The sequence below is a fragment of the Brassica napus genome, chromosome C8 (genome assembly GCF_020379485.1).
Source record: "Brassica napus cultivar Da-Ae chromosome C8, Da-Ae, whole genome shotgun sequence".
Classification (NCBI taxonomy): Eukaryota; Viridiplantae; Streptophyta; class Magnoliopsida; order Brassicales; family Brassicaceae; genus Brassica; species Brassica napus.
In genome coordinates, this window is record NC_063451.1 from 24377774 (window position 1) to 24449069 (window position 71296).

The window sequence follows — 71296 nt, forward strand, 5'->3', positions numbered from 1 at the left end:
GACCACGACGCTGTCGAGGCCGGGTCTGATCATCATGAGACCTGTAAATTAAAAAAATATATTTAATAAATACAGAAATATATAAATTAATTTTTTTATTAAAAAAAAATCCCAAATAATTTAATCACAGAAAAAGATTTATATATATTAAATTTTTTTAATAAATATATAAAAATAGTTCTAATAAACAAAAAATAGTTTTAATAAATAAAAATTGTTTAATAATTACAAAAAAATAGTTTTAATAATATATATATATGAAAAATATTTTTAAATCCCAAATAATAGTAGTTAATCACAAAAAAAGTTTTATAGATATTTAAAATGTTTTGTAAAATCCAAAAAATCGAATTTATATAGAAATTTTTTTTTGTAAAATCCAAAAAAACGAATTTATATAGAAAAATCGTTTTGTAAAATACAAAAATCGATTTTATATACAAAAATCGATTTTATAAATACAAAAAATAAAAAAATTATAAAAAAATTCTAAATCAATTCAACAAAATAAATTATTCAACCAAATCACAATTCTAAACCTATTATACAACCAAATCACAATCCTAACCAATCACCCTAACAAAAATCTATCAAAACTACACAAAAACCTAACAAATAGAACCTAAGAGAGTGGGATAGGGTCCTTACATGATTTGTGTAAGAGAAGAGGGAGATCGCCGGAGATATCGTCGGATTTCAGGGGGAAATCGCCGGAGAGAAAGAGAGGAGTCGCGCAGAGGAAGAAGAGAGAAATGGGGAAGAAGAAGGGGCTCGTGGTTATAAAACCTAGGGTATTATCCGTCGGAATTCTAATTTCAATTTTCGCGAAATATTTGCCCGGTAAAATGAAAATATTTTGAGGAAATTCCGACAGATAGTAAAATATCCGTCGGAATTTCCTCGGAATATTCCGAGGAAATACCGAGGAACTAGTGTTTGGGGTTTCAAAACATCAATTTTTTGCCGTATTTCATTTCTTATACAAGTGTAATGCATACCATTGAGGATTCTTTGTATACATGAGCATAAACCATGAAATAACAAATTTCAAAACTAATTGAAAGTATTCCCTTTACCGTTCATTAAAAGGTATAAGTGTTTCTCTTATGTTGCGAGATTTCGTTCATACAATCGGAAAAGTGTTAATTATACGGTAAGGAACAAATTTTTGACTTCATAATGAACGTAAGACACTTAATAAGGGTTATATAGGTGTTATTCAAACGGCAAAACGTTGTTTTCGGTTTAAAAACCCTATTTCCTCGGAATTTCCTCGGATTATTTCGAGGGAACTCCGAGGAAACCCTCTTCTTCCTCGAAATTTCCTCGGAATATTCCGAGGAAATTCCGACGAACTAGTGTTTGGGGTTTCAAAACGTATTTTTTTTTAAAAAACGCATCGATCGATGCGTTTTTGAACAAAAACAAATCGATCGATTACTAAGATGGCTCGCGCCGTAAGATTGTGATCGATCGATGAGAGTATCCCATCGATCTATCGACAATCTGAATTGTTCCTCGGAATTTCCTCGGAAAATCTTGTATGTTTTTTTAAAAATGCATCGATCGATGCGTTATAGAACAAAAACGCATCGATCGATTACTAGGATGGACCGGGCCGTAAGATTGTGATCGATCGATGAGAGTATCCCATCGATCTATCGACAATCTGAATTGTTCCTCGGAATTTCCTCGGAAAATCTTGTATGTTTTTTTAAAAATGCATCGATCGATGCGTTATAGAACAAAAACGCATCGATCGATTACTAGGATGGACCGGGCCGTAAGATTGTGATCGATCGATGAGAGTATCCCATCGATCGATCGACAATCTGAATTGTTCCTCGGAATTTCCTCGGAAAATCTTGTATGTTTTTTTAAAAACGCATCGATCGATGCGTTATAGAACAAAAACGCATCGATCGATTACCAAGATGGCCCGGGCCGTAAGAATGTGATCGATCGATGCGTTATAGAAAAAAAACGCATCGATCGATGCGTGTTCGGAAAACAGAATTATAAGGCAAAACCCGACCTTTTTTGGATCTAAACCTTAGAACTCTCATCCCCTCCGATTTCCCCTATAATTCGCCCCCCCCTTTCTCTCTCTATAATCATCCGATTTGAACAATTTTGGGCTCTATTCCACTTGATTTTTCGAGCTCTACCTGATTCCTACACTCGTCTTCACCCTAAGACAGGTATACTCCGCGAATCTCCACATTCTGAAATCGTGTTCTTGAGCAATTTTTTGGGTTTTGTGAATTTCTTATTTCCGTGTTGATTCCTTGATCAAATATGCATGAAACAGATGTTTAAACATGGAATAGAACACAATTGTCTGTGATCAACGAGTTTGGAACATGATTTGAGATGATTTAGGGATAGAGAATTTTTTTCAATTTCGTTTTTTTTTATCACAACTCGATTTCGCTTTTCATTTTCATGTTGCTTTGAGTTCTTAATTGATTATAACCATGTTGAGAGCAATGATTCTATTTTGTAGAGAATGAAGCGCACGAAAACATCAGCAAAGAAAAACACACAAGAAGAGGGTTCGTCACAGCTGGAGAAGCAAAGGCCAAAGAAGTGGGATAAGTCTGATACCACCCACTACAACAACATGAAGAAGGTAGCCGTTCCGGCTACACAACTAGCATGTCCTGAGACGATGACAATATTGGGAATCAAAGCAGACATTGAAGGACTGTTCCAGAACATGGGTCTAGGCCAACTATGCAACCTCAAGGAACCCACTTATCCGGAGTTGGTACGCCAGTTCATAGCATCCGCATACGTCACCCGTCCCGATGATAGCCATCAGGAAGGTTTTCTGGCATTCGTAGTGCAGAAAGTATACTATGAGGTATCTTTCACAGACCTCTGCGGACTATTTGGATTGAGTGCGGGGGAGAGGACATATGGTCTTTATTGGACTTCAGAGCTGTTGAACTTCTGGGAAACGATTGGCACAGGGGTTTATAGATCTTCTCAGGCAAAGGAGTCACTTATCCGGAGCCCAGTACTGAGATATGCGACACGCCTCATTGGCTCATTGCTATACGGGACAACCACAGCCGCATCAGTCACGCAATGGGAGTTGTGCCTCCTGTACCAAGGTGTGAGGCATTTGCTACCGGCATTTGGAAACTCTACATTCCCACCTGCTACTGCCTTCAACATGGGAGCGGTGCTGGCCGCAAACTTAGCAGGATACAAGGGGAAAGTAACCAAATCCAAGAGCAATGCATGTGGATTTGGTGCAGTGATTACTCGGATCCTTAGACATGTGGGTGTAGACTGCGAGAACCAGCAGGTAGCACTGGACAGATCGAACAACATTGCTTGGAACTACCTGGATGTCATTTCTCTAGTAAGTAAGGAGTTCATAGCTGGTCCCCACTCGAGGATCCATCGGGATGGTCCTTACGTCTACGTATTCCAGGACCGAGCGAAGAAAACACTCTACTGCCACCTGCCTCAGATCGGCCTGACTGCTCTACTTTCAGAGGCTGCAGTTGAGTTCCTACCCCCTGCTACCGCACTAGTAGACAAGCCATCCTTCTTCACGCCAAAATATCAGACCAAAGGCAAGGGCGTGGTTGATGAAGAAGGACAAGATGAGGCTGCACAAGCCATTCCAGATGATTCACAACCCCATCAGCTACTCCCATCAGACTCCAGCCAGTACAAGCTGCAAGAGCTTCCACCGAACGCCACTTCGCGCCAGCAACAACATTGGAGAGATCAGAGCATAAAGACAAACAACGACATGCTACACAAGATCTGGGCTGCCATTTCACGTATCAGGCCGTGTCGTTGCCAAAAGGATGATGTAGTTCATCGGGACAACTCTCCATCCAGCTCTGGTTCGGGTTCGAGTGGTACACACAGGGTAAGAAAGAGGTCCAAGAGACCCAACGATGCAGGAACATCTGGAGCAGGAGACGAGGAGTAGGAGCTATCACCGGCTATTTTATTTTCTTTTCTATTCTAACGTTTTATGGTCTTATTTTCTGTTAATTTTGAACTGAGTTTTTTTTTAGGTTTCTTAATTATGAGTTCGTATTTCTTTTACATGGTTTCTTTGTTTTATTTGGTTGTGTTTTGTGTAGCTTTTAATTCGTATTCAGCTTTGCCTTGCTAGATAAACCAAATAACTATTATCCGAGGAAAGAGGTTATATCAAGTGTTCCTCGGAATTTCCTCGGTATTTCTTAAAAAAAAAAAAAATAAGTTCAATGGTAGTCTGTTTCCGAGTCATCATCACCAGATGAATCTGAATCTGGATCTTGGTGAAACTCTCCAATCACTGGTTCATCCTCTACGTGAACGACGGCTTCCTCTCCAAAGTCGGTTAAATCGACTACAAGGCCAACTCCAGCTAAATCTTCTGCTGCACTACAGTTGCCGGATGTGCTTGGTTGTAGTGGGTCTTCCAGCTCAGAACTTCCCTGAACTCGGCCTCTCGGGTTGAGTCTTGTAACAGTAACCCATGGATCATCTCTGTTCCTTACCCGGGGGTACTTGATATAACAAACCTGTAACATTTAGAAAAATTATAAATTAATACACATGATGATGAATCATTCTGAATAATTAACATTTAATTACCTGATCGGCCTGGGAAGCAAGAATGAAAGGATCATAATATTGCAGCTTTCGCCTCGAATTTACTGATGTAACACCAAATGCATCTGTTCTCACACCTCGATCTGGGGTGTTGTCGTGCCAATCACAATAGAAAACAGTACAGCGCAATCCAACCATGCCCAAATACTTGATTTCCAAAATCTCATGTATGTGTCCGTAGTATACATCATCTCCTGATGCAGAACAAACGCCAGCATCATAAGTCGTACTCGAACGTCTCCTCTTCTGAGTTGTGAATGCATATCCTCGAGTACAAAATCTCGGATATGACTTCACAACAAAGTTTGGTCCAACGACCATCTCACGTATCCAATCGTCAAATGTTTCACCTCTGGCCAAACCAGCAGACACCTATTAATAGCACATATATATATATTATATCAATAAATGTGAATTAGTATAAATATGTGATAAAATATATTTTAATTTGTTTAAAGCACTCACATAAGTAAACATCCATCCAGTAAATTCTCTCTGCTTCATTTCTTCTAGTTCGTCCTCTGTGGCGTATCTATACTCGAACCGCTTTTCTGCCATGAAAATCCTGTATATGATGACAATAATGTAATTAATTAAGATTTAAATTTCAACTTGTTAAAATAAAAATTTGTAAGCTCATTTATTTACCTCTCATATTGAAGAACGTCTTCGCAGTTGGTGAGCAAATATGTTTGCAAATGACTGCGCTCCTGCTCAGTAAGTCGACGGTCCTTTGGTTTTCCGCTAAGTCGTCCAACGTCTGTGAAAATGTCTGGAACCGTAACATGATATGTTGCCCGTTCGCCTCTATCATCATGCCGAGCAGGTCTTCTGTTTTTGGTCTGAACTTCTGCTGGAAAGTAGTACTCGGCAAAGTTTGAAGTTTCTTCATTGATCATCTGTGCGACTATAGAACCTTCCACCCTACTTAAATTTTTCACCATCTTCTTCAAATGGAACATATACCGCTCATACAGATACATCCATCTATACTGCACAGGACCACCAAGTTCCAATTCTCTTGCCAGGTGAATAACAAGATGCTCCATAACATCAAAAAATGAGGGAGGAAATATCTTCTCAAGGTTGCACTGAATCACGGCTATGTTAGTCTTCAAATTTTCAATACCTTCAAGAGTCACTGATCTCGTGCATAAATCGCGGAAGAAACCACTTATCCCTGCAATTGCTTCATGAACATTTCGTGGTAATAGTTCCTTGAAGGCGAACGGAAGGAGGCGCTGCATCATTACATGGCAATCGTGGCTTTTCAAGCCAGTAAACTTTCCTTCCTTTCTGTCGATACAGTTACGCAAATTTGATGCGTAACCGTCTGGAAATTCCACATCGTTTGAAATCCAATCAAAGAACGCATCTTTTCCCGCTGCATCAAGTCGGTATATGGGAAAAGGAGCCCTACCATTCTCATCAACATGAAGTTCTGAACGAGCACATATATCGACTAAATCCAGTCTTGACTTCAAATTATCCTTTGTTTTACCTTGAACATTAAGGATCGTGTTCATGAGATTGTCAAAAAAGTTCTTCTCAATATGCATGACATCTAAATTATGCCTTAGCAGATGATCCTCCCAGTATGGCAGATCCCAGAAAATACTTTTTTTGTGCCAGTTATGTAGTTCTCCAACAGCATCTACCGGAAAACGCTCATGTCCACCGACTTCTGGCGTCCTTTCTGCACCAAAATCTCTTAGTTGTATCTTCAAATCTTTCCCACAAATTTCCGGAGGTGGACTGTCAAACACCCTCTTGTTCTTCGTAAACAAATTCCTACTCCTACGATATGGATGATCAGGTGGTAGGAATCTCCTGTGACAGTCAAACCAACACGTTTTCCTTCCGTGCTTTAGTTGGAAAGCATCAGTGTTATCTTGACAATATGGACATGATAGCCTTCCATGCGTTGTCCATCCAGACAACATACCATATGCTGGAAAATCACTTATTGTCCACATTAGTACTGCCCGCATTTGAAAGTTTTCTTTACACGAAACATCGTATGTTTCAGCACCTTGAGCCCATAGTTGTTGCAACTCATATATTAGTGGCTGAAGAAACACATCAAGTGATCTCTTAGGATGCTCTGGTCCGGGAACGAGAATCGAGAGAAACAAAAACTCTCGTCGCAAGCACAAGTTTGGGGGGAGGTTGTATGGTGTAAGAATGACGGGCCATAGAGAATACTGTCTTCCACTCTTGCCAAACGGACTGAAACCATCAGTACATAATCCAAGGTAGACATTTCTTCTCTCATACGCAAAGTCGGGATACTTTGATTGGAAATGCTTCCACGCTTTTGCATCTGAAGGATGTCTGATCTCACCATCTGTTGAGTGCTCCGCATGCCATCTCATTGGTTGCGCTGTGCGTTCAGACAGATACAACCTCTGCAACCTTTCCGTCAAAGGTAAATACCACATCCTTTTATATGGCACTGGAACTCTTCCACTCGTATCTTTATAACGAGGCTTTCCACAAAATTTGCATGTAACCCGCTGTTCATCCGCCCTCCAATAAATCATGCAGTTGTCGCTGCATACATCTATTACCTGATACGATAAACCAAGACCAGCTACGAGTTTCTGAACCTCGTAGTATGAACCAGGAGCTACATTATCCTCGGGTAGAATACCTTTTACAAAATCAGCAATCGCATCCACACAGTCTTCAGCCAAATTATAATCTGTTTTAATGCCCATCAATCTTGTAGCAGATGATAAAGCTGAATGACCATCTCTGCAACCTTCGTACAATGGTTGCTTTCCAGCATCCAACATATCATAAAATCTCCTAGCTTCTGCATTGGGTAAATCTTCCCCTCTAAAATGATCATTTACCATCTGCTCAGTACCTACACCATAATCTACATCCGTTCTAATTGGTTCTTCTAATCTAACCGCTGGCTGAGGTTCACTAGTACTACCATGTTCATAATCAGTTTCCCCATGATGATACCAAATTTTGTAACTTCGTGTAAACCCACTCAAATATAGATGAGTCCAAACATCCCACTCTTTAATAACCTTTCTATTTTTACAATTAGAGCAAGGACATCTTAACATACCTGTTTTTGCTTCCGGTTGTCGGTGAACTAACCCCATGAATTCAGTTATACCTCGTTGGTATTCTTCCGTAAGCAATCTCGTGTTCGGATCCAAATGAGGTCGATCGATCCAAGAACGAAAATAATTTGAAGAAGACATATTTTTTATGAATCAAATTCGTGTGTAAATAGAGTAAGAGGGAGGATGAAGATATGAAGTGAATGAAGAGGAAGAGGAGTGCTTGTATTTATAGTTTAAATCCTGCCGACATACCGAGGAAATTCCGACGGAATTCCGACGGACAAAACTAGTTCGTCGGAATTTCCTCGGAATTTTGTAAAATCCCCCAACGGCTCTCCAATGGCTCTCCAACGGCTATAATATTTCCTCGGAATTCATCGGTTTTTTCCGAGGAACACAGTTTTCCTCGGAATTTCCTCGGAATATTCCGACGGACTGTAGTTTCCTCGGAATTCCGTCGGTATATTCCGAGGAAATTCCAAGGAAACCCAATTTTGTGTTTCCTCGGAATTTCCTCGGAAATTCCTCGGTATATTCCGAGGATTTCATTTTCCGTCGGAATGTCCGTCAGAATATCGCTGTTTTCTTGTAGTGAATAAATTATGATGAATATACGATACAAACGCCAATTATAAACACGAAATAATACGATCACCATTAATATTTTAAAATATGTTTTGTAAATATAATAATATGTAATTTATATTATGTTGAAACATCAAAAATACATAACACTTTAAATGAGAAACAAATAAAAAGTGAACATGAAAAAAAATTTACTATCCGCGCGTAGTTTATCTTAAGCAATGCATCATGCATATCGAGCTCGTGGATACTGTATACTCGATAGTTTGTTTCCAGTCTCTCAGATTTGTTAGAAAAAACTTGATTTTCTCCCATATATATAAGGATCTTAGAGCATCCACATTGGTTTAATCTCTCATGCCTAGTTTCTTATATATTTATATTAGTGTTTCAAGACAAATGATTTATTGTTTAATTTTAATCTTTCAAAAAGTAATTGCACTAATAGATCAAAGACTGGTGTGGAGATGATTTCTTCCCATTTGGTCAGAATTTCTTTATGAAGAAACGTTCTTCAGCACTTCTTCCTTCTCTCTCATCCTTTAGTATATTTAATATTTTATCATTATTTTTCTTCAAAAATTGCATCAAGAAACTGTCACTAATGTTGTTCTTAGGATAATTAAAAAAATGAATGAGGTTAATTTTTTTTGTTAAACATTTTTCTAAGTAAAAAATGAATTTTCTTGTAAGTTAATTATCATTTTATACATTTGTACATATATTACCATAAATGATAATTTTTGTGTAATTTTATTGAAATAATAGCGGAGGAGATTGTGCATAATGGATCGCTTGGAAAATAAGTAATGAAACAAAGAAGAAAATCTCGGTGTCATTTTATGATGTCAAAAACTTTGGAGGCCACCTTCATTTGGTGATGACACATAAATCGTCAAAAGGTTTTATCGATCTAAATATGTATTTCATTGACTTGCATATCTTTCATTAACCATGACTCTCATGATGTCATATACTTGCAGACACTACATTTGGAGAATGTTTACATCAATCAATCAAGAAAAACCTATCAATTATTTCTAGAATATATACATTTATTTGGCTTGCATATCTTTCATAAACTACAATTATCTATCAAATATGTGTTATTCGATCCGTGTTGCGAATACGCGGCACAGTTCCAATATAAAAAAGTATAGTAAATAAAGAACATTGTAGTATAGTCCCCACTTGTCCCTCTCCCTCCCCAAACAAACCCCATTAGTCTTTTCAGATTTTTTGTATCCTTCCTCCACACATCTTTCTCTATCTCTTTATATCCTTCTTCTTCTTCTTCTCTTCTTAGCTTGCCTTTTCTTTAATATATTCTTCCAAGATCAAATAGTTCCTCCTTTGATCTCATTGGCATAGCTAAAACTTTCATGTAACCCAAACAAGAATAGAGATATCTGTGAAGAGAAGCCAGAGATCATAATGTCTATAGATTTATCATCAGACCGTCTTTGCTATGTCCACTGCAACTTCTGCACCACGATCTTAGCGGTAATCTCTCACTTCCCCTTTTCTTACATTAGAAATGGAATACTTCTCAAAAGAAAGAGAGACTGGTATTAACTCAGAGCTAGATCTCATTTTTCTAACATAATTCAAATAGTTAAGATATTATCTTCCTATCAATTACTTAATTGGTGATGAGTATTTTATGATGATTTTGCTTCTGATTATTGATGAAGATATATAGGTAAAGTTTCTTGATTTGAGAAAATAAAAGAAACCCTAGATTTTTATGTTACCTTTTTCTTTTGTGGAGACGACTCTCACTAACGGGTGATGAGATATATACCCAAAGAAGCAAAAGAAGTTTGCTAACTGAACCATATATTCTAGTGCTCAAACAAAGTAAACTCAAAGGAACAGCTCAGATCTAGGGCTCTATGTGTAGGTTTATTGTCTACAACAATAGCATCTTTTCTTAAGCAAAAAAAAAAAAATAGCATCTTCTCTCCCTAATTTCACAATTTTGAAGGTTTTTGTCGTTTTCAAAGACAAATTTTCTTTGTTTTTCAGTAATTCATTCCTTCATTTTCTTAAACACTACCAATGTTAATTCCCTAAGTTCCAATCGCCATTAATATTTCCTGTAAAAGGAATTAGGCGTGACTGCCTGCATCCATGTGGTACGGGAACAAAAACTTTCACGAAGTTTTCAAGCTTATAGTCGTTTAATATATACACTGTAGTATGTGACAAAGGTATATATGCATATATATCATATCAGTCATAGATCTTTGATCTACAAAGCGTGGTCCATGTAAAAATGTTTACATCACATCACCAGCTGATAATTCTAGAAAAATATTTTTTTGGTTCCCCAAAATTTCCTTTTTCAACAGTGAAGTGAGACTAATTTTATTATTATATCTATAGAATTTTATTTTTATTTAAATTTAATTATTTTCAGCTGTGTAGACTGGCTTGATATTGTTTACTATTTAACGGGTGGCTGTATAAAATACATACATTTGTGTGTACTGTGTTCACATATTTATATATACATGTATCATACAAATCATTAATCTATGATATAGAAGCTATCAGGAAAAACTGACTAGGACATGTAGTCAGTTACGTAGTTTATACTTTATGGTTAATACTAGTGTAGTAGTGTTATCCCAAAATGCGTTATAACTTGTATACAAGTCTTGCAGTGTGTAGATAAGGTTAAAAGAAAAAATAGTAATCAAGAGAAACTCTTCTAAGTTGATTATTTACAAATGTTATACTGAAGATGTAGCATGAATTATCGACAAAAACGGTCACATTTAAAAAAAAAATGATGAAGGTCGCCTTGCACAAAATAGGGTTGGTATTGTAGTGGAAAGTACAAAGGATTTGTTCTACCCAGTTCGAGCAACAATGTCTTGATCTATAAAAAAGCTGCAAACTGTTAAATCATGGCCGATCTTGACCACTTTGGATTGGATACATACACAAAGATAAAAGAAGATTATAATATAAGATGGTACCATCACATATTGTGTTAAGGACTTTATGGGTTGTGGTTAAGGTCACGTCGTTTTCTAACATGGCTGTCTTCTCCTTACAAGCTTCATCAACCATTCTTCATCTCTTTACTATCTTTTATCATGTTGCCTTGAGGATTGTGTGTCAGACATATATATATAAGTCATATATATAAGAGCATGATTATTGGAGAGTTCTTAAAGTGGGGTTCTTAGCGGAATATAAGACCATGTCTCTTAACTTTTAACTAAAAAAGCTAAGAATCGGTTCTTAAATAAGAGTTTTAAGAGACGGTTATTACCTTTTTTAGTTAAAAGTTAATAGAGGATTCTTATATTCCGCTAAAAACTCCACCCTAAGAACCTCTCAATAATCATGCTCTAAGTCATGAGAACCCACCATACACAAAATGCCCCTCTCATATACATATATAGATATAGATTCATGAACTACTCGTTTACACACTTTTTCCAGTTTTTTTTAATAAAAATGAAAGTAGAAGAAGCATAACAATATTGAATGTTTTGGATCAGAGGAAAAATATTAAACTTGATAATATGCACTTCTACAAATATTTAAATATATTCTATTACATGTAAAAATTAGAGGAATATCTTTGACGTATGAAAAAAGAAATATTTTATTAGCTGTTTTTCCTTCAATATAAACACAAAAATGTTTAAATTAACTTTAAAGGGTACCATGTACACCGTTTTATAATTTAAATACATTATTCCGTGCAAATATTTTAAATCTGAACAATTAGTGAAACTGTATATATATAATGAAATAAACGCTAGCGTTTCGCCTTAAGTTGATCTTTATGAATTTTCTCTGACTAATCCATTTATAAGTCAACAAAAGAACCTATTTATTTGTTTTATTCAGAAAAATATTAGTTGGATTTGTATTTGTCAAATCAATACACTGTTCTATAAGTAACAAAAACGCACAGTTCTACAGAATGGAATAGTTAACATACGTACTATATATCTCAACCTCTCCTGTTAATTATTGCATGCACAATATAGTTAAGTTCTATTACATTAGAGATTGGTCTAACCAGCTAATCGAATAACAGGATAGTGGTAAACAAGACAAATAACTTGTCCGTGTATATATGATTTAAGATGTCTTACCACCTATTTATCCATGATCAGGTAAGTGTACCATACGCAAGTTTGTTCACGCTTGTGACGGTGAGATGTGGCCATTGTACCAATTTGCTCTCTCTCAACATTGGAGTTTCACTTCAGCAAAGCCCACCTACTCCCCCCATTCATCAAGATCTTCAGGTATCATATAATAATCATTATAGGACTTCAACATTTTCTTGTTACCATGTCGAATTCTGACTGATATAGTTTTTGCAATCATGAAGCAGCATAAGCAACAGATAACAACTTCGATAACAAGGAAAGAATATGGATCATCCTCTAGGAGCTCCAACCATTTTTCGGCCACATTGTCAGAAAATGTCGATCGAGAGGCTCCTAGAATGCCTCCTATTCGTCGTTAGTTGCTATTTACTCTCATCTTTGAAACACAAGCATTTGAAGTTTGTGTACATATGCAGTGAGTCCATAATTTTATTTTTATGGCAGCGCCGGAGAAAAGACAACGCCTTCCTTCGGCCTACAACAGGTTCATCAAGTAAGTTTCTTTCTAATTGAAATTTCTCATCTCCTTTGGCTATAATTTTAGTAACTCCCCTAATGTTATAAATAGAGAGGAAATCCAAAGGATCAAGGCTGGCAATCCAGAGATCAGCCACCGGGAGGCGTTTAGCACAGCTGCTAAAAATGTAAGCTTCCTTCTTTATCATTCTTTCGCAAATATTTGAATTAAATAGCCTTCGAGAGGTAGTTCCAAATAAAATTCTGTATAGTAAATAATTAACCGTAGTGAAGATGTAAAACAATTATTTATTTCTAATGAAAAGCTTACTAAAATGTAATACTTCACACTTTTTTAAAAAATATCTTCACATAATTAATTTTAAAAAACTACAATTTTTTCTTTTTTCTAATAAGTACTAATGCCATAAACTTATAAAAATAGAAAATCCTAGGGTTTGATCTATTTCTCTGATGTGAGATAGGATGGTTTAAAAAATATTAATAACAATAAGTGTATACCAACAAGATAGTGGATTGTACTTTGCGCAATTGGTGGAATGTTTATTACAGCATATTTTAAAATTTTAGTTTTGCTTGATTGGGTGTGTGTGTGTGTAGTGGGCACATTTTCCTCACATTCACTTTGGATTAAAGCTGGATGGCAACAAGAAGGGCAAGCAATTAGACCAGTCAGTTGCAGGACAAAAGTCTAATGGATACTACTAAAGCCTTTACATATACATTGATAATGGCTATATATATATATATGTATGTGTATGCTGATGATGGAAGAGAGAAGGCAAGGAAGAAGAAGATCACAATAACCTTTCACACATATATATACGTGTATGTATGTCCCTTTCTTTTTTCTTGCGTGGGCTCCATCTATAACTTCATTTCTAGCTTATTTTCTCCTAATAAGTGAACCCATATATGGTTTTCACATCTGAACCTGGAATCTCCGTTACGAAGATTGTAATATAAATTTCATCTTTCCTTGTTCTGAAAAGGTGTAGCTCTTTGTGAGGTCACGAATTTTGAAAACTGAGTAGTTTATAGTAATCTATATCAATGTTAATTAACTTATAGAATTTGAAAAAAGGAGTTTGGATTTTACATATTTGTTTGTGTATACTGAAATCCTTTATATACTAAAGCACAAATCAGTTGACCAACAAAATTTTGACATGTGGCTTATGTTTAAAAAATAAAAATAAAAAATCTCAATCATTTACAAAATTAATTTAATTGATAAAATAAGTTAAATAACTGTTCCTAATAAAAGAACTCCACGGGACTGTTAAAAAAAAAGAACTCCACTGGGACCACGATCCCTCATTTCATAGCACAATTCAACTGCTTCATATCCTTTATATAATTTTTAAATTAACTGTTTTTTTATCTATCTTCTCTTTTATTCTGATCATCGTTTTATCTCTTCATCATTTTCTATATTTGAATGTAGAAACAAAAATCAATAGAGCTTTAAGACTATTTTTTATTCAAATTCATTTTTTTCTGCTTCTCGAAATAACACTCTCTTATTTCTTTTCTTATATGATTCATTTTGAAGTTTTTTATGGATTTTTCATCGAAGGAGAAAGGAAAAAGGAATTGCGGCTGCACAACGAAATTTAATACTCAAGACCGTAGAAATGCAAGTAAATATTTTACCACTTTCTTTAAGTTAACATGGAAAATTTTAATGTTATTGAATTTTTTGGGTGAATCTTAAATTTATCATGTATATAGTGCAAAAGAAAAACTAGAGTTCATCTCGACATTAACAAACATGAAGATAACATATTAGTGGTCATGTGTGGACGAGATCAAAAATAATATTGTAAACAGACGTAAGCTTATAATAACTTAAGTTATTATAATTTCTAGATACATTATCTACAATTTATGGCTTAATATAAATACAAATTAACACTCTTCTAGATATGTTATCTACCATATGTGGTGTTAGTACATTTTTAACCAGAAAATGTATAGTGTTAATACATATTAAAATTAAGGATTGTAGTACGGGACTAAACACTAGTATTTATATTTACTACAAGCTCATGTACAGTAGTAGTATATACATAGAGTGGGTACGAAAAGATAAATTCCATCTTGGGATATGATATGGTGACTTTTATGGTGCTGAGATAATTCTGAAAATCACTCATTCCAAAGAAACATTCTTTACGAAAAGCAAAGGCTCCTCCCAATGAATAGCTAAATTGGTTATTTTAACAGTTTAAAATGAAAAAAAAAACATTGATGAGAAATCAATGCTCGTGCTCGTGAAAAAAAAGAAAAGAAAAGAAATCAATGCTCGTGTCTGCATCATGTGTAAGTCAACAGAATAATTCATGTTAACGTATCTAATTTAGAAAAGGAATAATGCGTTTGAACTCTTTTAATAGCTAGTGAAATTCCTTAATAACCATTAACAAAAACCTTGTACTCTTTTATATATTTAAAATTTAATGTTTTGTGTAGTTGTATTGTTTGTCAACTTTTGCTAAAAGAATGCGCCACTTTGGAAAAAAATTGACTCATAGCATCGACCAAATTGCAATCACTATAGTTTCCACGTCGACATCAACTTGCTATTCAAATTTCAAGTATACGTATTAATTATAACTTCATTTTCCATAGTCCAAAATGGACCCGAACTGTGCTTGTTGTGGCTATGTTTAATGAAAGCCATCTCTCTCTCTCAACGAAGGTTAGAGATGTAGGGCCACGTTGTCCAGTGACCAGTGTATGCAACAGACCAACAGTGTTCGAGACACTTACGTACACCTTCCATCGACTCGTCCATGCACACTCATTTATGAAAGAAAACTAAAATACATAAAAACTTGCGTATAATAAGATATATAAATGGACAAGAAAATAGTTTTTTTTTTAAAGAATGATCCAAAAGAAAAACAGAATCTGAAACGTCAAATCATGTTAGTTGGGGTCTTTGGATGTCTTTGGCTGTTTGTGCCTCTGACGGGTCTTGTCCACACACTTTAATGTTTTCTTTTCTTCCTTCTTTCTCACTGCATTTTTTTCTCATTATTGTTATGTTTTTCTTTTCAACCTCCATTTTTATTAGGGTTTTTGTTTCCTTAATTTTTACGATTAGTCTTGTATACCGAATCAGTTACTATAATTATCATTTTTTTCTCTTCGATTGCATGTTGTGAGAAAACCCTAACTACACAGGAATACAATGTCAAATCATATGTATGTTTGTTAACAAAACTATAAAGTGACTATTTTTTTTAAAAAAGACACAAACAATTGAAAACTATGTTCAAAAGTAGATAAAAATATTGAAAGTATGGTTTGTTCTATATACGTTATACATACAAGATCATATACACTCTCTTCTCGACTTCCCTGAAGACCGTCTACTTTTGATGTGGATTGGATTATGTGCGAGCGACTAGCTAGTAGGACTGGGCATATAATATCGAGACTTGAGTTAGCAGAGATTGAAAATCCAAATCTGATTTGATAATTAATATACAGTAGCCCAACTTTTATTTTTCTGTTGAATTCAAGAAGTTCTGGTCCAAACCTATAATCTTTTTGGCCATGGACAAGAGCCAGTTACTTTCTTTTTTTTTTGTTGAATTTGAGAAGTTATAGACTTAATCCACTCTCCAAAACTGATGAGACTCGAACCTAGCACGTATTTTCTTTGGAAAGAAGGCTTTAGCAGTAGAGTTAACACCTTCAAATCACTAGTCCAAATTAATATGAACATATTAGCTAGAAATTATATAAACTCTTCCCCTAAAGATATTTTTCTTTAAACCTAAACATTTTGTGTATGTTTTTTGTATATAAATCCAGATGGAAAAATTCGAAAATTTGTCAATATTATACTCCCTCTGTTCCCGAAAGAAAGATTTTCTAGAGTATTCACGCATATTAAGAAAAAAATTAACTTTTTACAATTGAATTTATTATTTATTTTACTATATATTTTCCAATAAATATCAACCAATAGTATTCAACCAATTCAACTATTTTCAATTAATGTTTCTTAAAAGTATATAACTTTCCAACATTAACTAATAAAAGTACCTTAAAATTTTAGAAAATCTATCATTTTGGAATGAAAAATAAATCTAGAAAATCATACTTTCAGGAACAGAGAGAGTATATTTTTGAACATTTAATACAAATTCATATATTTAGTGCTATATTAGAAAATATCACAACTCGGTCCAAATAAATAAAAATCAGAACAGATAATATAATTATAATATCCAATTTTTTTTTTTAAACATATGAACCTAATGTGAAATTAGAGAAGGAGAGAAATGATAGGAGGCATAATGGGAAGCTCAAGACCACGGCTCAGCTGTCGATCCTTATTGAGAAGACAATCAAAAACCGGATCAGCTCAACACACTATTTTGAGAAACCAAAGCTTTTGGGGCTACTTCAAAGGTGGTTCAGAGGCTGCTACGATAGAGTAGAGCTCTTAGTAGCAAATTCATTCTTATGATTCTTTTTGTACATAAATTTTTTGCCTCTTCATAATATAAATTTAACATTTCACTAAAAAAAAAATAGAGAAGAAGCATTTGAAATTTTATTTTTCATAAAATAAATGAAAACTAGGTAATAACCCGCGCAAGCGCGGGATGTGATTATTAGTTTCGTTACTTTTAATAAAAAGACATTCGATCTGTTTAAACTGGATATTAGTTCGGTTTTAAGTTTCTTTTTTGTTTTTAAATCTTTTAAAATATAACTATTATTTTAAATTAATATTCTTTTTTTTGGGAGAAAAAAAATTAATATTCATTTTAGTTTATTCGGTTAAAATGTTTGATTTTTTGGTTTTTTTCAGGTAAAAACCAAAAATTAATATTATTTATTTATTTTCATGTTATGAATTTTATATAGTCGTCATGTCGAAGCAATAGTTTCATATTATAGTTTCTAAACAGATAATAGTTTAAGAAAAAGAAAAGAAAATTATTAAGACAAATCATTTCACTATAATTTGGCCAGTAGCGAAAGAAGCATTAAGAAAAAATATTTCAACTTTAAAAAAAATTAGATACTTCAGTTGCGGTAAATACTTAGCCACAAGGTGCTCACATAAATGTGCACATGTATGTGTATGTAAAAAGAATATAAAAATAGTTGAAAAATATATAATGATATTGTTAATTAATATTAAATGACATTTTTGTTCAAAATAATACATGAAAGATAAAATTAAAGTTAATTTTAGTCATTTTTTTCATATAAAGAAAATAAAATTGTATCTGTCAATAGGTGTGGGCACATATCGAATATCTGGGTATTTGGAAGCATTCGTGTCGATTCGATCTTTAGCCACCTAGATATTCGGTAACTCGGATATCCGAAATGTTTTGGAATTTTAAAGAATATCCGATTTGATCCGTAAATTAAATAAAAAGTTTAAAATAATTAAAAATTTTAAAATAATTGAAAATTTTAATAATAACATTTTATTACAAAAATAAAACATCATTTAACTTTTAAATTCTAGTACCTAATATAATAAATTTAATTCATAAAAATACTGTAAAACTGATATAAAGTATAATATATATAACGTATATATATAATTCTTTACATATATGTATATATATGCATATAACATATCGAATTAGATATATGTTCCTAAAAATATTGGTATTTGTGATTTGCTTTTTTTTTTATATTGTATTTTAGTATTTAATTCGTTTCGTAGAGATACGGATATCCAGATTTTTTGGTTCAAATCAAAACGGATAACTAATCGAATCAAAATTTATGAATATTTTACTCAACTTTATCCGTAAACAATAAAAATAATATATATATATATATATATAGTTTGACTTTTGATTCGTTATCTATTTTTATTCGAACCGAAAAATCCAGAGTTTTATTGGAACCATGTATGTGAGTTTTATATTAAAAAAAACGCAAAGTGCATTGTGTGAACACATTTATGAATATAATCTGAACACGTTAGCATACTTATTTAGGGTGATTGGTTGGGCTGTAAGAAGTGACTTTAGCTTTAATTTTCATCTACAGTCTTAACTACTACCAATCATGTTTTATCTTGGTTTTTAAAGCTACAACTAAAAAATTAAAACAAGAGCAAAAACACACAAAAAATGGTTGTAAAAATCTTATTTTCTAAAGCTCCATCTTTTTAGCTGTAGAAAATCTTAAAGCTACATCCCTTAAAACTAAATCAAAAAATCCGAAAGACAAAATTCTAAAATAAATTTTGTACAGTCACATATCAACCAATCACCCCCTGTTATTGTCATGTGTGTATTATATAATGTGAATGCATTAATTAAATGATTTTATTTTAATATACAAAGATTCCTAAATTACCAAATGTATTCTATTTACCACGTGGCGATACTTTACTGGTTAGACTACTGGACTGATTATTTTAGAGCGGCGTAGAGGAGCGACGCTCGTCTCCGATGGAATCAATCAGAACAAAAATAATCGATATCGATCTGAGAAAGATAAAAGAGAGAAAGTGTGCGAAGAAGAATGGGAGATTCGCGATCGTCTCTGGATAGATTCAAGGGGTTCTGGGAGGAGAGGTTATCGTTCCTGGAGAATTACACGAGGTTCACCAAACGTGACGCGCCTCTTCCTTCTTGGTCTTCCTCCGACGTCGACGAGTTCATAGCTTCCGATCCCGTCAATGGACCCACCGTATTTTTATCCCTCTCTCTCTCTCTCTCTGGTTGTGATATCCATGGATTATTTGATTGATTTTGTTTGTTATCTCCTCGGGTTAGTATTTGATTCACTGATTGAGCTTGTGATTTTGACTGATTGTTCGTGGCTCTTTGATCTATGTGATTTTTTTTTGAAGTTGAGAGCTCTGTTATTGAATAGATTCAGTGAATCCTCAGTGAGTTTACACTATTCTTAGCAAAGATTTTGGATGTGAATATATTAGGAAGGAATAGATTATCGTTTAATGGAGTGAAAAGATATTGAATGTTAGAAGAAACTTGATGAAAGAGAAGGCTGGGGGAGTTATTAATATATAGTCACTAGAGCAGAATGTGATCAACACTGAGGGGATTTTTATTAAGGGTTGGGAGAGTGTGGTGGATTTTTTTTATGATCCAAGCCTTGTTCCATGTTTAACATCTTCCTCAGATTTATTATCCCCATACATGCACGTTTTTTTTTTTGGCATTTCTTACTCAAGAATCAAGATGTAGGCGTTTTGGTTCTCAGAGAGGTGGACTTACGTTGTGTTCATCCTATTGAAGCTGAAAACTGCTAGGGAAGCTGCGGCTTTTGGTGCTACTGGAGCTGCACTTGGAGCTGTATCTACTGCTGCTTTTGCCTGGAAATACTCGAAGAGTCCACATGGTAAAGATGTTTTCTCTCTCTATGAATAAACCTTTTAATCTTTACACAAAATGAACACCTTCTGGTGTAAGTTAAATACTGCAAATACTGAACTGTATGTGTATATCTCTCGTGATAAGTCTGACACCTCTGTAACTGCTGCTTGGTGCGACAGGTGCTGCACTGTCATTCTTAGGAGGAGGTCTTTTTGGTTGGACCTTTGGGCAAGAAGTCGCGAACCACACGATGCAACTGTATAAGCTGGACACGATGGCTGCTCAAGTTAAGTTCATGGAATGGTGGGAACGCAAGTCTCAAGGAAGGTCCTGAACCCAAAAACAGAGAGACGCGTGCTACTTTCTCTGCCAAGATTGTCTTGCAAACAACGTGAGATGGTGGTAGCAGTTAAATCCATTTTCAGACTCTCTTTCGAACCTTTCTTATGATCTCAGTCTCCAAAACGTGTTTGTTTTCCTTGTCTCAATAATTCAACAATGCCCCATGGAGAATGTTGAGTAGATGAACTGAAACAGTCTGATTTGGATTTATAATAAGAAGCTCATAATGGCCTTTGGTACTTGAAGAAACAACATTCTCTTGCCTTTATTATATGACTAGTATATACCCCGTGCGTACGCACGGTAATAATTTTGTTATATCCTGTTATAAATCAAAATCGGCCATGGACCAGCCCGTACTGCAGGTCCAATCCGAAACATGATAAAGACAACCAGAGACTATGTGTTTATCTAGTATATATTCTATGCAGGCCCAATCCGAAACATGATAAAGACAACCAGAGACTATGTGTTTATCTAGTATATATTCTATGTATATCTGTAACATAGTGTTTATCCTTATCCTTATCTTGTTAGGATAAACATGACCTTATGACGGTCTAATACCTTGTATATATATGGATCTTCTGGTCGACAGTAATGATAACAGAAGTATTTCCCCAACACTTTATTTACAACACGTTATCAGCACGACGTTGCTCTCATAAACCCTAACCATAAAATCCAGAAATAAATCCGAGCAGTAAAAACCCTAATTCCCGACGAACTTCAAACAGCTCTATCCCTCAACTCCTGTGGATCCAGACGACGAGCCAGATATCAAATTAAAGCTCTTGACGAGACGAAGCCAACGCCGCTAACCCCGCATCAATCGGAGTTCGGACGCGCCCTCACGCTAAGCTACAATACAGGCGGAAAATTTGTTCCAGAAACCAAAATCTCTCTCAACCATATACCAGTCTCCTATTCCAACAAGCAGCAACTAAAAACAATAATTCCGAGCAATCCATCATCTAACCAGGAAGATCTCTAATTGATAAACCGATCAACCCATCAAAAGTTTTCAGGGATATAGATCATTCATAGTTTTCAAGAAATCTGATCTGAACTGAAAAAAAAAATCATTATACTAAATGATCCGATCCAATGGGATGAAGAAAATATGGAACATTTTCCTGATCATCTAAGATAGAATCCCTAAAGGCCTTGAAACCTTGTGTTTGAAATAAGAGGACCTTAAATCTGAAAATACATTGATCCACACCTTAAACCGTATGGTTTTAAGAAAATGCATCATTTAGAAATTTTTTTTCTTTTGGTCCGTGTGTGGCATTGATATGAAGCATGAAAATTTCAAAAATATTACTTGATTAAGACCTGTTTTGAATAATGATTTCAGATGTCGAGTTTCATACCCTCAGATTACAAAGCCCTTGATCTCTCTGGAGATAATTATCTTGATTGGGCTATAAACACTTCAGCCGTCTTGAAGTCTAGAGGACTTGGGAAGTGCATCAAGTATGGCAATGACACCCTTGCGTGTGAAAGACACAGAGCCATAATGATTATGCGACACCATCTCTGTGAGGACCTAAGAGACGAGTTTGGATATGTTAATGATCCTCATAATCTCTGGTCATTTTTGAATTCTAGATTCTGTGAGTCATTGTTGCACGAATCCAAGAAAAAATGGGAAGCTCTAAGGTTCCAGGATTATGAATACGTGGACAATTATCACTCTGATCTTATGAGAATCACCTATAGTCTTAGACTATGTGGTGAATTGGTAACAAACGAGGACTTGTTAAACAAAACTCGTGACACATTCCATTCAGAGGAAGTGTTGTTATCACATCAGGCCAAAGGTTTCACCACCTATTATGACATGTTCTCATATTTATTAGACATTGAGCAAAAGAAGCAGAAAAGGATGGATAACATCATACGGTTTAATGACATCATGGAGATATATTATGAAGTACTAGACAATGAGATGAAAATCCCTGAAACTAATAAAACCACATTTGATAAGAAGAGATCTGAGAAGGATTCCGCGTGGACACTCATGGACCATGAGGTCGGATTATACATTGAATATTTTTTCCGACATTCTGATTTTATGTTTTCATATCTGATTTGATTTATTTTTTATTCATTTATGTTATTGAAATAATAAAAACGATTTTGTTTTTATATATTATCTTGTTTGGTCTTGCTTGATGATTCTTGATTAAATAACAAATAAAACCTTAATAAAAGGATAATCAGTACACTGATAGTTGATTTCATACATGGTTTAACTTTACCTTGATTGTATAGGTTTAACTTTACCTTCCTGCAATCACATAAAATCAATTGTTGGGTGTAGACTAATGAGTCAGTTCACTGATAGATTGATTTCTCGCATAGATTTAACTTCATTTTGATTGTATAGGTTCAACTTTACCTTCCTACAATCACTTGAAATCAATTAATTGGTACTGACAATGGCAAAAGACACGACATTATTCAGACCCATTGAGTTATAAAGAAAAAAAATTTCAATGTTTTCTACATTGAACCAGTGAGCAAAGAAAATACGATTCCTTTCAGATTTTTGAAAAATCGCCTAAAAGCATTATGAATGCCTATACCCATATTTTCTACTGATTTATTCTATGCTAAGGATAAGTATGAAAGAGGCATAAAGCCATGGTAACCAGTATGGTTCACCACGAAATAAACACTTATGGCATGATCAGATTAGCCATCTTGATCCAAAACATGATGAAAAATTAATTAAGGCACAAAAGTGATCCCATAAAATCTCACAATGTGTTATAAGTACACAAAAGAGAAAATCACTAAAATAATTAAGGCTCCACTGTCCTAAGCACTACGAAATTATGAGTATGTTCATGAGGGGGAGAGAGGACTAAAACCCACAGTCCATGATCATATCATAAATTCGGATTCCATGGTTTACAACCATAATATACACGGCTGGAAAGCTTTAAAGCTCTCACTAATGGTACATCACCCACGTCCAGCCTAAAGCTTAAGGACATTATGTATATAAATATTGATTTACATCAGGCCATACATGTAAGCATAGACATTCCCACCTCTGAATGATTAAGGGTCATAAACCAGACATATACACAAACCATCTTAAGAAAATACGAATATTCCACCACATATATGTGTGCCATTTAAGATGGAACCTCAGATGAGGATTGGGAATATATATTAGATAAATAAGACTTCCTCCACGAAACTATAATGTATCTTGTGCCAAACATGGATGATTTAATAAAGTGGCCAAGAACACAGATTACAAAAGATAGTAATCTGATTATCCAACTTTGAAAGGAGAAAGTTATCAGGCTGATAAAGAGTAAAGAGTAAAAGAGAAATATAATGGTATCAACCATAGTTGTCTTGGCAAGATCCTCAGACCAAAGATTATGATCTAGACGTTCTAAAAGAATATGATCAAAAGATATAAAAGCTAGCAGAAATATATGCCAGACACACTGACCCGAAAAGAAAAAAATGACTATGTCATACCAGCTTAAGCACCACGAATTTGATGTCTAAGAAACACAATCAAGTTGCTACAATGTCTATTAGAGATAGAAAAATAAGTTCCAAATAATAAGGAACCTCGGAAAGTAATGAAAGGTGCTCAGAATCGTACAAATCCGAGTTCATAAGAGAAACCAGTTCAGACAGAGAAATAAGGTTGCGCAACCACACATCTAAGATACCAGACCATGTAGTTTGGGACGCCAAACTGCAATGTATAAAGGTCTTGGATAATAAGATCTCAAAATCTAATTAGATCATGTCTGGAACAGTATGAAACTAAAGATAAAGAGTGTTAACACCAAAGATGTATTTACATACATAAGAGCTCATAAAAGATTGTAGTATTTGGGATTTGAAGGATATAACCTGAGGATCATGAACCCACATAGAGTACTCATAAAACCTATATAGGGACGTGGGGTTTTCAAAGAATTCAAAGTAATTATAAGACAGATGGGCGTAGTAACCATGTACATACAGAAAAACCATCTAAGAAAGAAACCAGTGAATGAATCTTGTGAGATAAGAAATTTCGTGAGATTAAAGGACATGACCACATGGTATAGTGTGTTCATGTTCCTTCTAAATAACGTTCAAGTATAGCTTGATTACACAAGGATACTCACAAGGACCAAGAAACAATTTATAAAGAGATATGCTCCTATATGGTGGATGCTACTACAGAAAATCAAGTTTAATTTTGTCTGGATATTTACTAAAGAAATAATGGTGTAGTAAGCAGCAAATGGATCACTGGATAAAGGTATCAACGTACCATTGAAATATGAGAAAGAAATTCTCATAGAACAAGCTTTGTTCCTAAGTTGTTTATGGATTGTAATATACAGCAGCTGTAAGTAATATAAAAGACTAAGTATTTACTTAGTACAGTCAGTCCATACAGAAAATATTATAATTCCTTGTGATCATAATAAAGACCAACTGAGAGAAAAAGGTTTAATGGTTCAAAGGTTCAATGATACAAGTTATCGATTGATTAAACAGGCTATGTTTTACATATGGAAAGTCTGTAGAAAAATCATAGCCGTGTGTGTGTGTGTCAGCACGCCTAAGTGAGAACCATAAACCAGGATAGTGACAGAAGGATGTCTGGTCGTGGCTTAATGATTATAAGCATTGCTAAAGCAAGAAAAGATCGATAACCATGTACAAAGGACATGAGTGTATGACTGCGAATTCATTGTGTGATGAGTTTCATTGCAGCAAATAGTTATTGATGGTATGACCTTAGACACTCATGATTATGAACGAATATAGACAAGGTCTATAGCTCAACATGGATCGAAAAAAGAAAATAAAGAATGATTGGTTACAATGGATAAAGCCATTGGCACATACGAAGAGATATAAGTCCGAATGAATGAAAGATGTGAAGTAAAGTTGTTCGTATGTGTTATGGGTCTATGACTCAATATATATTGAATGTCCACGTTTTGGGAAAGCCATATAACCAAAGAGAATCCGTGGGACATGAAAAAAGACCTGCAAGTAAAGTTTTATTGCAGATTATAAAGTCCATCCGAGCACCGTTTGAAGCACCATCAGTTCATCCAAGACTTACAAGTTCATTCAAGGAGAATCCAGCTGATCATCTTCACCAAGTCATAGGCAACTTCAACGTTCAAGAAGACTCGGATACCAGATGGGAATGCGTCTACTACAGTGATGCATTCATCTGGGGGAGTTCATGTGTTGTACTCTTTTTCCTGTCCTTGGTTTCCCATTTTGCCACATTGGTTTTGGGGTTTTTCAGGAGAGGTTTTAATGAGGCAACATTAAGCATGCAACGAACATGTACCGGATGTGTCGATCAAGGGGGAGTGTTATAAACCAAATGATGATCGACCATGCACCAGCCCGTACTGCAGGCCCAATCCGGAACATGATAAAGACAACCAGAGACTATGTGTTTATCTAGTATATATTCCATGTATATCTGTAACATAGTGTTTATCCTTATCCTTATCTTGTTAGGATAAACATGACCTTATGATGGTCTAATACCTTGTATATATATGGACCTTCTGGTCAACAGTAATGATACAGTCAAAGTACTCGTATTTCAACGGTGTCATCAATCTGTATCATGCTATATTTTACGCTTTTACCTTTTATCAAAAAAATCTTCCTATAATTTGACCATGTCTATTTATTTTTTTCTGTAACTTGACCATGTCTATCTTCCTCCTCTCTTTCTGGCATGTCTTACCCGCAAGTCTCTTTACTCAGATAAATATCCAGCAATCCATATCATTCAGAGCCACCATATCCACTCTTTCTCAAATCTTCTTGGCCTTAAACTCGTTCCACCGAAGCAATATGGTTCTCCGCCCAAGATGGTGAAACTGTAAGATAAAGTCACTGAGATATGTGGTTGCTGAGAGATCCATTTACTCAGAAATCGAATTAGGAAGATGGAGCATATTTTTGTTATTGATTGATTTGGAGTTTTTCTGTGTTTATGAATCGAATATGAGAGACTCAGGAGTATAAAAAGAAGAAGATCGTGGACAATAGTGTACGTAGATCATGGGCCTTTTCTAAAATTTTTGATACGGTTTATGTTTTTTTCTAAGCTATATTTGGTTCAGTTTATTTATTATAATTTTGTTTTGTACACATGGCAGAATTTGATTCACCAAGCGACTTGCGCTTTAGTATATAAAGGATAACACATTTACATAGCCATTGAAGTAATAATACACCGTACAACCAGCATTATTTGCAAAAATTAAAGAAGCTCAGAGTGTCTGCAAGCGCAACTATGAATGAGTAAACATCCTCCTTTGTGTTGCAAATGAAGAGGCTGGCGCGGGCACTTGCATTCACTCCAAGATACCGGTGGAGTGGCTGTGCGCAGTGGTGCCCTGACCTTATCGCAACTCCATGCTACAACATACATTATTTTCTTTCATTATCATGGATACTCTAATGATATAATATATTTAAATATTATCAGCCAATTTCAATTAACTATACGAACTATAAACAATATTTCTCATTTTTAATTTTTAGTTTAACAATACTTACAGTAAAGTTAATGAAAATCTAACAAGTCATAACTGCTTTGATCAAATATATACTATCTAATCTGCTGATTTCATAAATGTCTGCCAACTACCAAATCCTAGAGAATAATATCCCATTAAAAAGATGTTGTTTAGCGTTTAGATTAGATTCATGTAATTGATACATTAATATAACTTGCATGTGAAATATATAGAGCAACATTCTTTACAATATATATATAGTTTTGACTAATCCCTTTTCATTATCTATAATTATTTTAGGAATATCAAATTTTAGAAACGAAAAATATGAACAAGAATACTGATAAAATGATATTGAAAACTAATGTGTTCATAATAAAATTAATACAATTTCTAGTTACATTTAAAAGTTAAAATTTACACTTTCTTAAATAAATAGTTTAATTTTGTCGATAATTTGTAAACTATCTTTAACAATCATTAAATATGTTATATATTGCATATAGTATTTCGACTAGCTAATTGAACTTGTATTAATGTAATCTATAAAAGATATCAAATGCTGTTGTGAATTTGCTAGAATAATGAATGAATTTGATGAAGAAGTCTGCAATACTTGAGCAAGAGTTGAAATGGCATTAAAATGACTCTTTAAAAATGGATAAACTATCAACCACTATGATGAATTGTTAACCACTAAACCACCATGGTTTGTTTTCTAACCATACATTCTTTCTTAATATGCCTCACAATGTAATACATAATAATAGCTAGTAATGATTTGGTTAGAAATCAATACTAGCTATTAGTAAAATGACACAATTTTAGATCCATGCTCTTTTCCCAACAATTTGTAGCTAATAAAATGAACAATTATAAAAAAATACTACTTTTTAAATATCATTAAACAGTGGATGTTTAAAAAAATATAACAAAAGAATCTTATATATTAAAACAGAAGTCACAACCTTGATTCATGTGTGATTTTTTTTAAAATATACCTAATAGACTTTTTGTGACAAAAAAAAGACCTAATAGACTTATTCCTAGAAATTCATGTTACCTTCGATCTCTAATCTTATCTTTTAAATTTTGAGCATACCAGAAATTTTTATTGGGCTATCAATAATTAAATTTAAACAATAGATGATTCATTGGATTTATAGATAGTATAAATTAAATAGATATAATTTAATGTTGTAATACTATACCTCCATATGTTAAATATTTAAGTATTTGTCGATGTTAACTTTTAAAATTATAAAGATTTTTTTTTAAATAACAAAAATCATATTATCTAACAATGATTAATATTTACTACATTAAACCAATGAACACAAATTTTAAACAATATAGTTTATTTTATAATTTAAATAAACACTAAATGTTTAATTATTTACTCGATAATATAAATCTATGAAGCGAAAAGTTTAATTTTTCAAAAACTTTCTAAATTTTTGAAATCTTACAATATCTTTGAATATGACAATAAAATAATATTTTACTAATTTTTATATATACAGTTACGATTTTAATAATGAAATAATAATCTGAAAATATATATATATAGAAGAAGATACAAATACATGTGAAATTTTGAAACAATCTATCCAATGAAAAAATATAGGGTAAACTTATTATGTTTTAAAAATTGATAGACACATATATATTATAATATATACTCCCTCTGTTTCATTATAAGTGTCGTTTTAGGTTTCGGCACATAGATTAAGAAAATAATTAATTTTGTACATTTCCTATAAAAAACACTATTACCTATACACCTAACCATATTTCAACCAATAGAAAAATAAATTTTTCATAAATTTTGCATTAAAAATCGAAAACGACACTTATTTTGTAACAAAAAAAATTATCTAAAACGACACTTATTATGAAACGGAGGGAGTAACAATTTAGAATTGAAAACAAAATATTTTTTAAAAAATAAATGAAAACAAAAATCCGCGCAGTTGCGCGGGTCGAGATCTAGTTTAATACTAATTGGAAAAAACATAATTGGTTTACAAAAAAATTAAGATAGCATTAACACTGTTGTATATGGGTTCGACAAGTCAAGGAATCATATTTGAACTCCAGTAACCAAATCTATTTTAGTTTGATTTTGTTCCGTTCGGTTTACCAGATTAATCTGAAACCTAAATATCCCAAACTTTAAAATAATAGGGTTCCTTTTCAATAGATCTCCTGGCCCATTATTTTTGTTTGAGTTATGAAGGCCCAACTAAAACTCAGTAATGAAAAATATTTAATTGAACTTGCATTTTGTTAGTCATCGAAGGAAACTTAGAGCATCATTAACCAGAACGCTTAAGGGGTTGCATAATGTTTTTAGTAATTAAAAAAAAAGGAAATGATGTAATTAAAGAAGACTCGGCGCTTAATTTAGCCTCACAAGATACAGGTCTTGTGGGACACGTGTTGGGCGCTCATCTCTCCGCTTCTCTTTCTCTCTCTCACGAAACGCAAGCGGCTGTTCGGTTTCATTTTCGACGACTCCACCTTTATCTCCGCTTCTCTCTCGCGAAAGCGACGTCTCTGTGATCTCTCCTCCTCGTCTCTCCTTCAAGATTATCTCTCGTCGACCGAATAAGTCGAAGATGAGGCCTCCTCGTGTCGCTCGCTCTCCTAGCAATCTCTCGGCGACTCTCTGTGTCGATCTGCTCGACGCCTCCGTGATCTCTCCTCCTCATCCCTCCTCGAAGATTATATCTCCTCTACCGAATCAGTCGAAGATGAGGCCTCCTCGTGTCTCTCGCTCTCCTAGCAATCTCTCGGCGACTCTCTGGGTCGATCTCCTCGACACCTCCGTGATCTCTTCTCCTAATCTCTTGTTGAAGATAATCTCTCCTCGATGGCTCACCTCGATGAAGAAAGACTTCGCCTCTGTCTCCAAAATTCAAAAGGAAATGTAAAGCTAAGAATTTTTCTTTGCATGTATGAATCCTTCTCTGTTATTTTGATTAGTTGTGTTTGTTTCTGCATCATGATTTGTCTCTGTCTTTGTTGCTTCAGATGGAGTGATGAAGAGACGAACGTTCGTTAAACAAGAGGAGTACAATGTATTGATTATGAATCTAGTCCGCAATACAGGTAAAATTGCAAGACAATGTGATCTGTTACTTAGGTTCAGATAGTATAATTTAGCTTGAATTGATATGTTGTGGATTCAGGTAGAATGAAATGAACTCTGATCTTAAATGATATAATTTAGCTTCTGCTCTGAATCGAGTGTCATGAATGGTTCTGGCCTGAATTGTTTAAGAGTTCAATTATATGATTTAGCTTCTTGTCTGAATTGAATCGTGTGTCATGTATTTGATTCCTTGCTCTGTTACTCATTTTTGTTTTGCTTCTGTGTGTTTGTATGTTGAGCTGCACGGATCAAGGTAGATGAGGAGGGATCGCCAAAGCAGAGGAGTGCATTTCCTTCAAAAATACAAGTAAATGTCTTCATCCTTTAGGTTTGTCTTCATTGAAAGCTTTATGGTTGAGAACAATAGTTAATGTTTAGGTCTGTTGGCATAAATGTTGGTAATAAATAGAAGTGATGGTCTCTTTGATCTTTTGAAATGAAAAAAGGATATTGTGTGGTTGAGTTAGGTACTGAAATGAATTGCTTTGCATGTGAAAAAGAATTGAATTGTTGTTAATAAATTACTTGCTTTGTAATTGATTATGGTTGTGAAAGGGTAATTAATAGAAGTTAGATATGTGTCAACTCTGAATTTGTTTTGAGTGTTCAATGCGAGTCTGTTGTTTCTCTCTTCCCTCTTAAAACACTTTTTTCCTCTTCCAACTTCAACAGATTCCTATCTGTTGTTTCTCTCTTCCATCTTTGAAACGCTTACCTTCTCTTCCAACTCCTCTTTGACTTATGCAATAGATTTTAATCCATTTAGCGAGTCTGCAAACTTTGTTGATTTACTTAACAGTCAACAAAGTGTTTCACTTTCTTCATCGCAAGTCCTCTTCTTAGGCAGTCAAGGCAACGAAGATTTTAACTTTGCTGAAGACACTGGAGCCTTAATATCGATGCTTCTTTCTATATAAACTTCTCCCTCGACTTGTATGCAAAAACAACACCAAGACTCATCTTCTCTCTCGCTTTCTAACACCACCAAACTGTAAAAACAACACCAAGACTCTCATCTTCTCTCTCGCTTTCTAACACCACCAATCTTTTGTCAAACTCATCTTCCTCTCTTTAATCATATCAACAACCACGGACATTTTAATTTCACCATTTTAAACTCATCTTCGCAAGTGCGTTTTCTCTCCATCTCACCATTTTAATCTCTTGTTCTATCCTTCTCACAATTTCTATATGGCTTCTTCTTCTCAAGACCTTTTAGATGAATCATTTGATAATGCATTTGATGAAGGCTTGGTCTCTCAGCACTCCAAAAGTGTACAGTAGCTATCCGTGTTTTGGTATATGGTACTGCGGCTGATACAGTCGACGAATACCTCCGTCTCGGTGAAACAACAACTCGGTCATGTGTTGAGAATTTTGTGGAGGGAATAATTTATTTGTTCGGCGATGAGTGCCTACGTAGACCAACACCAGCTGATCTTCAACGTCTACTTGATGTTGGAGAGTATGGATACTCCCGGGATGATAGGAAGCATCGATTGTATGCATTGGGAGTGAAATAATTGTTCCCACCGCTTGGAAAGGGCAATATTCTCGTGGTTCGGGCAAACCAACAATCGTTTTAGAGGCGGTTGTTTCATATGATCTCTGGATATGACATGTGTTTTTCGGACTTCCAGGTACCTTAAATGATATCAATGTTCTTGATCGCTCACCTGTTTTTGACGACATAATAAATGGTCAAACTCCGCAAGTGACTTACTCTGTCAATGAAAGAGAGTATCACTTGGCTTACTATCTCACCGATGGTATTTATCCGAAATGGGCAACTTTTATCCAATCTATTTCACTACTACAAGGGCCGAAAGCAGTGTTATTTGCTCAACGCCAAGAAGCTATCCGAAAAGATGTCGAGCTTGCTTTTGGAGTCTTGCAAGCTCGCTTTGCCATCGTTAAAAATCCAGTACTTTTTTGGGATAAAGTCAAAATTGGTAAGATTATGAGAGCATGTATCATACTCCATAATATGATAGTAGAAGACGAACGAGATTGATACACTCAATTTGATGTTTCTGAATTCCAACAAGGAGAGGACAACGGAAGTTCACATGTCGATCTCACGTATTCTACAGATATCCCTACAAATATCGCCAATATGATGAGTGTTCGAACTAGAATTCGTGATCGACAAATGCATGAACAACTGAAAGGTGATTTGGTTGAACATGTATGGTGTAAATTTGGACGTGATGAAGACAACCAATGAGCTCGCATGTTTTTTTCAAATTAGTCTCGTTTATTGTACTAATCTTTATTTTTATGTTTTTTTTTTAAATCTATGTTTAAAATGTTATCTTTTAATATGTTTTATTTAATAAAATTTTTTTATCTAAAATAAAACAATGTTTAATATTTTATTTTTTAAGCACCCCAAAATAAGCATCTTGCATTGGAGGATCAAAATTTATAAGTTTCTTAATAAAATGCTTAACAGATATTTAATACTAAAAAATGATTAAGCACCCCTAATGGAGTGCTAGGGATAATGGTACTCTTACTGATATAAGTTTTTCATTTTTTTGCATATCAATGACAGTGGTCATATGTATATTGAACATGTGATTTAATTTTTAGCAAAATTTCCTTTTTCATTTAAGTAATTTTGGAATAAATTGTTTTTCCGAAACATAAAATCTGAAAATTTCTGATGTAATCAATCAAATCACTGGAATAAAAAAGAACTTCGAATCTACGGTACTAAACACGCTATGACCAGGATTATCGCTAGAGATGTTAAGATGGTAAAACCCAACCCATTTAAACTCACCCCATTTAAGACCCACTCCAATTAGAACCCATATCCATTTAGATCCATTTAAAAATAAATTTATTAGGGGTACCCATTTAGAACCCGCGAAATTTACATGTACCCATTTAAATTCATTTAGACTCATTTAAACTATTGTTGATTTAATTAGAATTTTTCTAACTTTATGCTCTCTTAGCAGAAATTATATGAAACAAATGAAAAAATTAACTAATTTTTATTATATAAACGTAAATCAAATTATCCTAGTAAAATCAACTTTTCCCGCCAATCGTAAAACCGAGTTTCCTCCAAAACTGTAAAATCAAAATTTTCCGCAAAACCGAAAATCAAGTTTTTCGCCAAAAATGCAAAACCGAGTTTTTCCGCCAAAAACGCAAAATCGAGTTTTCCCGCAAAAATCAAAAATCAGTTTTTTCCGCCAAAACCGTAAAATCGAGTTTTCTCGCCAAAATCACAAAATCGAGTTTTCCCGTCAAAACTGAAAATCAAGTTTTCCCGCCAAAATCGTAAAACCGAGTCTTCCCGCCAAAATCACAAAATCGAGTTTCTCCGCCAAAATCGAAAATAGAGTTTTTCCGCCAAAACCGTAAAATCGAGTTTCCCGCCAAAACCGAAAACCGAAAACCGAAAACCGAATTTTTCCGCCAAAACCGTAAAATCGAGTCTTCCCGCCAAAATCCCAAAATCGAGTTTTCCCGCCAAAACTGTAAAATCGAGTTTTCCCGCCAAACCGAAAATCGAGTTTTCCCGCCAAAACCGTAAAACCGAGTCTTTCTGCCAAACTCACAAAATCGAGTTTTCCCGCCAAAACCGTAAAATCGTGTTTTCCAGCCAAAACCGTAAAATCGTGTTTTCCAGCCAAAACCGTAAAACCAAATTTTCCCGCCAAAAACGTGAAAACGATTTTTACCGCCAAAACCATAAAATGATTTTTTCCGCCAAAACCAAAAATCGAGTTTTCCCGCCAAAACCGTAAAATGTGTGTTTCCGTATAAACTGTAAAATCGAGTTTTTCGTCAAAAACACACAATCACATTTTTTCACAAAAAAAATAATTAATTAACTATCCCCCTCTATATTAAAAGAGAAGTCACTTTAGTGATTTCTGCTGACATGGCATTAATATAGAGCTTCTCAGGAAAATTGTTATAATTCTATTGGTCGATTTTTTTGAATTTTATTTTTCATTTATTTTAATCAATCGCTTATATAGACAAGCCCAAAACTATTGTCGATTTCGTTAAGCCCATATATAGCTAGGGGGATAATAATTATCGATTTAATTTAGCCTTGGGCAAGATTTAGAACTAAGACAAATGTTAAAAACTTTCCTTATTATTCAAACAGTAAACTTGCGCATGTTGATATCATATTAATTACATTTGCTTAGAAAATATTTTAATGTTTCTAATTAGGTTGTTTGTTTTTAATAACTCACCTTTCTAATATTGATTACTTGCGCAAGTTGAAATCATTAAATATGCAAATAACTTATTGACAAAATTTGTTTTTAATAACTTACCTTTCTAATATGGATTACTTGCGCAAGTTGAAATCATTAAATATGCAAATCACTTATTCACAATACACATTTAATATCTTTCTTTAAGCGTTTGATTTATTTATTATGCAAATTATTGTGCATCGTTAATATGAAAAATAAATCGACTGTATATATATTGAAAATAACCCAAATTCTTGAATGGCTCTACCGATCATGCGTCTCTCTTCTCCCAACAGGGCAAGAAAGGTCCTAACCAGGACGCCATGATTGTTTGGGAGGTGCGTTTGTTCTGTTAAAACCAATTTTGTTAATTAGTATGTGTACATTCTCATTAAATGTATTACTTCAATATAGTTCTTGTTGCTGTAAATTCTATATAACTATCTTCATTTACTTTCTAAAAGTATGCCATCAAATGTTTTACTCCAAGGACCATTGGTTTAATTGTCAAATATATAAGTTTTTGAAGTTTTATCTTTTTAATAAGTTGTATAGGCTTAGTGTCACTCAGCTGAATATTTGATTTTTTTTTTGAAATGTTTTAGAATTTTGGGTCAATGGAGGACACTGTATTTTGTGGTGTATTTGATGGACATGGTCCTTACGGTCACGTTATCGCAAAGAGAGTAAGGGATTTGCTTCCGCTCAAAGTAGGCTCTCACTTGGAGTCCTATCTCTCCTGCGAGGAGGTTCTTAAAGAGATCAGCCTCAACACTGCTGACAGAATGACCTCTGACAGCCTTGTGCAAATATCTGCTAATGGTGAATCCCGAGTCTACAACAAGGATCAGGATATGGTTCAGATGCTGTTGACCTCGATTGTCAAAGCCTACAGATTCATGGACAAGGAATTGAAGATGCAAGTGGATGTTGATTGCTTTTGTAGTGGTACTACTGCAGTTACTATGGTTAAGCAGGTAGATAGTTGGACCAAATATTCTCATGTTGTGTCTGAGTTTTGTTGCGAAAAGTCCTTTTCATTTGTATTTTTTTTTGTTCTTTAGGCTATTTGGTTTAGGGTCAACATCTTGTTGTTGGAAACATTGGGGATTCAAGAGCAGTATTGGGTACGAGGAATAAAGAGAATAAACTTGTTCCTTTTCAGTTAACTGAAGATCTCAAACCAGATGTTCCAGGTTATTTTACTGCTACATCTTCCTCTTCACAAAGGTTTTTATAACCAGTTCCATCATCCTTAAGTTCTTCTTACGGAACTACTGTGAGGAAACTTTAGTTTTAGCTTTTAAGCATTTGAGAAGATATTTTGGTTTTTATCAATTAAAGTTGGGAGTTTTGATGTTACCAGCTGAAGCAGCAAGGATAAAGAGATGCAACTCACCTGGTCTGGCCATGGCGCGTGCTTTTGGAGATTTTTGCTTTAAGGACTTTGGTCTCATTTCTGTGCCTGACGTGTCCTACCGACGCCTCACTGAGAAAGATGAATTTGTTGTCTTGGCAACTGATTGGGTAAGAGATATCACACTGTCAATGAAATAGTATTAGTAAAAAGTCCAATAGTTCTGAATAAATGCATATAATAGAGGTACAAAACTATTTGGTCTCTTAAGTGTGTTCTTGAAACTTTGCTAGATATGGGATGTATTGACGAATGAAGAAGTTGTGGAGATTGTAGCGAAAGCACCAACACGTTGCACAGCTGGTCGAGCCTTGGTGGAAGCTGCAGTGAGGAATTGAAGATGGAAGTTCTCCACTTCAAAAGTCGATGACTGCGCTGTAGTTTGCCTCTTCCTTTGACTCGAAACCAGACAAATTATCAACTGCTTCTTTCTCAGTGGATAAACACATCAGCAATGGCCTTACTGAACCTGATACAACATCAACGTCAACTCCAGGCTCGGGAACCAAATCACCTCACACTCGTGACAACCAAAGAGTACGGAGATAGAACAGAGGCAGGAGGTGAAAATGTGAGATTAGACTTTGTCTATCTCTCTTGTCTATCTCTCTCTCCCTTTCAGTTTTTTTAGTCTCTAAATGTCTCTTATGCTCTATGTTCCCGTCAAAAGTCACTGTTTGTATATATAACAATGCCAATACTTTTGCTACAGTCTCTCTTTTTTTTTCCTTTTTTTTGTAAATAAATTTCTGAAGCCGCATTTCTGTTTGTTTGAGCAATTTTTATATGTTAGAAATCGCATCTGTTTTTTAGACCAAAAGTGCTGTTTAGAGTGTTTGCCCTGCTTTTGTGCCTTTAAGGCTTTATTTTGGTTTGGATGCTGAGAGGCACATAAATCCAAGGCAAGAGTCCTTGAATCTTGATCCTTCCTCAGATAACATCAGAGTTTCAGAAGAACTGATAAATAGTGAATCTAAAATGTGGCATGCCAATGAATCTTTTTCAAATAGTTGTAAATCAGATGATCAATCTATACCGACTTTAAATTTTTTGACCCAGTTTAATTATAAGAGACCCTAAATTTTCTCTATTTATTAGAAATTTCATGACCCTTTTAACAGAGGCTTATGGAGTGGTGAATTATTTCCGGAATGACATCGGAACCACCTACAATAGCCACCATGAAAGAAAAGTCATTATAGCCACCTAAAAAGGAGAAGAAACACATCAAATATGTTTTGTAAGAAGAAGAATGGATGATAAAATCAGTGAATTTTGAAGCCAAACTATAGGGTAAGTTCTTCACTCATATGTCTATCTATAGCCGAAAACGGATCTTCATTTATAACTTTGGTTTAAGAGTTATGATCATTTCTCCAAAACTGATCAATACAGATCGGATCAGTGAACAATCAACTTCATGAGCGATTTCTTGTCAATCTAAAAGGGACCAAAGGGTGATCTAGGTGTCTTTGGGAATATCTCACTATCATCTACTCCAAAATAAATTTCATTTATAATATTATATCGTCAAATTAGTTAAATATATGGTCACACTGTAGTGCTAAGTCAATAATATCATATATATTAAGTGGATGACGTAACATACAAATTTTTTGGGTTTTTTTACTATATGTTTTTGTATATATCATATTTATTTTTATTTATAATTTATTAATAATAGATATAAAACAATATTGTTGTATTCTACGCTATGTAATCATCATAGGAAAATACATCAATAATCTATTACTATTAGTAAAAATATATTTGTATACACTTTAAAAATATATATAATATCATAAATGAAATTTATATAACTCATTTTCTTACAATAAAATAAATAAATTATTAAAAAATAGAGTTTATCTGTCTTTTATATTTTAAGGTCTACGTTCATCTTTACTAATTTATGTTTTCGTATTTCTTAATTAGATATATTACTGCATGTGAGTCGTCGTGGCGGATTCTTGCTTTTCCTACACATTTTTGTACTACTGCTGTAGAGAAACTTGGATTTCATCTTCCGGATCAGGAGCTGGTGTTTTTTTTATGAAGATGAACCTATTGAGAGTATTCTCAACAAAAAGACTATCAACCAATCCATGTTTTTGGCCTGGTTCATAGCAAACAAAAAAATACCCAGAGGTAAGAGAGTTGACATTTGTAACTATTTCCAACAAAATTTGTTTGGAAATCAGGTACGAGAGAATGGGTACCACGGAGACAAGGCTTTGCGATAGGGAGGATTACGCATATTCATCCAAAATATGTTGTCTACAAACAAGTTTTTCAGAATATTCCGTAGTCACGGTACGTAATTTTAATCTACTTTTTTTTTTCAAATACAAATTTTAAAATATATAAACTGTTCCAATTATTTATTTTTTGTATTTGCCAGATGGGTTGTGATGAGTTAGGAGACCGATGACGGTATGTCAATTTAATATTATTTCGTGTTCAATAAAATTTAGAAATTTATAAATCTATCAAATAATGTTAACCCGTCAAATTGCTTACAAAATTTATTTAATTTTTTGCAGGTTTCTAATTGAATTTGCTTTCTTTATCGAGAATTCTACTTCATAATTTATATTATTTATAGATAATATTTTCAATTTTATTATATTTTCTTTTAATATGTCTACATGAATGTTTGTTTATTATTTATGGAAAAATAATATTATTCACCTAAAATAAAGAATTACGACACATATACAATAAAATTCTAATTAATGATAATATAAAATTTGTTACTTCTAAAAATATACACTATTTATTCCATTTTTTGAATGAAAGTATCTTCTTAAACACACAAAATATTTTGTGACGTTGTAATTATATATACACACAATATCTGCCTCTTCATACTGATATTACTTTGTTCCCTCTCGTCCATCTTAAATATTGACTACCAGCTTTTTTCCATGGCTGATGAATTCTCCCAAAGACGGTGGTATCATGTTGTAAAAGTCGTTACTTCTAAAAACTATATAATATTTATTCCATATTTTGAATTTTCTTATGTCTGCACCCTGTGCGGACCGGTCACCTAGTAGTAAGTTAAATGGGTTAAAAGAGTCTCCATTAATTTTAAGTAGAACTTATTTAATAAATGGGTCTTAAAAGGGTTACTCATTTAATACTCGAATAGCTAAATGAGTCTAAATGGGCATTTGTTTTTTATCAAAACCCATTTAGGCATGTGGGTTTCAAACCCATTTTAACATCCTTAGTTATCGCAGTAGATAAAAGAGTTTCTTAGTCTGTAGGTCCCGCAAAAATGTTAAAAATCGGTGACATAAACCACCAAATAAGTATCGCTTGTTGAGGGTTTTTTTACTGTTCGCAGACCCCACCGACACGTGGCAGCCCGCAATTGGTTCAATTTTAATTTTTTTTTTAAATCAGACAAAAAAAATTAAGAAACCTGTAACGGTTTTTGCGATAATCCTGCTCTAAGGATTCCATTTAGTAAGGCTGTAGAAATGACAGTTGGCAGATGTAGGGAAGCCAAGACAGCAAACATAAGGTGAGAGATCACGTGGTGTGAAGGAGAAGGAGGCATTGGTTTTTTATTTGACAGACCATGTCAAGAAAACTGTTTCTGTAAGGGTTTTCTTATTACGTTCTTAGGTCAATGACCTCTCATGTATACATCGACACTTTCCTATATCGAGAGTATCATAATAATGACACATTGATACTCTTTACATATTTGTTTACAACTGAATATATTCCTAAAGGAATATATCCTTAACACCCCTCCTCAAGCTGGAGCATGGAGGTTGCAAATGCCCAGCTTGCCCATGAATCCTTCAAACTCTCGACTGCCCAATGCCTTAGTGAAAATATCCGCTAGCTGATCCTTTGTAGAGACATATCGTGTAGCAATGGTTCCTTTGACAATCTCGTCACGCACAAAATGGCAGTCCGTTTCCACATGTTTTGTTCTCTCATGAAAAACTGGATTCTCACTGATGTGTATCGCAGCTTGGTTATCACAGTAAAGAGGAATAGGTTTCTTTAGTATGATACCAAGAGCTTTGAGTAGTCCGCGCAGCCACAAGATTTCTTTCAGTGTGAATGCCATTGCTCGGTACTCAGCTTCAGCCGATGATAACGACACCGTAGGTTGTTTCTTAGTCTTCCAAGAAATAGGAGATCCTCCTAGTTGAATAAACCAGCCTGTTAATGATCGTCGCGTGAGCGGGCACCCCGCCCTGTCTGCATCACACCACGCGGTCAATTTGAGCTCAGTGTCAGCTCGTAATAAGATGCCTTGACCGAGACTTCCTTTCAGATATCGTACGACACGTATAGCTGCCTCCCAATGAGTCTTCCAAGGCTTGTGCATAAACTGAGATAAAACATGAATGGAATAGGCAAGATCAGGGCGTGTGTTGCTCAGATATATGAGCTTACCGACCAGACGCTGATAGGCCTTAACATCGCTTAAGTAATCACTTTCATCAAGAGCAAGTTTATGATTATGTTCTAACGGAAATGACACTGGTTTAGCTGCTAAAAGCCCCGTTTCGGTAGAATATCAAGCACATACTTCCTTTGACACAAGTAGATCCCAGCTGGACTTCGAGCAACTTCAATACCCAGAAAATATTTAGAAATTCCCAAGTCCTTCATGTGAAAACAGGTACTCAAGTAATCTTTAAAACCGGTGATAAGCTCTCGAGTACTTCCTGAAATGACCAGGTCGTCTACATAAACCAGAACATGAAGACGTTTGGAGCTCTTTTCCATCGTGAACAAGGAATAATCAGACAGACACTGAGTGAAACCGTATCCCACCAATGCGGAGTTTAGCTTCTCGAACCAATAACGCGGAGCCTGTTTTAGGCCGTAGAGAGATTTACTTAGTCGACAGACCTTGTTTTTGTCTGAACTGCGATAACCTGGAGGTAGTTTCATGTAGACTTCTTCTTTCAAATCAGCATGAAGAAAAGCATTATGAACATCCATCTGATGAATTTCCCAATTAAGAGATGCAGCCTGTTGCATGAAACTTCGTACCGTAGTGATCTTGGCTACTGGAGCGAAGGTTTCATTGTAGTCATCTCCTTCGACTTGACTGTTCCCACACACAACCAATCTAGCCTTATATCTTTCCAATGTACCATCAGCTCGGAACTTCAAGCGAAAGACCCATTTGCATGATAGAGCCTTTTTTCCCTTTAGGCAGTGTCACAATGTCCCAAGTCCCACTTTCTTCCAATGCATTTATCTCATCACGAGATGCAAAGCGCCAATTTTCATCTTCCATTGCTTCCTTGAAGCTTCTTGCTTCGTATGCAGTTGTGATTACCGCTAAAAACTTCCAGTGACTTACTGAAAATACCGAGTAGTCCACATATGTTGAAATTGAATACCGAGCTGCTGTTGGATCTGGATCCATACGTACCGTGCTCATAATATAATCATGCAGCTTGACTGGAATATTCTTCTGTCTTTGTCCTCTACCGAGTTGTACTACCTCCATTTGATGAGAAGGTTGATCCAGGTGAGGGGCTTGATCAGAGGAGACAACAGGAGCTTCCAAGTTTTCTGCATTTTCATCAGTTTTATCAGACATCTGTATCGGAGAAGCATCTGCCTCAACTTGACCGTCTTCCAAGTCAGGTGTATCATCTCCACCAATCGAATTAACCTCGTGTGCATGAGTTTCACGTATCGGGTCTGTATCATCAGATTCAGGCGTTGGTATTTTATCAGGTGCAGACTGAGTCTATTGATCTTGAAAATCATCATCAAGGGACACAAGATAATTATTTTGTCGAGACGCAGGTACAACTAACAGAGGTGGCAAACTTTCATTTTCTTCAAAAGGAAATTCTGATTCAAAGAACACAACATCTCGAGAATAGAAAACCTTCTTGGTGTCGAGGTTAAGAACTCTCCATCCTTTCTTACCATTCGGATAGCCAAGAAACACACAGCGCACACTTCGTGATGCAAATTTATCTCCTTTGTGATTCTGGTTATGAGCAAAACAGAGACAGCCAAAAGTTCTCGGGTGATGAACTGGTGGAGGTCGATTGTGTAGTTTTTCAAACGGTGTCTTTCCATTCAGAACCAGAGTAGGTGTTCTATTAATCAGATATGCAGCTGTCAGGATGCAGTCTCCCCAATATTCCAAAGGAAGTGAAGCCTGAAATCGTATAGAGCGAGCCACATTCAAGATATGTCTGTGTTTTCGCTCTGCTCTGCCATTCTGTTGTGGAGTTCCCACACATGATGTCTCGTGTAGAATTTCTTTTGACCTGAAGTAACTCGACATACATGTGAATTCTGTCCCGTTATCGCTTCTCAAACTTTTAACTGTGGCTGTGAACTGAGTTTCGATCATGATGATGAATTCTTTTATGGTCTGTGCGACGTCCTGTTTTGTCGACAGAAGAAACAGCCATACACTACGTGTGTAATCATCTACCAAAGTCAAAAAATATCTTGCACCACTACGAGATTGAGTACGATACGGTCCCCATAAATCACAGTGAATTAATTCAAAAGCAGCTGAAGTTATATTAGAACTTCTAGGAAAGGGACAACGGGATTGTTTAGCGCGAACACAAATCTTACACGCTTTAATTTGCAAAGTTTTATCAGTAGGAAAATCTGAAATAGATAAAAAAATCCAAAACTCTAGGAGAGGGATGTCCCAAACGTTGATGCCAAACATCTCGAGAAACAGCTCCTGTCCGATGCACAGCTCCCACGAATTCCATCCCTCGAAGAAAGTAAAGTCCATTTTCCAACTCAGCCACTCCAATCAGCGTCCTGGTAATGCGGTCCTGAATCAAACACAACTTATCAGTAATCTGAAACACACTCTGTTGCTCCCGATTCAATTGAGAAACCGAGATCAAATGGCAATGTAACCCATCCACAAGTAACACATTCTGCAAACCCAACGCAGAACTAACAACCACTGTTCCTTGCTTTGAAGCAAAACCGAATCTTCCATCTGGAAGTTTCACAGGAACCACAGATATATCTTGGACGTTTGACAAGAAAGCAAGCGAGCATGTCATGTGGTTTGTCGCTCCAGAGTCAACAATCCAAGAGTTTTCAAGAGAAATACCTGTTAGAGAAGTGGAGGGACCCGTCTGCTTGCATTCATTCAGAAGATTCACCAGCATGTGCCAATGATCATCGCTGAGACCCGTCAATCCTGCTCGATCTGCTGCAACTATTATATTTGCTGTCTAAGGTGCGGTCACGAGCGTCTGGGCTGAATTCAGTCGTTGTGTTTCTGATCTCGTTTGAGTCATTCTAGTTCCGCGTCCACGCCCGGAACTCCCTCGTCCCTTAGGCTTGTCTGCCCACCACTCAGGGTACCCAAATGATTTAAAACAATTATCGGACGTGTGACCCTTTTTCCCACAACTAGAACAGTGCAGGTGAGCTCTTTCTTCTCGCGATGGATATGACCTAGCTCCACCCGAATTTGAGCTGGTCCTTACCGCATGAGCCATCGTCTCTGATGTGTCATTAAGGACCCTCGATGTGTGTTTTGAATCCTCATCTTGAAGCAGAGCGCTGTACGCTTCATCTAGTGAAGGCAAAGGTTCCCTAGACAACAAGTTCGACTTCACTGAACCATACAGCGATTCATCCAATCCTTTCAGGAACTCGTGGAGTTTATCTTCTTCACGCTCCTTCTCCAAATTAACTCCGACAAGACAAGAACAAGTCTTGGTCTGTCGAAACTCAGCCAGTGATGTCCATAATTTCATCAACTTCCCATAGTACTCTTCAATGGAAGATCCTTGTTGTCTACACATCGCAAGCTCAGCTTTGATTCTCTGAACTCGCTGTCCGTTCTTTACTGAGTAACGACGTCGTATGTGTTCCCAGTAATCACTTGTTATCTCAATGTGAGACAAGTTCGAACGCACTCCTTCTGTTATCGTCAGCTTGATCCAAGAGACCACCAACGCATTATTGGTCCACCAGTCCTCCAAATCATCTGAATCTTCGCTTGGCAGTGGTATCTTGCCATATACGAAGCCAAATTTCTTCCTAGCCTTGAGCGCCATTCTCAGATTTCCTGCCCACTCATTGTAGTTTGGTCCGTTGAGCAAAGGCTGAGAGATCACCGAGCCTTGATTATCATTAGACGAGAGGTCGTAAGGCGATATGGTACACCTCTGTGTTAGAATCCTTGATCTCTCACCAGACTGAGCTTTTGTCGTGGAGCCCAAGTCTGATTCTTCATTCCTTCCATCATTGCTTCCCTTCGTATTTCAGCAAGAGTTTGGTCGAGATTTAAAAAAAAACGCAGTATGATCGTATTACTGCTCTGATACCATGTCAAGAAAACTGTTTCTGTAAGGGTTTTCTTATTATGTTCTTAGGTCAATGACCTCTCATATATACATCGACACTTTCCTATATCGAGAGTATCATAATAATGACACATTGATACTCTTTACATATTTGTTTACAACTGAATATACTCCTAAAGGAATATATCCTTAACAAACCAGTTTGCATCGTTTCTTGTTCCTCCGTATACCCGTAGGCCTGGGCATAAAATCCGGAACCCGAAATCCGAACCGAACCCGAACCGAAAAACCCGACCCGTTATCCGACCCGAAACGTAAAAATACCCGAACGGGTCTTATAGGATGGTACAAAAGATATCCGAACCCGAAGTGTTATTAACCGAATCCGAACGGGTAACCCGAAAAATCCGAAATAATAGTCAATATAAATATTTTGAAATATATATAAGTATTCCAATTATTAAATTCAATATTTGTGGCAATATTATATATAATAATAAATATTAAAATTCTAATAAATGCTTTAAGTACACAATGAGTTATAAATAAATATTTTATAATTTGCTCATTGAAATAAAAAGTCTACTCTCTATAAGTCAATACATATTGTTTAGAAATGATGTTTGTTTTCATGCTTGATTTAACATTTTATTGTTATTTATCAATTTTATATGTGATAGATTAATTTTTATTTAATTTAGATGTTTTTCTTTATGTTTTACTTCAAAAAATTTGTTTTTTACTTTAGTTATATCCGAACCGAACCGATATAACCCGAATCCAAAAGATATATGATTACTTTATGGGTTTTATGATGCAATACAATTTTGAACCGAACCTGAAGTGTTATTATCCGAATCCGACCCGTATTAATAAAATTTTAGTATGGGACCTAGAAGCGTAAACCCGAAAATCCGAAAACCCGAAAAACCCGACCCGAATGCCAACGGGTACCCGAACGCCCATGCCTACTATACCCCAAACATCAAGACTTGTCCACATGCCAATGACCAGCTTATTACTTTATGTATAGACTCATATCTCTTTTTTTATAGCAAATATAAGATCTATCAAAGCAAAGCTCTGTAATCAAGAGAATCGGGAGAGGAAGAAGAGTAATGTCATGCAGCATGGGATCTTCATCGTCTTGTTTTAATGTGTTACTCATCATGAGCCTTTTGGTTCTGAGTTTGTCAGCTGATGCATACAAGAACTACACTGTGGGTGAGTCCAAAGGATGGTTCGATATCCAGGAGAGACCCTCTGTAAACTATCAGAAATGGGCTGATTCCAAATCCTTTTCTTTGGGTGATTTCCTCAGTAAGTTTACACCAAATTTTAGCTCTATTTTTTGAAGTAACCATAGTAATATAATAAAAACCAAGCATATTTTTAAGAAATAATGTTAAGAAAATGTAGTTTCTGACTTTTAGATATTGAAAAGTTCAATATTTTAGCAAAATGTGTAGTTTAAAACTTTTAATTGATCGTTTTGTTTTTGGTTTATGAAGTCTCGAATCATAAACGTCTTTGTTGTTCAAATGTAGTATTCAACACAGATAGCAACCATTCAGTGGTGCAGACATATGACTTCAAAACATACAAATCTTGTGATTACAACAATAATGAAGACAATAGTACAAGAGAGTGGTCAGCTGCAAAACCTTCAGCAACATCTCCACTTCCGGTCTCGGTAAAAGTTCCTCTTGTCAAAGAAGGTTCCAATTATTTCTTCTCAGGAAACTATGATGGTGAACAATGCAAATTTGGACAGCATTTCATGATAAATGTAACACATGGTCAAGGCCTACCTGCTTTATCATCACCAGATGAAGATGATGAGACGGCTCCTGGACCAGGCCAATCTTCTCAATCTGGTGATGATGAAGTTGCTCCTGATACCATAGTTCCAGCCAATTTTGACCATCCTAAAGATATTGAGAGTGATGATGGTGATAGTCTGGTTAAGGGTCGTAAAAATTCTTCTTCCATAGCAAAATATAATTTGTTATGTTTAGTTTTTATGGGGTTATTGGCATCATTATTTTAGTCAATTCTCCTTCGGTTCTGATGACTACAGGTTTTGTATGTGTAATATAAGCATGCTGTTTCTTGGAGTTATAAAAATAGTTACAAAATTATAAACATAGAATATGTGTTTCTGGAGGTGTAATACTAATTATCTACTGAATTTTTTTTAATCAGTTACAATGCACTGATTTAGTTCTTTATACGATTTTAAATTACCAATAATCTAATAAATTAAGTACAAGTTAGCTACTGACTTTTGTAATTATTTATCCTCATGACTTCAAATCTTAAAAAGTCAAGATAGAGTTGAGTAACTATAATATTTTATTGATTTGGATGCAATAACTCAAGAGGAAAATAGACCCAAAAATAATTCAAGAAGACAAGACATCCCCAGATATAATATTAAGTAGGAAGGTTGTAATATATGTTAAGCTTATAACTCTACTGAAAGTGCCGAGAAAAAAAAAAAAAAAAAATCTATTGAAAGTCGATCAAAACCACTTACTACCAGAGTAAATCTAATTTTTAATGCATGCAAGCAATTATGATGTGCGTTTTATGCCATTTTATTTCAAATGCATCACTTTAACATCCGTGATACCGTGTTATATTCATTTCTTCCTCGTCTCTTTCCCTCTATAACACTCTTCTCGTCCTTTGTCGTCTACCTTTATGCTTTAGAGTTTAAACTTTACTTTCCAGATTAATATTGCTTTATAAGCTTTCTTTGTCGTTTGTGATAATAATTGTTGTTATGCCTTTCAAACCACTAACCGTTTTAGTTGTTCGTTGTCTATTTAGTAGCCATTCAGTAATTTGACAGGTACATGCATGACATTCCTCACAAGTCACAAGAACATGATGCACGTGTTTGTTCAGCTGGAAACAACTATAAAACTCAAGAGAGTACAATAAATATAAGATGATAAGAAAGTAAGCTATTGCCTTGTCTGGCCATGGCACATGGGAGGAATACATAATTAACATAATTGTAATGATAGACCACACCCACTTTCCCCATAAGAAAAAAACAAATAAATAGAAAGATTAAATAAATATAATGTATATCCATCAGAGAAAAATAAAACCAAAAATAAGAAGAAATTTACAAAGGTAGCAGGTATAGTTTACAGAGGAACCAAAACACCCATGATTGCTGTTTTTTTTTACGATGTAGTGTCCCAAGTTGTTGATGGTGTTTTGGAACTCCACACTGTTCGTCCCTTCACCACTTCAGCTCCATCCTGGAGTCGAAGCAAATGCTGACATTCCACTTCACCAGCTGTCCCGAGGCTACCAACATCGCAACCCGAAACCGCGGTGAGAGACTGAAGCACACTGTCTCTCCCGCATTCCCTCCTATACTCCAGAGTCATGCTTTTCAGCTTATGCTTCTCCATCATCTCCACTGGAGCACTCTCGAGTATCCAACCAATGTACTTCACGTTGTTAACATGCTGGTTAACATCCAAGTCACTCCATCTCGGCTGCAAAAGTTAGATAATCACCAAACCCATCAGAATCTCACTTGCTGAAAGATAAAAACAAATATTTATACTTACGGTGAGACCAGAGCGAACATAGTCAGCAGTCTTCTCATCTAGTTTTGTTAACTTTCTGCTGTCCTCGGCAAGGATAGGGTCAGAGTTCACAAAGTAAGGCTCTATTTCCCCTCGAACCTCTTCAGGAAGCTTTGATAATCTCCTTGTCACTTTATTCATCATCACCCACACACTGTTTTGCAACACAGAGATGGTTATAACTCAATAATCAGATAATAGCTGGAGTAAACAAAAAGAAGCTAACCTTGATGCTCTTGTTAAAATTTCTCCAGTATTACAATCCCGAACAAGCCAATCACGACGCATACCATTCTTCCCAGACTTACTAACCCATGTATCTACTTCAACAACATCTCCCCTGGTGAAGCAGACATTTGAATAAGCAAATGATTCATGCATATTGTTTTAAGGTTAAGTGCTAAGAGGGCTTACCAAGTAGGATATTTATCAACGACAACCTGCATACGAGTAACGACCCATATCAAGTTCTTCTTAACCATCTCAGGGGTAGAACCAAACCCATCTCCCAGCAGTCCAGCAGACTTCACATGGTTGAGAGCCGTTTCCTGTCACGAGGACAAGAGTTAGATCATGCATATCACAGATTGGTTTTTTCGGGTATTGGATTTTTTGGTTTAAAAATTAAACTATGTTCGGGTATTATAAATTTCCGGGTAGGTTCGTAGGAACCTAGAAATATCTAAATAACCTATATTTATATGTTTAAAAATGTCCTTAAACAATGTATAAAATAGATAAAAACCAACATCCCGTGCGGGTCAACTGATTTTTTGGTTTAAAATAAAACTCTGTTCGGTATTAATATTATAAATTTCCGGACGGGGTTTGAGTCTGGGTAGGTTTGTAGGAACCTAGAAATATCTAAATAACCTATATCTATATGTTTGAAAATGTCACTAAACAATTTATAAAAAGATAAAAACCAACATGTCAAGCTCTAGTATCAATCGAGTGTGATTGTAATATACCTGTAAGTGGTTCATGACTGTTTCTATAGACGCAGAGCGATCAGCACCTATTTCATAAGACCTGATATCGAAGTTCTGACGGTACACAAGCCCATCCTGAACGATCCTCCCTAACCCGAACGGATCCATAATCATATCAGAACGCCTCGGTTTCGAGTCAAGCATCATCCACTGTTTCTCAGCAGCTAAGAAGACCGTTGTGATGGCGGCGAGAAGCATGCTCCAGTCAGGTAGCTGGTTGATGAACGTTCTGGGTGCGTGTTGTTGCGAGAGATCGTGGTTATTATCAGTCTTTACGATGTGTACTGAGCCTGGCAAGGAGACATTATTGCCGTTGATCTTGGATGGAGCTTGGGCGTTTGGTTTGACCTTTAACCTGCCGGAAGAGTTTGGTATGGGGTTGAGTCCAGAGAAGTTGGTGGAGGTGAGTTTGTTGGTTTTGCCATTAGGGTCGAGAGAGGAAGATGGGAGAGGGAAGAATGAGGATGTAGCAGAGGTGGCCACCATAACGAGGAGCTAAAGACACACTGACACCACAGAAAAAAAAAAAAAAAAAAACTAAATCAGTGAGTGAGGTAATACAAAGGCTACATCTTTAAGCAATTGGCAGGATGAATATGCTTAATAGTTAATTAATCAACTAAAGGAACAAAAGATATCTTGAACACACATACACAAAAAAACTAAACCAGTGAGTGATGTAATGCAAAGGCTACATCTTTAAGCAGTTAGCATGATGGATATGCTTACAAATTAAGTAAGCAACTACTAAAGGAACACTAAAAATCTCAAACACACACATTAAAAAGCCAACTCAATGAGTGATGTAATACAAAGGCTACATCTTTAAGCAATTAGCTAGAAATCTTAAACACACACACAATGACTCAATTTTAATGAGTAACAAAAAAATGTATATAGCGAAATTTCTTAGTTTAATCATGTTGAGACACTGAGCTTATCGGAGATTCAAGACAAGTTGCTAGAGGTTAAACGATACACACTATCCAAATCGTAGCTGCAGAAAACAGTTTTAAAGCATTCACAACATTTGTCAGCTCAAAATCACCATTTAATTCCCAAACACAGAAAAAAATCCAGATCTGAAGTCCAAAACATCGAAAGAACAGATGGTCGACGAGAGTAAAACCGATTGAATCAGATCGTCCGAAACCAAAAAAAATAAAGAACCAATTTTTATTAAAGAAAAGGGTAATTCAAATATCATTAATTCCATAAAGCATTGAACTTGAAAGCAATCTGACGAAACGAAACAAAGCGAGAGAGAGAGAGACCGTAGCACCTTCAGGTGTAGAATGAAGGGTAACGCCAATGTTCTACGGAGTCTCCAAACCCTAAAATTATCTCCTCCCTGTCTCTCACGATCTCCTTTCTCTCTATTTTCTCCTCTCAATTGTTTTGTTTTGTTTTGTTTTTGCGATTCTCAATATTTTTTGGAGAAAATATTTTAAAAAAAAATACAAAAGCGCGGAGAGAGAGAAACGTGGGTGAGAGAAATGTGGCTGAGATGGCTTTTCGTGTGTATATATATTATTTGAATTTTGCCTCCTTCCTTGTTCCTCCCTTATGTAGTTTCAAAACAACATTTCGTTTTGTCTACCTTTTTTTCTTGTTACAATATTGTTTACCTAATCAGGCATATTTATTCATTTCGGTGACTAAAAGGACTCTTCTTATAATTTGTAGCACGCAAGAGTTGATTGATTGCTTCCTTCCTTGGAATTGCCCATCCCATTGGATTTGAATTTTCTCGCATGTGAGAATTGCTAATCACATCTTCGTGGAGAAAGCGACACTTGTCAGATCTGTACGTTGTTTAGTAGAGAGATTTGTCAAGTTTGGCACCGAACGACGTTTGTCACACAATAATAATAAGAGTGGGGACTGCAACAACAAGGTACATGTGCATGCGCATGCATCTATCCCTTTCTTTCTTACTCTTGTGTATTATATAATATATTCTTTTGTTTGTGTATTGTATTTGCTAAAGCTGCAATACACAATTTAACATTACGTACGCAACTACGCATCGTTATGAGGTTTCTTATTTCGTTTAACCATATACAGTTTTGTTAAATTATCATATCCTTTTCGTTGACCTATATGGACCCGACGGATTCTATTGATCGCGCGAGCTCATTATTAGTAACAAGAAATGTCTCCGTTATCGTATGAAGATTCTAGTGATGAATGATGGTTGCTTTCCAGAGTTCAACTATACAAAGTCCTTCTTGGACGAGAAATTCTTGGGTTCACCCCCTAGGGTGAACCTTTAGGTTCACCAACCAATAGTGTTTGAGTATTTGATATTTGATATCTTTTAAAAAAGGAAATAAAATTGAATATCCAAATTAGATTATATTTTTAAAATAAAATAATAAAAATACATAAAAATAGCTACAAAAAATAAATTAATTAATATTGTTAAATCTTCAGCAAAATACTAAACCCTATACCCTAAATCCTAAACCCTAAACCCTAAACGTTAAACCTTAAACTTTGGATAAACTCTAAACCGTTGGAAAATCTTAAACCCTAAATCATACATTAAAAACTAAATTTTATTAACACTAAACCCTAAATCCTAATCACTAAACCCTAAACCCTTGGGTAAACCCTAAACCCTTGGGTAAACCCTAAACCCTTGGGTAAACTCTGAACCCTTGGATAAATCATAAACTCTAGGGTTTAATTTTAAATATTTTTGATTTAGAGTTTATGATTTATCCAAGGGTTCAGGGTTTATCCAAGGGTTTAGGGTTTAGTGATTAGGGTTTAGGGTTTAGTGTTATTAAGATTTAGTTTTTAATGTATGATTTAGAATTTAAAATTTTCTAATGGTTTACGGTTTATCCAAGATTTAAGGTTTATAATTTAGAGTTTGGAGTTTAGGATTTAGGGTATAGGATTTAGTATTTTGCTAAAAGTTTATCAATATTTATTTATTTATTTTTTGTAACTATTTTATGTATTTTTATTGTTTTATTTCAAAAATATAATCTTATTTGGAAATTCAATTTTGTTTCCTTTTTTAAAAGATATCAAATATCAAATACTCAAACACTATTGGTTGGTGAATCTAGAGGTTCACCTAGGGGGTGAACCCAAGAATTTCTCTTCTTGGACTGATAGTTGATTAGTTCGCGTTACTTTTTTTTTGACTTTTTCTTGGGTTCACCCCCTAGGGTGAACCTTTAGGTTCACCAACCAATAGAAAGTTGTCATTTTAGATCTAGTATCTTTTAATTAAGGAAACAAAATAACTTGTCAAATTATATTATGCTTTTAAAATAAAAAATAAAAAATTAAATAAATAAAAATAACAATAGTTCTAAGAAAAGATTATTTAAAAAAAAATATTTATTTTTAAGATTTAGAGTTTAGTATTTAAGATTTATAATTTAGAATTTATCCAAATGTTTAGGGTTTACCCAAGGGTTTAGGGTTTACCCAAGGGTTTAAGATTTTCCCAAGGGTTTAGGGTTTAGGATTAGAGTTTAGGGTTTAGTGTTTTGTTGACAACATGTTTAGTGTTTTTCCAAGGGTTTAGGGGTTTATCCAAGGATTTAGGGTTTACCCAAGGATTTAGGGTTTACCCAAGGATTTAGGGTTTAGGATTTGAGTTTAGGGTTTAGTATTAGAGTTTAGGGTTTAGTGTTTTGTTGACAACATTATTTTTTTTTTTGAATTCGTTTTTTATATATTATTTTTATTTATTTTTAAATTTTATTTTGAAAAAATAATATAATTTGCCAAGTTATTTGGTTTCCTTAATTAAAAGATACTAGATTTAAAATGATAATTTTCTATTGGTTGGTGAACCTAAAGGTTCACCCTAGGGGGTGAACCCAAGAATAACTCTTTTTTTTTTACCAAAGACTAAGACGAGATACATAATTAATCACCAAAATATGCAACAAAATAATAGGTTCACCAAAAAGATGTAACAAACATATAAAATCACCAACAAACTAAGACAAAAACTGATATAAAAAACACGTAGGGCAAAGACTACATACATATATAAACAGACTGAACCTGGTTAGTGTTAGTGCAACATGACACAACAATAGTAATGCAGAAGATAAATCAAGAGAGACAAAATACACAAGCACACACCAATAGTTTTATTAGAAATCGCCTTGTACACTCAATTACAAGATCTGCTTAATCAGCTTAGCCAGCCTGTTAACACCCTAACAGCTGCTACTGAAAGATTCCTAAGTTACCCGCTTATGTCTCTCTACCGTCAAGTACTTCAGCCCCTGCTTCAGCACGACCCAGAACACTTCCAAGAGCTTCTCTCTCTCTCTATAAGATCAGCCTCTGTGTCTATGTATCTCTACAGACGACCCCATAGCTATCTTATAGTTATTCTCCATGTTCCCGAAACCCTAGTCTCCAAGGCAACATGTATGGACATCTTCCATAACAATAAGTGCAACTTTCCTTTTCTTGGAATGCACTTATTCCTCTTTCTTTAAGTCATAAACTTGCTCCTCAAGTTTATTTCTCTTTCCATATCTCCAAGATACTCATTTGCTCTCCAAGTCTACACGACTCCAGCTCAGCACCTTGACTCCACATGGTCTTCACCACTCACTACGACGTCTGCTTCAGCAACTACGTCAGTGACTACTTCAGGGCGGACATCTTACATCTTCAATCTCCCCTTTTTAGCTTTGTGTGTCGATCAAGCACAAAACTCTTATGGTTCAACAACCACGTTGCAACCACGTTCCTCACCTGGAAACTTCCACACCAAATGTGCTTTTCTCCCCCACGAGATGTGCACCACACATGCTTTTCTCCCCCATGAGATACACATTCTCTGTACCAGAACATCAACATTCTCCCTCTGCTTGATTGCATACTAAGCTAAAACAGATGTTTAGATGTCAAGCCTTACAGACCCACCGTCTGTTTCTTCATGTATAATCATGACACAGCCCCTGCTGCAGCGGAATAACAAGTACTGCATCACGATCTGACGCACCTGTCGAGCTACCTCTCGACCCACTTCTGTTGAGGACCTGGCTACCTTCATGTGTCGTCTCCTTGACCATGAGCCCCTCCTCTTCCACACCGAGTGCCCTATGCACTCGTTGCTATTGTCTTGGAGTGATTTCACTATCACCCTCCTGAAGATCATCTCGCATCACTTCCTGACGCACTTCGATCTCCTTCCCCTTTGTGTCACAGACAATTCTGTGTCTTGACTCCACGCTTGATGCTTCTTGATCTTCCTGAAGATCACTCCTAACAGAGCTGCATCCATCTTCTGATGTCTCATCCTTGATCTCATCAAGTAAGCCACTCTTGGCTAAGGACACCTCTTCAACCCTCTTGGGCTTAGTGAACGTCTTGTTCACCTTCTTGGCCATGTTTCTGCTCTTTTCACGAGCAAAACACTCCACCTTCTTGTGTCCAACCTTCCCACAGAACCAACAGCACATCCGATGTTGCTTCTTGCTTGGCCTGACACAGTTGCTGATGCACCGATCAGTCTCCTTCCTTGTACCAGCTGCACAAACATGCTTCAGAACCTCCTGTCTGACCTTCGTGTTGTTGCACTGATGTACTACTTTCGGCTTGTTACTCACAGCTGCACGTTGTAGAACTTCCTGCCTTACTCCCTGTCGTACGTCCCGACGTACTTCCTGACAAGCTCCTTTGGCTCCACTTTTTTATGTGCTCCCATGCACGAAATGTGATAGCCCCTTCTGTTGTACTTCCTTAGTACTCTCAGCTCCTCGATATCCCAGTCCCCAATTCGTCTTGGCTGGTTGACCCATCGAGAGTATCTTATCCAACACTTTGGATCCACTATTGAGCATCCTGATCTGTTTGCGATTCTCAGCCAAATCACGTTCCAGCCTCATTGCTCTCTCACGTTCATCAATAGCAACCTCCCTCAGTTTGCTAACCTCCTTCTCCAGAGACTCATAATTCTCATTTACAGCAGCAAGTTCTTCAGCAAGATCTTCATACTGCTCACGGCTCTGCATCAGATCGTGTTGCAACCTCAGATTCTCATTCTTGAGATTCAACCACTTATTGAGCTTCACTTGATAATCCTCAGAGTCTGTACTGACATCTGAATCCGAGGATTCACTAGATTTCTCCTTGCGTGCAACAAATGCAACCATATTCTTCATCACCTTTCCATCTTCTTCAGACTCTGAATCATCAGACGACTGCAATGGAACTCCTTTTCCCTTCTTTGAGTTTGTACATTCACGCCGTGTGTGTCCAACACCTCCGCACTCAGAACACTTATGTTCTCTTGGCTGTGATACAGGACAGTAAACTCTTATGTGACCAACGCCTCCACACTCATAGCACCTGAGACTTTCTCTCCTTCTGCCATTGCCACGATCACCTCCCTGGCGACCATACTGATTCCTCCCACTAGAAGAATTCATCTTACCAAAATTCCTGACCAGCATACCAATGTCATCTTCAATCTTCTGAAACCTATCAGTATCTTTGTCAGCTACAAGCGCCACACTCCTTGGCGCACTGCTTGATGTAGAGACTGAACTACTGTATGTCTCCATCTCTTGTGCCTTCAGCATACCCACAAGCTTGTCAAACTTGAGCTCATCCGTGTTTGTAGTCATCTGCAAAACCGCCTTGTGAGCTCCAAACTTTGTTGGAAGACAGCGTAGTAACTTCTTTACCAGCTTCTTCTCCTTGTACTTCTTCCCAAGTACAAATGCTTCATGCGCCATAGCACTGAGTTTGGCACTGAAGCTCGCCACATAATCATTATCAGACCACCTGAGATTCTCAAACTGCGACCCAAGATGATCTAGACGTGTCCTCTTGACACTCTCATCTCCTTCAAACGAATTCAGCAGGATCTCCCACGCCTCTTTAGCCGAAGTACTCCCCTGAATCAGCTGAAACAACTCTGCTTCAACAACTCCAAAAATTACCGACAACGCCTTTGCATTAAATTTTGATGCATTGCGTTCTGCCTCTGACCAATCCTCTTTTGGCTTAGGCTTCTTCTCACCTCCTGTGACTATGGTAGGCTCCTCCCAACCAATCTCCACAGCTGTCCACGCATCTTCATTGATTCCTCGAATCATCTGCTTCATGCGAGCCTTCCAATGACCATACTGGTCCGCATTCAACACGATCGCCTTCTGCACAGAGAAAATCGTGTCCATCTTCACCTTCAGAATCACACCAGTAACTTAGGTGACCCGCTCTGATATCACTTGTTAGTGCAAGATGACACAACAATATTAATGCAGAAGATAAATCAAGAGAGACAAAATACACAAGCACACATCAATAGTTTTATTAGAAATCGCTTTGTACACTCAATTACAAGATTTTCTTAATCAGCTTAGCCAGCCTGTTAACACCCTAACAGCTGCTACTGAAAGATTCCTAAGCTACCCGCTTATGTCTCTCTACCGTCAAGTACTTCAGCCCCTGCTTCAGCACGACCCAGAACACTTCCAAGAGCTTCTCTCTCTCTCTATAAGATCAGCCTCTGTGTCTATGTATCTCTACAGACGACCCCATAGCTATCTTATAGTTATTCTCCATGTTCCCGAAACCCTAGTCTCCAAGGCAACATGTAGACATCTTCCATAACAATAAGTGCAACTTTCCTTTTCTTGGAATGCACTTATTCCTCTTTCTTTAAGTCATAAACTTGCTCCTCAAGTTTATTCTTCTTTCCATATCTCCAAGATATTCATTTGCTCTCCAAGTCTACACGACTCCAGCTCAGCACCTTGACTCCACATGGTCTTCACCACTCACTACGACGTCTGCTTCAGCAACTACGTCAGCGACTACTTCAGGGCGGATATCTTACATCTTCAGTTAGTTTATCCATTCATATGCAAGTCAGCAAAAGAGAAAAGAAAAAACACTCTGTTTTGGAAAATCAGAATAACAATATATACCAAAGCCAAAACGTTTGTTTGATTAAAAAGATATAAAGAATCGTGGTCATCTCTACCTTCTTCCCCTTGTTGTTCAGTAATATTGATGAAAATTCATCTACATGTGCTTCGGTGCTCTTCTTATAGTCATCTCGCTGTCGTCCCACCATCAGGGCCGGCTCAAAGCTATGATAGGCCCTAGTGCAAAAACAAAAATTTGGATCCTATTTATTAATTTTTTAGAGCAAAAATATTTTTTGGAACCCTTTAACTATTCTTTTTTTTAGAAAATAAATTAAAATAAAAAATAAATTTATTTTTTTATTTAAAATTTGTAAGAAGTTAAATTATTTTATATAGTTATATGTTTATTACACTATATTTATTTTAATATACTATTATATATGTAATTTGAACATAATTTTTTTTTTTTTTAAAGTAAAAAATTGGTATGGGCTCCGGGGTGGTCGCACTTACCGCCCTATATACTCAGCCGGCCCTGCCCACCATTTGATACCTAAACTACGTTCTCTTGCTCTCTCTTCTTTGCCACTGTTCTCATTAAATTATTCTAACTGTAGACGTTGTTTTTGGGACCGTAGTCTCATGAAGTGTGGTCCACGTTTGCGAATGCCCATGTGACTCATTGTTAGAACGTTTTGAAAAATGCTTTGCATTTTAGTAATTGTGGGGCACTTGTGAACACTTTGTTAGTGGATATAGTTTTCTTCTGATTAAGCAATAAGAAAATGACAACAATTCATGATCCAATATGTTAGGAAAAGACTCATATAAATAACTGAAAATCCATGACCATGGAGATACATAGGAACAAGTCTACTATCACCATGGAGATGCATAAGGCTGGAAATTTTATCCGTTAAATTTGATCCGATCCGAAAAATTCGGATATCCGTAAGGTTTTACAGCAAAGCAAATACTAAAAAATTAATATCCGTTAAAAACGAAACAAATCACAAATATTAATTTTATGAGCCAAATATCCAATCCGCTCCGACAGACATATAAGTACATATATATATATATATTGATTAAATGTAGATTTTTAAATGTATGAGTTTATATAATTGTTATTTTAACATATGATTTAATAAATTCTATTCACAGAAAAAGTTAAAGGCATCTAAAATCAAATGTTAAAATTCTAATAAAAAAACTGTTGTTACTTTAAAACCAAAAATCTATCTCGCGCTTTTATAGAGCGGGTCAAAATCTAGCTTATTCCTTATATCTTCAACATTTTGTAGTCTATTAAATTGGTAAATTTAATACAATAATGTTAAAATTTGACTAGAAATCAAAATACTATGTAATGATTCCTATGAGATTGGGCCCACACTGAAGGTTTAATAACCAAACGGGGTAAGTTAAGGCCCAAACAACTCCGAAAGTTTAATGAACAAAGGTGAAGCAGAGTCAACCCTTTGACAAGCTCATTATCCATTCCTCGTCTTCATCCCCATCACCAGTTTTCTCACACCTTCCCCTGTCTCTGCAATCTCTTAAACGGCCTTCAATGGTCAGACATAGCTTTCGAGTTTAGCCTGAAAAGAGCATGTCTTCTTGTCTTCTTCCTCAGTTCAAGTGCCCTCCTGATTCTTTCTCTATCCAATTCAGAACCTCTCACTCTGTCTGTAAGTATTCTCTTCCTATTCTCTCTCATTTACATTCTCATGTTAATATTGAACCTTTCCAAAACATTAAGGTAGGCATGATTTGGAAGGTGTAAGGTTTAGTCTCTATCTCTATGGTTCTGATTGTACCAAGCTCTGTCTGAACAGTAGCCAAATCTAATTTCTAGTTGGTAGGGATTATAGATTACAAAACGACCACGTTTTCAAGATACTTTTTTTTTTTTGGATCAATTTTCAAGATGTCATCTTAAATGTGCAGCAAAACACAATAAGGGTTCAGTCTTCTTCCAACCACAATGTGCAGTATCCACTTCACCGCCCTTGTTAACTTCCGTTCTTGATGTGGCCAAGATTAGACTACCTTCTTTTGATACTGATTCAAATCCAAGAGTATCAGACAGGCAATGGACTTATACAGGAACCATTGGTCCTTCCACTGAGGTCATTATATTTAATTATGTTTGCCAAATGGTTCAGCAAGATGATTGACAACTTCATTGTATTTCTAGGCGAAGTATTTAGAAGCTGAAACACTTCTCACAAGTGATGAATCAGTAGTTGCTGCAGCAGCAGCTGAAGCAGTGGCTCTTGCTAGAGCCGCTGTCAAAGTTGCAAAAGATGCCACATTGTTTAGAAACAGTTACAACACGAAAGTACTAGTCTCATCGACGGCCGCCGGGGAGAAACGGTCCAAGTGGGATCAGTTTACGGAGAAGGAACGTGCTGGCATATTGGGACATCTAGCGGTTTCAGACACTGGAGTTGTGAGTGATAGAATCATATCACCACCTGCACCTGATTGTAACAAAGAGTCTTCTCATGATTTAGAATCAGATAAAAAAGAAGTTGATGTGGAGGAGGTTTCAGTGAGTTCAGCTGTGAGATCTACACGCCAAACCGAAAGGAAAGCTCGGAGGGCAAAAGGGTTAGAGAAAACTGCATCATGTATGCAGTCTTCTGTGAAGACTAGTTCCAGCTCTAGAAAGAAACGTGTTGCTTCACAGGAGATTGACCATAATGATCCTTTGCGTTATCTAAGGATGACAACAAGCAGTTCGAAGCTTCTCACTGCCAGAGAAGAAACCGAGCTCTCTGAAGGAATACAGGTTCTAAACTAGCTCCTAAGGCCTAATATTTAAAAAAAATGTTTGAGAGTGATGAAACTAGTGATAGATGGTAGAATCCTATTTCTTCTTTTGTGTAATTCTTATTTATTGTGGTTTCTCTCATTTAGGATCTTCTGAAGCTGGAAAGGCTTCAAGCAGAGCTGACTGAGCGTTGCGGCCATCAGCCAACCTTTGGACAATGGGCTTCTGCTGCTGGAGTTGATCAAAAGACTTTGAGGAAACGTATAAATCACGGCACACAATGCAAGGACAGAATGATTAAAAGCAACATTCGTCTCGTCATTTCCATTGCCAAGAACTATCAAGGAGCTGGGATGAACCTCCAAGATCTTGTCCAGGTTCGAGTTCTTAGATCCTTATCTTTTGTAGTTAACTACATCAGCACTGAGAGAAGTGATATATATAGAAAAATGCATCACAGGAAGGATGCAGAGGGCTTGTGAGGGGTGCAGAGAAGTTTGATGCTACAAAGGGTTTTAAATTTTCAACTTATGCGCATTGGTGGATCAAGCAAGCAGTGAGGAAGTCTCTCTCTGATCAGTCCAGGATGATAAGATTGCCTGTAAGTAGTCTCATCCCCCAAATGTTTTAAACAAAAGTCTGGTCTTGCCTGATCATACAATGATTTGGGCAGTTTCACATGGTGGAAGCAACATACCGGGTGAAAGAGGCAAGAAAGCAACTGTACAGTGAAACAGGTCAGCAACCAAAGAATGAAGAAGTTGCAGAGGCGACAGGGCTATCGATGAAACGGCTCATGGCGGTTCTCCTCGCCCCTAAGCCTCCTAGGTCGTTAGACCAGAAGATCGGAATCAACCTAAACCTCAAACCTTCGGTTTGTCCTCCTCCTGACATAACACACACCATACATAGTATATATAGTCTTCTTCTTGTTTTGCTTAAGACAGTAAACGTGAATGCAGGAAGTGATATCAGATCCTGAAGCGGAAACTTCAGAGGATATTCTGATAAAGCAGTTCATGAGGGAGGACTTGGACAAAGTGTTGGACTCGTTGAGTACAAGGGAGAAGCAGGTGATACGTTGGAGATTTGGGATGGAAGATGGGAGGATGAAGACGTTGCAAGAGATTGGCGAAACGATGGGTGTGAGCCGTGAGAGAGTGAGGCAGATCGAATCCTCTGCCTTCAGGAAACTCAAGAACAAGAAGATAAACAATCACTTGCAGCAATACTTGGTTTCACAATAACTTTTACCATTTACTAATGTTTTGTGCATAGAACCAGATTATAATTCATTTTCCCAGTCATATAAAGTAAACATTCATCATTGCATAATAGTTGGATACACAGCAAGGATTAAGACATCCTTTTAGGCTAAACAAACACCAAGTCATGTCTCAAGAAGATGTGAAACTGGTAATAATGAGAACTAGAGGCGGGTGTTTATTTTAAATTTTTTATAAATAAATATTTATTTTGTATAAATGATAATATTTATTTTCAAAATTTATATGTATTAAATAATTATTTAATATGATATTTCTAAACAAAATAATTTAATAGTTTATATTGTGTAGTTTTATTTTGCATCATAAACCTTCAATTGTATCATTCACATTTTTAAAATATAATTCATGCATCATCTTATTTTCTTTTATGAATCAAAAATTGATGATAAGTATAATAAAATTATTTTATTTACTAAAATTTGTCATGTTAAATTTTGGTTTGTACAAACATTTATCATATTGAAATTGTTTTATGGTTGTTTAGTTTGACAAAAATATAATAAATGATAAAAGTTAAGATTATGCAGTTTCTTAGTTGTATTAAAATGTAATTAAGTAGTTGTTTTAGTTAATAATCGATTTAGGAAATGATTTAATAACATAGAAAAAGGTAAAAATATTTAATGTTAAATTTCTTATTTATTTCATTGGCATAGACTTGTAAATAAGTAATAACTCTTAGGGTTATTTTTTATTGAGAAATTTTCTATGATAGACCTAAAAAATTTTTTTGTCACAAATATAGACTTTAAAAATAAAAATGACCAAAATAGACTTAAATGTTTTATCAAAAGAAGTAAATATACATTTATACCCCTAGGGTTAATTAATCTAGACATTAAGGTTTAAAGTTAATGGACGGGGTTTAGGATTTAAAAAATAAAATAAAAATTAAAATTTGGGCAAATCTCCAAAATAGCACATTTCTAAGTTTATATCACAAAAATAGCACTCAAAAACTAAAATGACCAAAATAGCACATTTCTAAGTTTATCCTTTGAAAATTTTAATTTTTTTATTTTTCAAAATTTGAAATCTTATCCCCAAAACCTCATTTCTCAACTCTAAACCCTAAACCTTAAACTCTAAACCCTAAACCCTAAACTCTAAACCCTAAACCCTAAACCCTAAACTCTAAACCCTAAACTCTAAACCCTAAACCCTAAACCCTAAACCCTAAACCCTAAACCCTAAACCTTAAATCCTAAACCTCACCCTTTAACTCTAAACCCTAAGTTTGTGACTTTTGATAAAACATTAAGTGCTATTTTTGTGACTTTTGACCTTGAGTGCTAGTTTGGGAACAAAAACTTGATTTAGTGCTATTTTTGTCTTTTTCTCTTTAAATTTTCAAAATAAAAAATGTTATTTTGGTCATTTTGAGTTTGTGAGATCTATTTTTGTAACAAAAACTTAAAAAATGTATATTCAAGAGAATTACCCTTTTTTATTTGTAATATTATTTTAATAAGATAGATTACAACAATAAGAATGATCAAGAGCAACACAATGATATACCAACACTGAGTAATGTTTTGTGCATAGAACCAGATTATATGTCATTTTCACAATCATATGTCATAAAAAACATCCATCATTGCATAATAATAGTTGGATACACAAAACAAACACTTAAGTCATGTCACTCTCAAGAAGAGGTGAAACTAGTAATGATAGGGATGACAACAACAAGAATGATCAAAAGCAACACAATAACACCAATACACATCCATTTCCTACTGCTTCTCTGATGATTCTTCGCCGTCTTAAGCTCCTTAGCCCCATCTTTAACATAATGACCCGCGTTCATCACATGATGCTCGATCTCATCCATCTGCTCCCCCTGCGCTTCAACCATCACCGCCATATCCAAAAACACCTGGTGAAGCTCCAACAAACTCTTCTCAATCTCCTTGGCCGCGTCGTGGCTGTCCTGAATCTCAACAACAGTCTCCAACACCTTCCCTCTCCCATGCTCCTGAATGGCTCTAGTTAGAAACTCTTCACCTCCATCGGTAACGATCTTCTCAATCATCTCCTCGTCAGGTCTCTCACCAGTCACAGTGAAGTACCGTCTCTCAACGGTCTCTTTATACTCGCTCATCATCCTTTGCCTCAGCTCCTGAAACTCCATCATCACTTCTTTTAGCTTTTTCCTTAAACCGTTGGTTACAGCCACTCTGCTTCTGTAAACCGGATTTGTTCCGGATAACCGTTTAATCTCCCGGTTCGCTCTATCCATCTCCTCGAGAGTGGTCTTAATCGATTTCGCTTTGCGTAAACCGGAGACGATCTCGTTGGAGATCTTGTCGCGGAGAGACTTCACGGATTCGGATCTGTGCGCGGATTTGCTCTCGTCGTTGTAGCGCGAGATCCGAGAGAGCGCGGCCTCGATCAGAGCCATCTCCGATTTGACTTTCTCGGCTTCTTCGAGGAAGGAGGAGAGGTTCTCGTCGGTTTTGTTCGACATCTCGAGATCGGGACCTGATTCTAGATCCTTCATCGCTGCTTTCTTTAGGTCGACGTAGCTCGTGAAGGACTTCGTCATTAGATCGTTCATCTTTTTTCAGATCTGAGATTCTCTGCTCAAGGAATGTGAGAGTTTGAGAGAAGAGAGATAAGTGATGAAGCTTAAGTGTTTGAGAAATAGCGAATTAGTCAGTGAGGAAGGATGAGGAAAGCTTCTATAATAAGCTCAGATGGAAAAATAGCCGTTACTGTCTTTTCTTCTTCTTCTCCAACGGCTATCTTTTTTTTTTTTTTAATTAAAGTGAACTTTACTCGTGGAGATTTCGAAACGGAAAAATAATAGAGGGACTAAACTGTAATTACGTGTAATGATTTAATGCTTTATTATTGTGAAATTGGGCTTTTCGTGTTTGTTACCCACTTTGCTTGGGCTTTTTTTTTTCTGTCTTTCTTACTCTGGAACCGGCTTACACTTTGTTTAGGCGATTTAAATTAGATACTGGAATGTTGGTCCTCTTTGGTTTGGTTCGATTTTCCCAAACCAAAATAGAATGGTCTACTTGATATACACAAGTTTTTTTTATAACATTTGTAAGAAAATGGATTATTTTTTTTGCTTAAAAGGATAACTGTTTCAATATGATTTCACATATAAAACATTTATTATTTCAGTAAATATATTCAGTCATTTCTGTTTCTTAAAACAATTTTTTTTTGTTATTTTCTGAAAATCAAAATAAAACCAAACCACATACAAAAGTAAACTAAAGTGAAGAAAATTGGAAAGCTCTTAGCACATGGACTCCAGCTTCATCCTACCTCTCTCTAAATTATGATCTCATCATGATAATACATATTAATAATGCCATGAAACCTATCATATCATGTTTAGGATTGTTGTTATTCCTTTCAGTATTTTCATATTTAAAAAAAAATGTAATTATGATAAATAAGGCCCATATGGGTGCATGTGAAATCCTAAGTGGCATATTGTAAAGTTAGGTTTGTGCAATTACTTTTCTTCCTAGAATAATAGAGGATGTTTCACAGGACAAAAATTGCAACTAATTAATTCGATTGCTACTGTCCATCTAACTTGCACAATTACAAAAAAAAAATTATACTTTTACACGGTCGATAATGATCGTTTACTTGTCTGCATTTAGCTCTAAATGCATGTATAGTTGATCAAGCTCCTTGACCGGACATACGCAAAACCCCATATATGTATATATGATAGATCTCAAATGCCTTAAGATCAAATGAATATAATTTAGAAAAAGAAACCAAAAATTAAATCCAAGTACAAAATATATCATAAAGTTTGTGTTTAGTAAAACATATATGTACATGTTTGCAATAATTAAAGCGCATAACTGTGTTAACATGCACGGAAGTGTTATGGGACGTTCCTATTTGCAACTTGGCAGTGAACTTTCTTATTTGTCTTTAATTATGGTCTAACAACGTGGGAAGATTCTCTCAAGACACTAATATCGTACCATGTGATTTTTTTTGACGGCATACGGAAATTAAGAAAACATTCTCCCGGCTAATGAAAGATTAAACGGATTCTTGAAACAATCACACACCAGTCTTTAATCTCTTAGAAAAGTCCCACATTTTGATAAAAGCATTGTGTTGCAGTTATTTAAGGCATGGTAAATACATTCAATACATAGCAAAACATGTTTAGAAAACCATCAACAACAAATGGATATTGAAGCAACAAAGAAAGTAGGAGTATCATCTAACGTGAATGTATATTCGAAGTATCGAAAGGCCGTAGTAAACATGATCGACACCTGTGTACTCTATGATCATAAAATCAACCGGACCATGTACAGGACCCTGCCTTTATGATCATAAAATTCAACCGGATATGATCCATTTACTCACACATTTAAGATGATCAAAATGTACGTCACGTTTACTTAAAAATGATTTATCAGCATTGTTCCATGAAAGTAACATTTATGTGTTTGTGAAAATTAAACACATGTAAAAAAACATCATTAGTGTCAAATTCAGACGTAATGTGGAGTTAACTTCTAGAAGGTGACAGTTTTATTTTTACTGATCTATTAATAGAAATGAAAATAGCTAAAGTAGAGCACTAAGCGAGACACATTCTCTGGCCATGTTTCACTGTCCCACTAATCCCTAATGAGGACAAAGCTTTACAAGTCACTCAGTGTCTTATGATTAGCTCTTTGCAAACCCAAGATCCCACGATCATTATTTTAATCTCCTTCAGCAGCACTTTATTGTTTGATGTCTATACAGATCAGCAACACATATACGAAATAAATCGTATCATCTATTTTCTTATATGTTAAATACACAAAACCTAACTATTATATGTATACAATTCACCGATAGAAAAAGAAACATAATCATGATAAAATAATTGAGAGAGATTAAAATAAAATAAGATTCTGACTAATCATTGTTTTCCAGCTTTTGGTTTCCACTCTCTCCTGTTATCAACTCTTCGCTTGTGGACCTTTCAATCTCAGTTGCACCATTTGGCTTCCAAATGCCATAAGCTTAGCCAAAAAAGTGAAGAAGAGAAAAATAATGACGATACCTCAACTTTTCTTTCTCTTCTGTTACATTGCTTCCTCTCTTGTTTCTTCTGAAACACTTCAAGAACAACAGATCTTGTTGGCCATTAAGTCAGACCTGTTTGATCCTTCTAACAATCTCAAAGATTGGAAGAGACCTGAGAATGCTACCGAGTCCGTTCATTGTCGATGGACCGGAGTTCACTGCGATCTAAATGGCTTTGTAGCTAATCTTCTTCTCCCCAGCATGAATCTCAGTGGAAACATCTCAGATCAGATTCAGAGATTCCCTTCTCTGCAAGTCCTTGATCTCAGCAACAATGCATTCGAGTGCCCTCTTCCTAAATCTCTCTCTAACCTCACTTCCTTGAAAGTCTTCGACGTGAGTGTGAACAGCTTCTTTGGAACCTTCCCTTATGGTCTAGGAATGGCCAGTGGTCTTACACACGTCAACGCCTCGAGCAACAATTTCTCCGGGTTTCTCCCTGAAGATCTCGGCAACGCGACTAAGCTCGAGGTTTTGGACTTTCGTGGAGGTTACTTTGAAGGCTCCGTGCCTTCTTCTTTCAAGAGTCTCAAGAAGCTGAAGTTCCTCGGTCTTTCGGGGAATAACTTGAGCGGGAAGCTACCGAAAGTGATCGGTGAGCTCTCTTCCTTGGAGACAATCATTCTTGGCTACAACGGCTTCACAGGTGAGATTCCAGAAGAGTTTGGGAAGCTGACAAACCTTCAGTACCTAGATTTGGCTGTCGGGAACCTCACCGGCCCGATTCCATCTTCCTTGGGACAGCTGAAAGAGCTTACAACGGTTTATCTCTACCAGAACCGTCTCAATGGGAAGATCCCTCGAGAACTCGGTAACATCACTTCCCTGGTGTTTCTTGATCTCTCTGATAACCAGATCACAGGAGACATACCAACGGAAGTAGCTGAGTTGAAGAGTCTCCAGCTTCTGAATCTGATGAGGAATCAACTCACGGGAACCATTCCCTCGAAGATCGCTGAGTTGCCACACCTAGAGGTTCTCGAGCTGTGGCAGAACTCTCTGGTGGGCTCCTTACCTCCGGATCTCGGCAAGAGCTCGCCTTTGAAATGGCTAGACGTCTCATCAAACAAGCTAACGGGCGACATCCCATCCGGATTGTGCTATTACAGAAACCTCACCAAGCTCATTCTCTTCAACAACTCGTTCTCAGGACAGATTCCAGAGGACATCTTCTCGTGTCCGACTTTGGTCCGTGTCCGAATCCAGAAAAATCTCATCTCCGGGACAATACCAGCTGGCTCGGGTGACTTACCAATGCTTCAGCATCTAGAGCTAGCTAAAAACAACCTCACCGGTCAAGTCCCAGATGACATTACATCGTCCAAATCTCTTTCATTCATAGACATATCCTTTAACCATCTCTCATCCCTACCTTACTCCATTTTCTCAAGTCCTAACCTCCAAACGTTCATCGCCTCACATAACAGCTTCGCTGGAAACATACCCAACCAGATTCAGGATCGTCCTTCTTTGTCCGTCCTCGATCTCTCCTTCAACTGTTTCTCAGGCCAAATCCCGGAGAGGATCGCTTCCTTTGAGAAACTAGTGAGTCTAAACCTCAAGAGCAACGACTTGGTAGGAGAGATCCCTCAGGCATTAGCCGGGATGCACATGTTGGCTATACTCGACCTCTCGCACAACTCTCTAACCGGGAACATACCGCAGAGCTTGGGAGCCTCACCAACGCTGGAGATGCTGAACGTGTCATACAACAAACTCACAGGCCCCGTTCCTTCGAACGGCCTCTTCGCAGCCATAAACCCAAACGACCTCGTGGGAAACGATAACTTATGCGGCGGAGTTCTACCTCCTTGCTCAAAGAGCCTAGCTTTGTCAGCAAACCCCGGGAGAAATAGAATCCACTTGCATCACGCGATCTTCGGGTTCATAGTCGGAACAGCAGTAATCTTGTCTCTCGGAATGATCTTCTTGGCAGGGAGATGGGTATACAGAAGATGGGATCTTTACAGCAACTTCGCCAGAGAGTACCTCTTCTGCAAACAGCCTCAAGAGGAATGGCCGTGGAGACTCGTGGCCTTCCAGAGACTATGCTTCACAGCGGGAGACATCTTATCACACATCAAAGAAGCAAACATAATCGGAATGGGAGCCATGGGGATAGTCTACAAAGCAGAAGTCATGAGACGTCCGTTACTAACAGTAGCGGTTAAAAAACTTTGGAGGTCACCATCACCAGACATCGAAGACCACCATCATCATAATATTCAAGACGAAGACAACGACGACATACTCAAAGAAGTAAACCTCCTAGGTAACCTTAGACACCGCAACATTGTTAAAATCCTCGGCTACATTCACAACGAGAGAGAAGTGATGATGGTATACGAGTTCATGCCCAACGGCAACTTAGGCACAGCGTTACATTCGAAAGACGATAACAAATTCTTGTTAAGAGATTGGCTATCTCGTTACAACGTCGCCGTTGGAGTCGTTCAGGGACTCAACTACTTGCACAACGACTGCTACCCACCGATCATCCACAGAGACATTAAATCGAACAACATATTGCTGGATTCGAGCCTCGAGGCGAGGATAGCCGACTTCGGATTGGCGAAGATGATGCTGCACAAGAACGAGACGGTCTCCATGGTGGCGGGATCGTACGGGTACATAGCTCCAGAGTACGGTTACGCGCTGAAGATTGATGAGAAGAGTGATATATACAGTCTCGGCGTGGTGATGCTCGAGCTGGTGACTGGGAAGATGCCGATAGATCCTTCGTTCGAGGAGTCGATCGATGTTGTTGAGTGGATCAGGAGGAAGGTGAAGAGAGGGGAGGGGTTGGAGGAGGTGCTTGATCCGAGTGTTGCTGGAGAGTGTAGGCATGTGATTGAGGAGATGCTTTTGGCGCTGAGGATCGCGCTTCTGTGTACCGCGAAGCTTCCGAAGGATAGGCCGTCGATTAGGGATGTGATGACGATGCTCGCGGAGGCGAAACCGCGGCGGAAGAGTGTGAGTCACGGTGGGGATCTGCCGGTTTTTAGAAACTCGCCGGTGGTGGGGTTGATTTAGGAAGACGGAGGCGGGAAGGGTAGTTTTGTCATTTCGAGGCCGTCGAGTCCATTGTATTTGATTGCTTCTTTTGTTTTACTGGACCGAGGCCACATGTTTTGGAAACTGATGGGCTCGTTGAACCCAATGTGACATCATTCGAATTGTATTTACCGAGGCAAATCAAATTTTAATAAACTAAAGTTGTAAATAATTACTTTTTTTTTCTGAACATGAAGTTGTAAATAATTGGAACTAACATTTTAAAATAGAGAGTGTTATGAATCATGAAGTGGATAGTCCATATCCTAGACCATACAATTTCAAGACTAGAGTCCATTGGAGGTTTACATCCAGCCATATGGAAGACCCATTCAACCTTAGTCTTTATGAGTTTGACCATGTCATTATGTAGAGTATCTTTGTAATCAATTCTCCCTTTGACTCCACCTTGTATGAACCACTATATATAGTGGTGTAAGCAATAAGAAATATACAACACATTCTCACAAATCTTCTCTCAAATCTTAACACGTTATCAGCACGAGACTCTCTCCACCTGAGCAATCCCATCCGCCGGCGATCATCTCTTTTCCGACCATCTCTTCCGGCCCTCAGCCTTGCTCCGCCGGCCAAGTTTATCCCTAGGCCTGGGCATAAAATTCGGAACCCGAAATCTGAACCGAATCCGAACCGAAAAACCCGACCCGTTATCCGACCCGAAACGTAAAAATACCCGAACAGGTCTTGTAGGGTGGTACAAAAAATATCCGAACCCGAAGTGTTATTAACCGAACCCGAACGGGTAGCCCGAAAAATCCGAAATTAATAGTCAATATAAATATTTTGAAATATATATAAGTATTCCAATTATTAAATTCAATATTTGTGGTAATATTATATATAATAATAAATATTAAAATTCTAATAAATGCTTTAAGTACACAATTAGTTATAAATAAGTATTTTATAATTTGTTCATTGAAATAAAAGTCTACTCTCTATAAGGCAATACATATTGTTTACAAATGATGTTTGTTTTCATGTTTGATTTAACATTTTATTGTTATTTTATATGTGATAGATTAATTTTTATTTAATTTAGATGTTTTTATTTATGTTTTACTTCAAAAATTTTGTTTTTTACTTTGGTTATATCCGAACCGAACCGATATAACCCGAATCCGTACGATATATGATTACTTTATGGGTTTTATGATGCAATACAATTTTGAACCGAACCCGAAGTGTTATTATCCGAACCCGACCCGTACTAATAAAATTTTAGTATGGGACCTAGAAGCATAAACCCAAAAATCCGAAAACCCGAAAAACCCGACCCGAACGCCAACGGGTACCCGAACGCCCAGGCCTATCTATCCCTCTCACGGTTTTCCGGCCAGCTCCTCCACCTCTCTCTCAACCACCTCAATCCGCGGATCCCTCCCTCTCTCTCACGGTGGTCCATTCAGAATCCTTGTGGTGTAAAAGGTAAACTAATCAAAACCTAAAGATCTAAGAACATCATATATCTGAATCTTGGATCTATATGAATTCTAAAACTTATAAAAATCTATAGACCTAAAATTATCTCAAATATTAATCTTGAATCTAAGATCTATATGAATTTTGATTCTAAAATTATTTGAATCCTAAAAACTTATAAATCTCTAAAGATCTAAGTACTTATAAAACTTATTAATCATCTAAAGATCTATATGAATCTTGATTCTAAGAACTATTTGAATCATAAAAAAATATCAGAGAAAATCATAAAATCATAAGCCTTTAAATCGGCTCTCCCTTTTTCTCCTATTTGATCCGACCTTAAATCCAGATTGTCTAAAGGATCAAAACCCATAATCAAACCCTTTGATAATCCGCATCACCAGCTATTTTAGCAGGATGAATAAGCCGGCCATCAAAAACCTCACCATCAAAATCCTTAAATCTAAATATGTATCTTGATGGCCATTATACATATCAATCCCCAAAATCCTTCTTGCTTGGTTTTCTCAACCAGCAAATCCAAAATTCAAAACAATCAAAAACATCCTGAGCCATATTCGGCCAGATTCTTTGAAAATCAGTCAAACCAAATAAAATCGAAATAAATCCTAATCAATGCATATCTTTGACCATTGATGTTTGTTTTTGTAACTGATAAAATTTTAAAAACTTTTCTGATTTTATAAATGCATATTTAATTTTTATAAATGCATATTTGATTTTAATAAATGCATATCTTTGACTAGGTAGTATTTTAAATATTATAACCTATAGTCTTGATTTAAATTAATATGTCATAAGATAAAAATAAATTCTGGTTTGATATCATTTGATCACATTATTGTTTGTCAGAATTTATCTATATCTTAACCGGCCTT

The 71296-nt window shown here is 36.1% G+C and overlaps 8 protein-coding genes across 11 annotated transcripts; 6 read left to right on the plus strand and 2 right to left on the minus strand.

Annotated features, from left to right (window-relative positions):
• The first annotated feature begins 9483 nt into the window (after positions 1–9483).
• On the plus strand, positions 9484–13910 carry LOC106383131 (putative axial regulator YABBY 2). Of its 2 annotated transcripts, none has more exons than XM_013823266.3 (6): positions 9484–9806; positions 12449–12583; positions 12673–12802; positions 12893–12941; positions 13017–13092; positions 13526–13910. In XM_013823266.3, the coding sequence occupies exons 1-6, from the start codon at positions 9738–9740 to the stop codon at positions 13631–13633; spliced, it is 567 nt and encodes a 188-aa protein (XP_013678720.1). In that variant the 5' UTR covers positions 9484–9737; the 3' UTR covers positions 13634–13910. The 2 variants fall into 2 exon arrangements, with proteins under 2 accessions (XP_013678720.1, XP_013678719.1); XM_013823265.3 differs by having other exon boundaries at positions 9485–9806; positions 12670–12802.
• A 5450-nt stretch (positions 13911–19360) lies between these two features.
• LOC106383115 (succinate dehydrogenase subunit 6, mitochondrial-like) lies at positions 19361–20849 on the plus strand. Its single transcript, XM_013823237.3, has 3 exons — positions 19361–19618; positions 20191–20293; positions 20448–20849. Exons 1-3 carry the CDS (start codon positions 19451–19453, stop codon positions 20600–20602), a joined length of 426 nt encoding a protein of 141 aa, XP_013678691.1. The 5' UTR covers positions 19361–19450; the 3' UTR covers positions 20603–20849.
• Positions 20850–34792: 13943 nt separating this feature from the next.
• Positions 34793–38356, plus strand: LOC106408872 (probable protein phosphatase 2C 74; the record flags this gene model as incomplete). Its single annotated transcript, XM_048766847.1, has 4 exons — positions 34793–34882; positions 35150–35521; positions 35623–35740; positions 35911–38356. Coding segments are annotated over 4 exons (771 nt in total), but the record flags the coding sequence as incomplete, so codon positions are not given.
• Positions 38357–45246: 6890 nt separating this feature from the next.
• On the plus strand, positions 45247–46414 carry LOC125591665 (blue copper protein 1b-like). Its single transcript, XM_048766252.1, has 2 exons — positions 45247–45587; positions 45815–46414. The coding sequence occupies exons 1-2, from the start codon at positions 45386–45388 to the stop codon at positions 46315–46317; spliced, it is 705 nt and encodes a 234-aa protein (XP_048622209.1). The 5' UTR covers positions 45247–45385; the 3' UTR covers positions 46318–46414.
• Positions 46415–47191: 777 nt separating this feature from the next.
• On the minus strand, positions 47192–50604 carry LOC106383116 (palmitoyl-acyl carrier protein thioesterase, chloroplastic-like). 2 transcript variants are annotated; one of them, XM_013823238.3, is made up of 6 exons: positions 50156–50604; positions 48853–49379; positions 48296–48429; positions 48108–48221; positions 47864–48035; positions 47192–47788 (listed from the first exon to the last, which is right to left on the minus strand). In XM_013823238.3, the coding sequence occupies exons 2-6, from the start codon at positions 49357–49359 to the stop codon at positions 47468–47470; spliced, it is 1248 nt and encodes a 415-aa protein (XP_013678692.1). In that variant the 5' UTR covers positions 49360–49379; positions 50156–50604; the 3' UTR covers positions 47192–47467. The 2 variants fall into 2 exon arrangements, with proteins under 2 accessions (XP_013678692.1, XP_013678693.1); XM_013823239.3 differs by having other exon boundaries at positions 50148–50482.
• Positions 50605–58179: 7575 nt separating this feature from the next.
• LOC106383128 (RNA polymerase sigma factor sigB-like) lies at positions 58180–60853 on the plus strand. 2 transcript variants are annotated; one of them, XM_022710257.2, is made up of 7 exons: positions 58180–58438; positions 58698–58879; positions 58948–59544; positions 59673–59903; positions 59972–60127; positions 60200–60400; positions 60489–60853. In XM_022710257.2, the coding sequence occupies exons 1-7, from the start codon at positions 58360–58362 to the stop codon at positions 60771–60773; spliced, it is 1731 nt and encodes a 576-aa protein (XP_022565978.1). In that variant the 5' UTR covers positions 58180–58359; the 3' UTR covers positions 60774–60853. The 2 variants fall into 2 exon arrangements, with proteins under 2 accessions (XP_022565978.1, XP_013678713.1); XM_013823259.3 differs by having other exon boundaries at positions 58181–58438; positions 59987–60127.
• Positions 60854–62391: 1538 nt separating this feature from the next.
• On the minus strand, positions 62392–63543 carry LOC106385051 (syntaxin-related protein KNOLLE-like). Its single transcript, XM_013825000.3, has one exon. The coding sequence runs from the start codon at positions 63373–63375 to the stop codon at positions 62464–62466; it is 912 nt and encodes a 303-aa protein (XP_013680454.1). The 5' UTR covers positions 63376–63543; the 3' UTR covers positions 62392–62463.
• Positions 63544–65486: 1943 nt separating this feature from the next.
• Positions 65487–69442, plus strand: LOC106383278 (leucine-rich repeat receptor-like protein kinase PXL1). Its single transcript, XM_013823400.3, has one exon. It carries the CDS (start codon positions 65865–65867, stop codon positions 68928–68930), a length of 3066 nt encoding a protein of 1021 aa, XP_013678854.2. The 5' UTR covers positions 65487–65864; the 3' UTR covers positions 68931–69442.
• Positions 69443–71296: the final 1854 nt, after the last annotated feature.

Excerpts from the sequence above, each read along its gene's own strand:
- LOC125591665 (XM_048766252.1), top strand. The coding sequence starts at position 45,386 with ATGTCATGCAGCATGGGATCTTCATCGTCTTGTTTTAATGTGTTACTC. Across the intron at positions 45,588-45,814 it reads TTCTTTGGGTGATTTCCTCA|TATTCAACACAGATAGCAAC; the intron begins GTAAGTTTACAC and ends GTTCAAATGTAG.
- LOC106383278 (XM_013823400.3), top strand. The coding sequence starts at position 65,865 with ATGACGATACCTCAACTTTTCTTTCTCTTCTGTTACATTGCTTCCTCT.
- LOC106383115 (XM_013823237.3), top strand. The coding sequence starts at position 19,451 with ATGGGAGATTCGCGATCGTCTCTGGATAGATTCAAGGGGTTCTGGGAG. Across the intron at positions 19,619-20,190 it reads ATCCCGTCAATGGACCCACC|CTGAAAACTGCTAGGGAAGC; the intron begins GTATTTTTATCC and ends ATCCTATTGAAG. Across the intron at positions 20,294-20,447 it reads ATACTCGAAGAGTCCACATG|GTGCTGCACTGTCATTCTTA; the intron begins GTAAAGATGTTT and ends TTGGTGCGACAG.
- LOC106383128 (XM_022710257.2), top strand. The coding sequence starts at position 58,360 with ATGTCTTCTTGTCTTCTTCCTCAGTTCAAGTGCCCTCCTGATTCTTTC. Across the intron at positions 58,439-58,697 it reads CAGAACCTCTCACTCTGTCT|CAAAACACAATAAGGGTTCA; the intron begins GTAAGTATTCTC and ends TTAAATGTGCAG. Across the intron at positions 60,401-60,488 it reads ACCTAAACCTCAAACCTTCG|GAAGTGATATCAGATCCTGA; the intron begins GTTTGTCCTCCT and ends ACGTGAATGCAG.
- LOC106383131 (XM_013823265.3), top strand. The coding sequence starts at position 9,738 with ATGTCTATAGATTTATCATCAGACCGTCTTTGCTATGTCCACTGCAAC. Across the intron at positions 9,807-12,448 it reads TCTGCACCACGATCTTAGCG|GTAAGTGTACCATACGCAAG; the intron begins GTAATCTCTCAC and ends ATCCATGATCAG. Across the intron at positions 12,584-12,669 it reads CCATTCATCAAGATCTTCAG|CAGCATAAGCAACAGATAAC; the intron begins GTATCATATAAT and ends GCAATCATGAAG.
- LOC106385051 (XM_013825000.3), bottom strand. The coding sequence starts at position 63,375 with ATGAACGATCTAATGACGAAGTCCTTCACGAGCTACGTCGACCTAAAG.
- LOC106383116 (XM_013823238.3), bottom strand. The coding sequence starts at position 49,359 with ATGGTGGCCACCTCTGCTACATCCTCATTCTTCCCTCTCCCATCTTCC. Across the intron at positions 48,222-48,295 it reads GTTGATAAATATCCTACTTG|GGGAGATGTTGTTGAAGTAG; the intron begins GTAAGCCCTCTT and ends CTGCTTCACCAG. Across the intron at positions 47,789-47,863 it reads ATGTTCGCTCTGGTCTCACC|CCGAGATGGAGTGACTTGGA; the intron begins GTAAGTATAAAT and ends TAACTTTTGCAG.